The following is a 60,948-nucleotide window of genomic DNA, read 5'->3' as shown; positions in this document are numbered from 1 at the left end:
TCTTTTCTCTATGTTACTATCACACTTTGTGACTATGTTAAATCTTTGAGGACCAGCAGAGCCAGAGGTTAGAGGACAGGAATTCTGTCAGGAAACATGGCCCTCATCCCCAGCTCTGCCACTGACTTGCTTTGCCATGTTGACAGGTCACTTTGCCTCTTGGTACCACGTTGCCACAGCTGCAAAAGGGCACTTCCCTTCCTCTGTACGCTGCTTTTAGAAATCTGCAAGTGTAGAGTTAAGTGCAAGCTATTAAGATTATGCTTGCCCACAGGTAAGAGTCCCGTCACTAGTTGCAGCTAATAGATACATTGAGGTGGGCGACATGTAAATATGGTTCCAAAAGCTGTTCCATTTTTTTGAGTTCTTGACACTTTAGTTGTGCATCAGCCATCTCAAATGCTGTAGTATTTAAATAGAGCACTCCTGGCTACTTCTAATTTTATACCTTTTGTAGCATTCCCATTCCTGGTGAATATCAGTGCGGTTCAGTATACTTATGCTTGTCTGCCTGCTGCAGTGTATTGAATGCTTTGCTTGGTTATAGTCATTTGATTTGCTGTTTTGAATAATTCTTTCCATTTTGTATATTTTGTATATTATTTTAGACATGTTGGAGTACTTAATTGTCAGACTCAAGTAGAAATACATAGGATTTCTTTCCTTCTTATACCTTCAGTGCTTGCAAAGAGCGTCACACTGACAATATGAGTGTCATACAGCAGGACTATCATGGGCAATGTCAATGGAAACATCAACGGTTCAAACCCTGTCTTTTGTTAAGGACTGTTCTTTGGCAAGCGAAGATACTTCAGTGCACTGGATTGACTCTATTCTCTTTTGGCTCAGGAAGGCATCAGATGCACCTTCCTCTGTGAGTTGAGGTAGTTGCCCCAGCTGGCAGTTCCTCCTTTGGGGAGGACAGTCTGTGTATTCATCATTCCTTCTGCAGAGAGAGAGGCTTTCAGTTGAAATCAGAAGTACTGAACTGAACCAGTGCCTCCCCTGCCCACTGCTTCTATTCAGTGCCACCTTTTTTTTATAGTGCAATTAGGCTGTGGGAAATTTGGTGGACAGAGGTCACAAGTGTCTTGCATGATTAGTATTCCATTCCAAGGGCTTCCTTCTTTGGATTAACACTAGCAGAAAATGGCCTGCTGCCATCCTCATTAAATCATTGACTTTGCTAATTGAAATAATATGGTTTGTGATGGGCGGACACCTCTCCTCTATTACCAGTTCATTTTACACACAGGATAGTATCTCAAATACTGATTAAACTTCAAGTAATCCTTATCATGCCCCATAATATTATCTCCTTTGTACAGGTAGGAAAACTGAGGTACAGAAGTGAAGACCCTTGCACAAGGCAACAGATAATTTGTGTGCAATGATGATTAAAACACTGGGAATATGTGAATTTCCTCTCATGTGGACTCCTAACCTGCTGAACTGTTGCCCACATCGGAACTAGGAAGAGCCTATAAAATTCAGTGACACTTCATTGGGTAAGTCCGATGTAGTTTATAAAATCCAAGAATGAGTTCCCTCCTATGAAGCCAAATTCTGTTCTCAGTTGCACTGGTATAAATCCAGGGAAATGTCTTGAACGATTAAAGATTATCCCATATTTACACTAATCTGAGATCAGAATTTGGCTCCAATATTTTATTAATAGAATTTCTTGTACTAAGTATTTATGCTATTTTTCTCCTTGGCAGTTTCTCTGACATGGGAACGTCAACAAAAAAAAAATGTTGATTGAAAATCGTGTTAACCATTTCAAGGGAACCCTGTCCAGACAGCCAGAATGAGTAGAGATTTACAGTTAGTGGTTATAGATTTGTTATATAGTTCTGTAAGGGGAAAGCATATATTATCTGGTTTAAAAATACAAAATGCTTCAAGTACAACAAGATACACAAGATATGTATGTGTTATACAGCACAAGATACATAAGAAGTTCTGGGTGTATAACAATGAGGAAAATGTAACTATTTAGAAACTAAATTATGTGCTTCTAACCATAGTAAGAGAGTGCTCAAGTACAAAGCTGAAAATATAGAGGGCCAAATTCATACTTTATGATGGACACAGCTCTTATTGACTTCATTGTAAATTTCAGGCATATACTTCAGGGCTGAGATTAGTCCAGTATCTATTTTGGATAGCATAAGATGCAGAGGAAGTCCTATAACTGTAAACAGAAATACAAACAAAGAAAACATAAACAAAAAGTTACTGCTAAAAGTTGTAGTCACCAAAGACTGACTCCCGTGATTGACTTCAGTATGCTTTGGTTTCAGCCCTAAGTGCAGACCCTGTCAAATTACATACACTGGGGATTTTCACAAGTGAGGGCCTTTGGATGAGAGTCTGTCCTGTGGTCTGTAGAGTGTAATAGGAAAGATTTGGATGGGACATAAGAGTTATCTATTTTAAATAATTCATCTGTTGCGAAAAACACTTTGCTGCTAGATTCTTATAATAGTAGATTAACGAGCACTGCTCATTTATGTTGAGTTTACTGAGGCTGGTTGCAACACCATTCCTCTGTATATACTCAGGTAATATAATATACTAGCCATCAATGAGACATTTAAATTAGAATCAGCCAGCTGCAGATCAGATTTTAATCAAAACTGAGGACATTTGCAGTTCAGGGTCAAAAACTGACTCGGTATCAGTGTACCAGTAAATACATACAGCAGACACTTGAGACTGTACTGATTTTTTTTGAATCCAGATTTAACTGAGTGTTTCTTGGGATATAGTCACAAAATGGACTTTTGTGTCCATGGCGACAACAGCAAATCTGACAGTTTGTTTACTAACACCCAGTGTACAAGTTTCTAATTTTCTGTGAGTTGTAAATACGATAGATAAAATGCACCTATTAAATCAAACATTGATTAAACATCTTTGGATGTGAGAGGTGAAACAAATGTGTTTCTTGGTCTATAAATCATGGAAATTTGAAAGTGGTGGAGAAAATATCTGTAGATTATATCTCTCAAGCTCCCTCCCCTGCCCCCACTTTTCTGGTCACTAGTCTTAGAATGCCATGTAATTCACCACAGGTTTAGGGTTGGACCGACTTGCTTGGGGCTCCTCTCACCAGCATCTGGCTCATGGTGGGGTGGGAGGTGTGGAGCCACAAACATTGTGGGCAGGATCAGGCAAGCTGGGTCAGATCCAGCCCTGCTTGAGGGTGGGGGTGGGCAGGAAGCAGCTCTATGTGACACCACTGCTGCTGGCTGCCTTTCCCCCAGTCTGGGAACAAGTGGGCAGAGTGGCAGTGCTGCCCAGAGGCTTTCTCCCACTGCTCTGATTGGCCAGAATTCTGGCCAATTAGAGCAGTGGAGAGCAGTGCTGGGAGCGGGGTTGAGGGACACAGACTTGTGTCATGGGGGTGCTGCCCAGGTAAGCTGTGCCCCTGTTGCCCAGACCCCATGCTCCCAGCCAGCTTCTGCACCCCATCATGCACCCTCCCTCCTGCCCAGACCCCCATTTCTACCTTGCTCCTTCCCTTTCCCTCCCAGAACCCTCATGCCCACCTGACCACTCGCTTACAGACCTTGTACCCCAAACCCTCCGGTACCCTTCCTCCCATCCAGACCCGACACCCCCATCTTTCTCTGCATCCCTCTCCCTTCCAGACCCCCACTCCTCTCCTGCAGTCCCTCCTAATCAGACCCAACACCCACAGCCTGCTACTGCACCTCCTCCAGCGCCCCCCACCCCCACATCCCATTCCTGCACCTCACTCTTGCCCTGACTGCCCACTTGCAGCCTGTTCTTGCACCCTCCCTCCTGCCCAGAGCACACTTCCCCAAGCCCACTTTTTGGCTGCCCCCTCCCACACTGAACCCCTAATTCTTGACCCCACCCCAGAGCCTAGAGGGACTCATGCAGGTCCACTGTTGAGGGTGCAAAAAAAGGTTGCCTCCAGGTCCAATATTTTGAAGGGGCCTGGGAGCTTCAGCCACCACTGCAGTACCAGGGATGGTGGCAGGAGCTCCTGGCCCCTTTAGAACACCACAAAGTGCTGTGCCACCGTGAAGCACAAAGTGGAGGAGGGGGCAGGGCTGACTGCCTTAAGCCATGCCCCATTTGCCCTTGGCCCCACCTCTTCCAGGGGCAGAGAGCTGGCTCCCTCCTTTGCTCCCAGGCATGTGGTGGCTGTTGGCACCCTTAGGCCCACAAATGTCCTAGCCCTGCCTCCCTTAGGCTCTGGGGCTGGTGTGTGAGGGGAATGTGAGGAGTTTTATTAGTTTTTCAGTCTTTGACGACATCTGTGAGGGCTTTTTATTTCTTACTTCTCACTTGTGTGGCCCCATTGATTTTTTTATGGGTCATTGGTCCCCAAAGTCAGAAAAAGTTCCCCACCTCTAACCTACACCTTGCAGGAGCCTGAAGACAGTTGGGTAGCTCCGGTGCTTGCCCTTTGTAGTCATTTTTTCCCCTTAGTGGTGTGTACAACCAGTCTCAGGCCGCCATTTGTGAATTTCATTCATATTTTGTTGGCTGCTTCTTTCAGACGAGTAAAGAAGCTGCTAAAGACTATGGAAGCTAATACTGTTCTCCATAAAAACTAACAAGAGTCATCCCCCACAGTAGCTTGATAGATTCATAGTTTCTCACAAAAGAAGAGACCACTGTGATCATCTAGTCCAGGTGTGGGCAAATACCAGCTTATGGGCTGGATCCAGTCCCTGGTGGGCCCCAACCTCTATATTTACCTGAGCCTATGCTGGTATCAGGGATCACAGCTCTCTCACTAGCTGCGGATTGCTGTTTGCAGCCAATGGGAACTGTGGAAAGCAATGTCCTGGGCTGTGCTATTTCCCATCGTTTCCATTGGCTGTGAACAGTCGTCTGTCATTAGCTGTGATTGCCCAATACCTCCGGGGGCACAGGTAAATATAATTGCATGCCCCTGCTCTAGCCTGACCTGTATATCACAAGCCATAGAACGTCCCCATAGAACTCCTAGAGCATATTGTTTAGAAAAACACAGCTATTACAGTTAAAGATTGGTCACCCAGCACTCAGATAACTGGAACATTGTGCTAACCAGCTGGGGCCAGCTGCAGGGGGGCTGGTTACCTGTCTGGGACTGGCTGACCAGCAAGAGGCAGGAATCCTTTCGTTCCTTGTGTTATTCTACTTAATTCTGCTAGCTGTAGATGTTTCCTTGTATCCCTTGAACTCCCTTTATAATTTTCTACAATTCCTACCTTCTGATTTATATTCCTTACAATCAACTTCCCCTTTCTTCAATTTGTAACCTATTATTTTTACAGCTGCTTTCATTTCCTATCTATACCAGGTTCATTTTCTGACTAGCACAGCCTTCTTCCTTAGTGCTGGGATTGTGGCTTTGGGGCATGTGGTATGGTTTTCTCAAATGATTCCCAATTATCATTTATACTTTTCTGATTAAATTCTTCCTCCCAGCTAAATTGGTTCATAGTAGTTTTCAAATGTGTGAAATCAATGCTATTAAATTAGTGTGTGAAAAAGTGTGACTGTGTACCTATATAACAGCAACGAAGGGTCCTGTGGCACCTTATAGACTAACAGAAAAGTTTTGATCATGAGCTTTCGTGAGCACAGACTCACTTCATCAGATGCTGGTCTTGGAAATCTGCAGGGCCAGGTATAAATACGCCAGAGCAAGGGTGGGAGTAACAAGGTTAGCTCAGTCAGCAAGGGTGAGGCTTACTACCAGCAGTTGATTTGGAGGTGTGAACACCAAGGGAGGGGAAGCTGCTTTTGTATTTAGCCAGCCATTTGCAGTCTTTGTTTAAGCCAGAGCTGAGGGCATCGACTTTACAGATGAATTGTTGCTCAGCAATTTCTCTTTGCAGTCTGGTCCTGAAATGTTTTTGCTGTAGGATAGCTACTTTTAAGTCTGTTACTGTGTGGCCTGGGAGATTGAAGTGCTCTCCTATGTTTTTTTGTATATTGCCATTTCTAATATCTGATTTGTGTACGTTTACTCTTTTATGTAGGGACTGTCCAGTTTGTCCAATGTATATAGCAGAGGGGCATTGCTGGCACATGGTGGCATAAATTATATTGGTAGATGTGCAGCTGAATGAACCCACGATGGTGTGGCTGATCTCGTTAGGTCCTGTAACAGTGTTGCTGGTGTAGATATGTGGGCAGAGCTGGCAATGAGGTTTGTTGCATGGATGGGTCCCTGAGTTAGAGTGACTGTGGTATGGTGTATAGCAGCTTCCCCTCCCTTGGTGTTCACACCTCCAGATCAACTGCTGGTAGTAAGCCTCACCCTTGCTTACTGAGCTAACCTTGTTATCCCCAGCCTTGCTCTGGCTTATTTATACCTGGCCCTGCAGATTTCCAAGACCAGCATCTGATGAAGTGAGTCTGTGCTCACGAAAGCTCATGCTCAAAACTTTTCTGTTAGTCTATAAGGTGCCACAGGACCCTTCGTTGCTGTTACAGATCCAGACTAACACGGCTACCCCTCTGATACTTGTGTACATATATATTACTTGTCTGGACTTCATTCTGCTTAGCTATAGGGCCTTGACAGCATTCAGGAGCATGCCCTGCAAAGCAACCAAAATCCCAAATAAATCCCCCTTGCTCTGTACGTAAGTTTTACATGGGGAGGGGATTTATTCGTCCTTTTAATCGGTGAAAGAGAGATGTGCACAGTGGCTGCTCCCAACTCTGTCCTTGTAACAATTATTTACACTGGATTTGGTAATAAATAAGTGTTTTTATTAAGTTTGAAAAGTAGGATTTAAGCAACTGCAAATGAAAACTGATAGATCAAAGTAAGCTACGAAGCCAAAATAAACAAAACATGCCAATTAAACCTAACACACTTGGAAACTTGTTACATGCAAAATCTTACCCTAATAGTGAGTCTAATGATGTTTTTCACAAGCTAAGCAGCCTCTAAACTTGGGCCTAATCCTTCCTCCTGTTCAGTCACAGATGTTTGTAGCAGGCATCTTATGTGGGAAGCAGCTGTCTCCTGGTATCAGACAACTCCCCCATAGGTTGGTTTCTCACCTTTCTATCCCTTTTGCCCATGGCAGGAATTCTTTGTGGTCAGTTCAAACAGTTCTCACCATGAATGAAAAAGTGCTAAACTCAAAATGGGTTCCAGCATCAGGTGGGCTGGTCACCTGTCTCTGTAGGACTAACCCCAGTTTGGCCTCACAGGAAAAACAAAGCCATTTACAGACAGTTGCCTTGAGCACTGGGACATTAATCCCTTAAGTATGACTAATGGCTCTCATTCACAATTGTAGATTAATAAATGGGTTTACACTCCATATTTTTAACTTCACATACAGGAGAGAGATATGCACAGAAGTAGAATATATAGTCAGTTGATTATAACTTTAAAATCATATGTCTCATAATTCATTTTGCCTAAAGCAGGGGTTGGCAACGTGTGGTTTTGGAGCTGCATGTGACTCTTCAAGGGTTCCTCTGCGGCTCTGGATGCTGCCGCCACTGACTTCACTGACTCCGCCCTGCACCAGCTGGATCAATAGCTCCTCCCTCAAGACCAGCCCACACCCGACTCTTCCTCCTCCTCCTCCTCTCATGTCAGGGTAGCTGGGAGTGGGGCTGGCCCTATTGCTGTGCCTGCATATTTCTGAGAGTGGGGGAAGGAGGCAGAGGCATTGAGTTGCGGCTTTCCCTCCAGTGGCCCTCAGGGGCCTGGATCACATCTGGCTGACTGAAGTGTGGTGCAGGGTCCCTCTCCAGACAGGTACAGAGTGGTTTGGGCTTCTCTTCCCCATCCCCTCTGGTGATCTCTGGTGAGACTAGTGGGCATTTCATAAGTTTGGGAGAGAATATCCAATTGCACACGAATGGGGCAGTTATTTATTCTGCAGTGCTTCCATGCTAATGCAAAAGTGGTGGAGTCAGGGTCTTCTATTTGCTGATGAATGTGAACTGGTTGCTCAACTGATGTTTGCTATGTAAGTGATCACTTTGCTCGTGCAGTCAAATCACAGTCAGACAAAGAAAATGGAAGTATTGTACCAACTTCTGCTGGGAAATGCTCAGGCCTATCCATCTGACGAAGTGGGTCTTTGCCCATGAAACTTACACTCCAAAAATTCTGCTACTCTATAAGTTGCCACAAGACTTCTTGTTTTTTGCAGATACAGACTAACACGGCTACCTGTCTGATAGAGGTCTATCCAGTTGTCAAGATCAACAGAACTCCTCAACTCCTTGGACAAGTTTTGCCCCTAGCATGTGTGTGGTCACAGAATGCACAGCTGATCAAAATTACCCATCACATAGCCAAGGCCAGCTCTGCATTTGGAATATTGTCAGGCTGCCTCTGGAGCAAGGGGGAGTTAAAATAAGCAATTCGCTAATGTCTATCTGGCAATCAAACTTACAATACTTCCATGTGATTGTGAGATATGAACACATGCTGCCACTGTAGGAAAAGCGATAGTTCCATATGTACTGTCTTCAGTCTATATGTGGAATCAAAGGTAGAACAAGATTTCCAGTATCAACAGCCTTAACTGCTCTTGGATATCTAGCTTTCAAAATACGTTCATAAAAGCTCAGCTGTGCTGATCTGGGCATCTCATTTATATGGCTGACTGAAGAGTACCCATGGCCAGATTTGTGGTCAGCTAAGCGAGGCACCTGTTCTTATGAGCTGTGTCTACACGTGCATGCTACTTCGAAGTAGCGGCACTAACTTCGAAATAGCGCCCGTCGCGGCTACACGCGTCGGGCGCTATTTCGAAGTTAACTTCGATGTTAGGCAGCGAGACGTCGAAGTCGCTAACCTCATGAGGGGATCGGAATAGCGCCCTACTTTGACGTTCAACGTTGAAGTAGGGACCGTGTAGACGATCCGCGTCCCGCAACGTCGAAATTGCCGGGTCCTCCATGGCGGCCATCAGCTGGGGGGTTGAGAGATGCTCTCTCTCCAGCCCCTGCGGGGCTTTATGGTCACCGTGGGCAGCAGCCCTTAGCCCAGGGCTTCTGGCTGCTGCTGCGGCAGCTGGGGATCCATGCTGCAGGCACAGGGTCTGCAACCAGTTGTCGGCTCTGTGTATCTTGTGTTGTTTAGTGCAAGTGTGTCTGGGAGGGGCCCTTTAAGGGAGTGGCTTGCTGTTGAGTCCGCCCTGTGACCCTGTCTGCAGCTGTGCCTGGCACCCTTATTTCGATGTGTGCTACTTTGGCGTGTAGACGTTCCCTCGCAGCGCCTATTTCGATGTGGTGCCGCGCAACGTCGAAGTTGAACATCGACGTTGCCAGCCCTGGAGGACATGTAGACGTTATTCATCGAAATAGCCTATTTCGATGTTGGCTTCGCGTGTAGATGTAGCCATGGTGGCCAGGCTAAATGATTTAAAGGCTCTGTTGTCTCCATAATATGCTTTCAAGTTTGACCCCAGCAAATGGGAAGCAACAGCCACAGAGCAAAGTGGCAACAGATTTTTCATGTCACCATTAATCACTGTGAAGCAAATCACATTAACACTTCATATGAAAAATGTGAACAGTGCAGAGCCAGCAGTGGTCATGGACAATCTTATCTCTCCTTGTCTGTCATGCCCTATCAGAGGTGGGGCCAGGAGGACCATTTCGCCCAGGCCTCAGGAGACAGAGACCTCAAATTTTGACTCTTTTTCTACCAATTTATTTCCATTTATCATCCACCTTGCAGCTATAACAAAGACAACAAAAGAAGCTATATATATATCAGCAAAAAATGATTTAAATCATTTTGGGAACTTGGGCTTTTGCCAATTTTTTCGGTCATCCAAGTTTTCATCTGTGTGTAAACTGGAGTAGCTTCTGTGATTAATGATTCTACGTTATGAGATTGACAGCGGAGAAAGCTCGACAAAAGAACAAGAACATCTATACTTGCTTCATCGATTTTCAGAAGGCATTTGACAGTATAAATGAGAAAGTGACTTGAGCGGTGTTGGAATCGTACAGAGTGGAATAGCAAACTGATATGGTTGTTGAAGGATATCAGTGACAACGCAGAGGCAGTGGTGAGAATGTGCAGAGATTGGGAAGTTAGTTTAGAATGAGTAGAGGTACGAGACAAGGAGATCCAATATCACTGCGTATCTTCATGACACATCAAGAGGGAGCAATAGAGAAGATCAGGGAAGAGAAAGAAGGGATATCAGTGAACGGGATAAGAATTAACAACTTGAGATTCGCAGATGATATAGTTATTGAGTAATATGAGGAGAAGCTAGCAAGAATGGTGAAAGTGCTAAACGAGGAAGGGAAGCGGTATGGACTGATTATGAACATCAGTAAAACAAAAACAATGGTATTTGGAGATAAGGACATAGGAAGGAAGATCAGTGTATCATAGAATCATAGAATACTAGGACTGGAAGGGACCTTGAGAGGTCATCAAGACCAGCCCCCTGCCCTCATGGCAGGCTCAAGTACTGTCTAGACCATTCCTGATAGACATTTATCTAACCTGTTCTTAAATATCTCCAGAAATGGAGATTCCACAACCTCCCTAGGCAATTTATTCCACTGTCTGACCACCCTAACAGTTAGGAACTTTTTCCTAATGTCCAACCTAAACCTCCCTTGCTGCAGTTTAAGCCCATTGCTTCTTGTTCTATGCTCAGAGGCCAAGAAGAACAAGTTCTCTCCCTCCTCCTAATGACACCCTTTTAGATAACTAACAACTGCTATCATGTTCCCCCTCAATCTTCTTTTTTCCGAACTAAACAAGCCCAATTTTTTCAGTCTTTTTTCGTAGGTCATGTTCTCTAGACCTTTGATCGTTCTTGTTGCTCTTTTCTGGACCCTTTCCAATTTCTCCACATCCTTCTTAAAATGTGGTGCCCAGAACTGGACACAATACTCCAACTGAGGCCTAACCAGTGCAGAGTAAAGTGGAAGAATGACTTCTTATGTCTTGTTCACCACACATCTGTTAATGCATCCCAGAATCATGTTTGCTTTTTTTGCAAGAGCATCACACTGTTGACTCGTATTTAGCTTGTGATCCACTATAACCCCTAGATCCCTTTCTGCCGTACTCTTTCCTAGGCAGTAGCTTCCCATTCTGTAGGTGTGAAACTGATTGTTCCTTCCTAAGTGGAGCCCTTTGCATTTGTCTTTATTAAGTGTCATCCTGTTTACCTCAGAGCATTTCTCCAATTTGTCCAGATCATTTTGAATTTTGACCCTATCCTCCAAAGCAGTTGCAGCCTCTCCTAGCTTGGTATCATCTGCAAGCTTAATAAGTGTACTTTCTATGCCAATATCTAAATCGCTGATGAAGATATTGAACAGAACTGGTTTCAAAACAGACCTCTGTGGAACCCCACTTGTTACACCTTTCCAGCAGGATTGAGAACCATTAATAACTACTCTCTGAATATGGTTATCCAGCCAGTTTTTCGCCCACCTTATAGTAGCCCCATCTAAGTTGTATTTGCCTAGTTTATTTATGAGTATCAAGCGAGACCATGTCAAGTACCTTTCTAAAGTCTAGGTATACCACATCCACCACTTCTCCCTTATCCACAAGGCTCATTATTCTATCAAAGAAAGCTGTCAGATTGGTTTGACATAATTTGTTCTTTACCTGATATTGGACTTCTTGCATAGAAACTAATAATTGGAAAAAACTCCTTGAGCACATATTGAATGTCATTCTTTTTCTGTCTGAACAAGGATTGCCTTTGTTTGTTTCCAGTCAACATATCAGTGACCCTACAACAGAATCTTTCTTGGTATAGTTGGGCTTTTTATCAAGAATGATCCACTTTTATCAAGCTATGTTAAGCATGTTTGTGATTTAGAAGAGATTGGAAAAATGCAAAGTCCATTAACTGCCTATCAGAATACAGAACAAGTTTATTGATCTGTGTAGGACATTTGTGCAAGGAACAATTCTTGAAGAGATATGAAATGTGAAATACTTTTTAAATTATTATTGATGCATCTCCAGACTGTTTTCATAAAGAACAGATGACTTTGATTGTTTGATATGTTAAAATTGCCAGAAGTTCAAAGATTTCAACTGAAGAACAATTGATTTTGTTCAATAGTTTCATTAAAAAAAAGGAAAAGAAATTGCTCCTTGTGTATTATAAATTCTGGAAAGCTTCATATTAAATTTTTAAGTCTGCATTGGTCAAGACAATGACAATGGATCCATTATGGCTGGGAACTACAACGGAGTACAAACAGTCCTACTTGAGCAAAATCCAAACTATATTTTCTCCAGTTTTCAAAGCAATCATGTACTGTGGAACAATCCAGCAATTTGTACAACCTCTTCAGTAGCAGTCCTTGAAAGAGGGAAATTCTGAAGTAGCATCTCTCTGTTTCCCTTCATGGGATATGAACAACGAGATGGCCATCATGACTTGATGGTGTTGAACCAGTTGCACAAAATTCGGAGTCTGTGAAAAAGGCTTTAAGTGAGCTTGGATCTCTCACAGCGCAGGCTTGCACTGGGCTTAAGTAAATTCAGATATAGATGTACAAATATGAATGCCTTTTAATGTCATCCATGTGGATGAAGCTGACGAAAATGATCCATGAAACTCATCTTGTCATTGAAATATGCAATGCTACATTGGATGTTGAGAAGGATAATGTTGAACAACATTCTAAAAATATTCAAAAGATTTGTGATCAATGAGACACAAGTCTTTTTGAGTCCAAATCAGTAGTACAGGTTATTGACGTTTCATCTGAGTTTTCCACCAGATATAGCCTAACATCTCAATCTGATGCAAAAAGACACTGTTTAATCAATGGCTTTTTTTTAAATTATTATGGACTCCATCATATCTGGTCGTACACATTGATTTGAGTCACTGTGAAAAATTTGTACCTTTTTTGGATTTCTTTGGGAGTTTAGACAACTAAGTGATGAAGATCTATATTCAGTGGCCGAACAGTTTCAACAAAAGTACAGTAATGAAATTTCAAGAATTCTTTGTGAGCAGATTGTCTTCCTACACTCCACCAACTTTAGATCGGACTGCAAGCCGGAAGAACTGCTCCAAAAATAGTTGATGCCAATCTGTTGACTGTATTTCCTAATATCGCAATTATATTATGTAATTTTGTCAGTCTCCTTGCATCAGTGGCTTCATGTGAAAGCCTGACTTCACAGTGACCTCACATCTCAACTGTTTGAACTAGAGGGTGTCTAGAAATGGGTGATAAAAATTATTATATTGAAAAGATTAATACTGTTTTGCATAGAAGTGAATCAGTTGCTACATAAAAGATGTACAAAACAATGACTAACAGAAAAGATAAAGTGGGTGCTTTTACCTTCTCTTAGTAGCATCAAGGGATCTATTCTAAACACAACACATGGTTAACATGTTGATTAACTGTTATCAGATGTCCCAGTACAAGATTTCAGCAAGTTTAAAAAATATTACAGCAGCAGCACATCTTCCTGCACTCCATGATGGCCCACTGTGGTGCAATACAGCAATGGGTCTGCCTCATTTTCCCCCTTAGTCCCATAATGGTTTTGTAAAAGGCCTGTGTTCCTGAAGAGTTCCTGAAGCTCTGTTGGGTAGCATTGTCAAGTACACAGAACATGAAAACACCTGCCCCTCTTGGGATATCCTTCTACCCCATTTATTCAAAGACTGCTGACTCTCCAGACTTTCTCCTGGAGGTTTGGATCCACTTCAAGTCTTCTGGACTTCTTTTCTGCTATCCTCCCACAAGCCAGGTTCTTTCCAGGCTGATGCCCTATTTTCAATCTATCTCTAGACCATCCACCTGTGCATTGACCTTTTCCCAGTGCTACCACAGGAGCTTCCTCCTCTCCTGATGCCTTTTCCCATCAGAAACTGCCACAGAAGATAATCTGCCTCAAGTAACTCTCCTCCCAGCTGAGGTCTCCCAGCCCTTCTGGGAAATCACCCAACTTTTTTCCCAATGGGTCTGATAATTGAACTGGGCCACCTAATCCTCAGTTCAGCAGGGTCAGTTGTGAGGGTAGCTGATCTGTTGCAGGTGAGAGTGAGAGCAGTTCCCATCAAAGGGCTAGCCTGTGGCAGACCTTGCTATATATAATAAGAACCATTTAAATTGCATCAAATAGAAAAAAAAATGAGAAATGCAAACTTCATTGTCAACTAAGTGAAATAAGGGCATAAGAAGATGATGAACGTGTGGAGATCCCAATACCCATCTGTGAAATACTTGAGGTCTCATTCAATGACAGGATGTTGGTGTGGACAGACTGCTGCTCTGATCCCATATGGCAGTTCCTACTGTGTGTTCCTGTTCTGCTCTTTTGTTGTTGTTGTTGAGATATTTTTATTTTTTTATTTTTTTGTGACCATGATGTTTGGCACTTGGTGAGGTGTTAAAATCAGGCACTGTATGAAACTGCATAGCTCAAGTTCTTTTCCATCACTTGACTTCTTTTGTCTTGCTGCTTACCTTTGTTTTTAATGCTGTTTGATTTAAGCTGCATATTTTGATATAACTAACATTCTTCTTAATTAGCTATCCTGTACTTTGCAGAAAGCTTTTAATTGCACTAATTTGTGTTACATCTTAAGGGACATTTTCCCCATTCCATTGTCTTATCAGTCAGCATTCTTTTAGAGTTTCTGTTCCTGCAATATTACTGCTTATTTCTATGGAGAACTAATTCATTTTTGTGTCAGTTTCATGACAATGGCACAAATGTATCATCTTTCTAGTTTTTATTGGTTAGGTTTTCCATGTTTGGCAATACCATGTAATGGAATCAATATAATTTTTCAAGCTAAACTGGAATAAGATCAAAATCAGTGTTTGGTTGGTTAGCTGGCCAGGTGGGTGGCCTTGGACATTGGATATTGGAACACTGGATTTCACAGTATTCTGGTTTTGGAGACTAATTCTTGAGCTGCTTCTTCTGTATCTATGGCTTGGATTCTGGGAATAACCTCTGATGCAAGATCTTTATTAATGTATAGAGCATTTGGTTCCCAACAAGGTGAAGTGGTAAATATGGAAATGGAGAAGGCATGTGTTTGAAGGTCATGAACTGAATTAAAAAACAAAGAAAAGAAGTGTTCCATAAGTAGAGAATGTGGAGGAAGGGCTGTTGCTTGAACTTTCAGGAGAGAAGCTGAATGTGAAGAAAGAACTTATGTACTGGGGAGTACACTTAGGGCTTGTCTACACTACCACCTTCCTTTGAAGGAAGGATGGTAATTAGGGTGTTGTGAGTTTACTAATGAAGTGCTGGCGTGCATAGGCAGCACTTCATTAAACAAATTCTGCCCCCCCAACACTGCGGCAACTTTGAATTTTGAGGAGTAAAGGGACTTCGAAGTTGCCTGGCACTTCAAAGTACTGGCAGGTGCACCGCGGCTAGATGTGTGCCGGTACTTCAAAGTTTAAAACTTCAGAGTTGCTGCAGGGGGAGTGTGCATATCAGCTTGTCTAAACCAACTGAGGATCATCTCCAGGGATAGAGAAAGACAGCGAAAACAATCATAAGTGTATTAAAAACTAAGATATAAGAGAGAGTGAGTAAGGATAATGAGAACTGAAAGTTTACATATAAAGCGAACTCATAACACAGTTCCTAGAGACTAAACTTTGCCAGGCTAACCATCTGTCAATAGAACCTTTTTCACATCAAAGATCTTTTTGCAGTATTTCACCAAGTTAGGCTCAGATCCTGTTTTCATGACTGTAAATGCTTTCTGCATGGACAGTGTGCAGTTAGAGGGATGCCTCCTTTCCTTCCACTTGTATCACGAAAGTTCACTGTATCTCCCCAGAGACAGTACAACCAGTGTCTCTTGTTTTTAGCTATGTGCTCCTTTCCTATGGATTTCAAATGTAAATGGGGCTTCTATTGCATTGGCTTTCAATGGTTAATTTGCATTTTCCAGAGATACACATCTTACCTCTTGTCTTGAAGAAACTTGGCTTTTTTTCTTTTGGTTGGTGACTGACATTAAACACATTTTCTGTACAAGACACACACCTCCTTAAATAAAATCAGTACATAAATCATGCAATGATATGAGTATCATTGTGACATCAGTTTTTATCAGGGATCTCATGTTACATCATTTATGGATAAATACTGTGAAAGTGGTATTAAGTATAGTGTGCGTGTGTGTGTGTGTGTGAGAGAGAGAGAGAGAGGGAGAGAGAGAATTGTTACACAACAGTGAACCTAATGCCTGTGAACATGGAGGGATTCTTAGGGCCACACATTCACAAAATTAAAGCTCACTGTTGCAACAGATTGAAAATGTACTTCTTGTGCGATTGGCCTATTCCCATAGTGGAGTTTATAATGATCTATGAGAGGCTAAATTGGAAAGATTATTTCTCAACTTTGTTACTAATTTTTGTAATCCAGATATGAGCCTTGATAGATTTCCTTGTTTTCTCATCTTTGGGATTAATGTGAGCCCATGTTTTCTATGTACTGGCATCAGGATGAAGATGCTTTATTGCGTGCCATTCTTCTTTTCTCATAGTTACAGAAACAGATGTAAATGCTGATCCTTTTTTATGACCCTTTGTGTGATCTGAGACTTGGAAACTGAATATTCTAATGTTTTGGTTTTAAATTTAAGGCCAGGAAAACTAAAATATTTCATTATAATCTAGAACATTTCTGCTTTTGATATTTGATCATGATATAATTCTTTAAACATACAGAATGGCTACAGTGCATTCCTGCATGGGGCAATTAGACACAGCCCCATAATAACAGATGACCTGTAGCTGCACTTTCCAAGGAGGAACCCATGAAAAGGACATGTGTCAGCAAGACACAATTACATCCTTGCTCCTGCCTCATCCCAAGGATAAATAGTGAGCAAATACCCCTTACCAGATGCAAGGAAGGAGTCAAGTTATTCAGCATACAGACTCTGCTCTCACCTGCTGCACCTGTTGTAGATACACAGAGAAGCTGGAGGAACTGACACGAACTTTTAATCACTGTGTCGGTGTATATGATAAGCTCACCAGCTGGACCACAGAGTGCAAATATAACACAATTATAAAGGGCATGTTGTGGCCCCTCCACTGGGGGATGGAGAGAAGCAGTCTACAGCTATTGCTTTCTAATTTAATTTCTTGTTTTGCTCAGGTGGAGGTGATAGGTTCTTTAGTGTGGAAAGTACTGAGTTCAGACCTTGCCAATGTCTGGCAGAAGGAGGATTACATTTTCTTCACAGTCAATAGGTGTAAAATAAGGACAAATAAAACCCCATGATGCTGTTTCAACTACTGTTTTTTCCTGCATTTCTGGATTAGTCTTGGTTTGGTTACAGTGATACTACAAAGCATATTCCACTATACTTAATGCCATGTAGAAATTCACAACTTAAGGCAGTGCAAACCACATTATTAATTCACCCCCTTACATGACAGAACATATTCTATTGTATAAAATACAGCTTCCAGTGTTATCAGCAATACCTGTGCTCAAAGTTTTGGTCTTCCCCCATTTTCTCCCAGAGTCTTGTAGATTTTATCATAAAATTAAGCCTTTCAAATCATATTTATATGGTTTTAACTTGTATTTTAGAAAATATTGTGGAAGCTCCTATGGTACAAATGTGAAGTAATGCACGCTGGAAAACATAATCCCAAGAATACACATGAAATGAAGGGGTTGAAATTAGCTGTTACCTATCAAGAAAGAGATCTTGGAGTCATTGTGTCCTGGAGTCATAGTTCTCTGAAAATATTCACTCCATGTGCAGTGGCAGCCAGAAAAAAGCAGGCAATGTTAGGAATCATTAGTAACAGGATAGACAAGATAGAAGACAGATGCATGGTACACCTACATCTTGAAATCTGTGTGCAGATCCAGTCATCCCATCTTAAGAAAGATATTGGAATTGGAAAAACTACCGAGGTGAGCAACAACGATTAGGGAAATGGAACTTACCCCATATGAAGAGGGATTAATAAGACTCAGACTCTTCAGGTCGGAAAAGAGAAGACTATTGGTGGATATGATAGAATTCTATAAAGTCGTGACTGGTGTGGAGAAAGTAAATAAGGAAGTATTATTTACTTCTGCTAATGCAAGAATTAAAGGTCACCACATGAAATTAATAGGCAGCAGGTTTCAAACAAACAAAAAAAAAGAGTATTTCTTCACACACTGCACAGTCAAACTATGGAACTCCTAGCCAGAGGATGTTTTGAAGGTCAAGACACTAACAGGGTTCAAAAAATAATTAGATATCTTTATGTAGGGTAGTTCCATCAACGGGCCGGTATGGTGTCCGTAGCTTCTGTTTGCCAGAATTTGGGAGTGGGTGACATGGGATGGATCACTTGATGATTATCTGTCCTGGTCATTTACTCTGAAGCATCTGGCATTGGCCTGTGTCGCAAAACAGAGTACTGAGCCATGTGGATCTTTGGTCTGACTCAGTATGGCATTCATATTCTCAGTTCCAATAAGATATGGGTCTGTCAAATTCACATGTATCACTGTCATTGCAATGGAAGTGTGGAGTGAAACTTTTCGTACATTATTGTGTGAAAACAAAAATAAATTGCATGGAAAGCTTGTGTATCTATATGGCTAATGTTTCATAGGGATCTGTTTTTGTCTAATGTACTACAGGTCTGAAAAGATGAGATTCCTGACGACTAAATTAACCTTTTCATTGCTAAATCACCCAGAGTGTAAAATAGGTCTCTGAAAAGTCTGAAAATATTTTAAAAGGAGATGGGCATTAGAGTGGGAGTGCTTATACTCTTACTTTTAAATAAAAGTTTAGGCATATTTTTCTCACTTACTTGTGTGTGTGTATCAAGAGTTACCACTTCTAGTGATTATAGATTTGTTCTCCTGAAGGCAAAAATGTTCAGCTGTTGTAAACTGTGATATATCTTTTGTCTTCAGAATCATCCATCTTGTGTTAAATGTTGCATAAACGCTTTTTCTGCATTTTGCTCTCCCTTATTTAATCCTAAGAGACTTGAGTTTTAGGGAAAACCTAGGATCTGAATTACTTTGACTATGTGTTTTGTAAACATGCCATATAGGAAGTTATAACACCAAGCATAAAGAGGGATGAAGCACAGCTGTTTTGTTTTCTTCCTTTTTCTAATTAAAATTAGAAAAATGATGGTAAGAAGCCAATATAAACATCCTCTGCTCTGTCCAGTGATCCCCATGTTAATCTGATATATATTTGAACAGCATGTGTGTTATACAGTCTGTCAGAGAAGTGATAGGGTTGTTGGACACTTAAAAGAGTTTCCTGACATGTTAAAGAAGTTTAATATTCCCGTTCATTGGTAACTTTCTAGCTGTTCAGTTGCTGTAGTGCAGTGAAATGATCCAGCTATCATCAAAGGCTGAAACTCAGCACATGACAGAAAATTACAATAGCTAGTGATTCACATTTTAATAAGCAAAGCAGGAACAGCAATCCCTTCAAGAAGAGCAGATAGTTCTGATTGTTGTGTTTACACCCTGTGCAGTACTTAATGTTTTCAAAGTAGATTGTTTTTCTCTCCCTATTGAAACATTATTTTTCATCTGAAGTGTTTATGAATCAGATCACATAAATAGCCAATTATATTGAAATGAATTGTGACTTGTTAATTATTTTTTCACATGTACGGAAATATTTTCATAATTTCAAAATAAATATTTCCCTAATCTTGTTTGTATATTTTTAACAGTTGAAGAATCAGAGACCAGAGACCAGAGATACTTGGTGCAAGTGGCAGTAGGGTTTTAGGCACTGAATATAATAAAGGTAATTGACTTACAATATAATTAAAAAGTTAGTATTTACTTAAAAGAATATTTATTCATAGACTCATAACTGCTACTTTGAAAAATCTAAAGTAATGTTAGTATTAAATACAGGCATGGACAGAATTATCCCTTGGAATGTTAAGACAGCGAAAGGATAGTCAGTGAACCTCATGGCATAAGCTTGCGTATTTACTGTTCTCCTCTTTAATGAAAGTCTTTTCCAAAACATATTTATCTGCTATAGCCAGCCTCTTGGCGGTGTAAATCAGCCTAGCTACATCTGGCCACATAGGTAATATTTTATGATTGATGGGAAATGACTGATCAGACTGGATATTTCTGGAATCTTATTTTGAAGTATAAAATTCTCAGAAACTGAGGATCTGCCCCAGAGTGTCTATTCTCAGCATATAGCCACCTGCCATTTGCAGTGATAGGTTCAGGAAAAGCCACCACTGTCCCTGTCTCTGATCCTGTAATAAGCACAGCTCGTTCAGACCTATCTAGGTCTACAGTACTTAATTCTGACTTGGTCCATTACAGTTAAGGGGTCAAATTTTGCTAACAGGCCATGTCTACACGAGCAAGGTCTTTCAGAAAAATCAGGCCCTTTTTCAAAAGATCACGCAGAGTGTCCATGCACGAAATGCAGACTTTTGATCTGATATTGAAAGAATGCCGCTCTTCTTCCAGAAGCCCTCTTCTGCTTCTGGATCAGGATGAGCACCTCCTTCTGAAAGCTTCTTTCAGAAAAATGCATGTGTAGATGCTCTGTGGGCCCTTTTTTTGAAGGAGCCGTCCTCATGGCAGTGGATCTTTCGATCACTGGCCAATTCGATCGAAAGGGAGAGGGGTCTGTGGGCAGGGCATTGGAGTGCAGGAAGTCTGAGGGATGCAGGCTCTGAGAGGGATTTAAGGTGCAGCTGCAAAGGCAGGCTGGGAGACGGGCTCAGCCTCACTGTGCTGCTGACCGGATTTCTATTGGCCCATTCAGGGTCCCTTTTTGACTAGATGTTCTGGTCAAAAAACAGATATGAGGCAACCTTAATTTTGTAGGAACACCCTGATATGCTCTTGTATCTTGCTCTTGCTGGGATTTATTAAATTAAGGCATTTAACCTGTGAAACTCATTGAGCAGTTTCTGGAGACAGCACTCTGGATTTGAGATGCTTAGATAAATTTCAAGTAGCTGGAGCTGCAAGAGAAGCGGAGGGAGAGCAGTGATTTATCACTAGTGATGAGATAAGATTATCTTCTAACTAGACACCTCCTCCACGTAGCTTTCTGTTATTGCCTTGGGTGGACTGTATGTGAACACCTCACTTTCTGGGTCCTTGGTGCACATGCTAAGTATATACAAAAGGGAACCAACCTTCTTTTCTTTCCCCTTGAATAAAGTAATTGACTTAATCACTACACCAAGGATCCCATTTCCCTCCCTCAATTTTGAGTTCTGTTGTGTTCTCACCAAGGTGGTATGCTGACCTATATTTGTTCTAATGACAGAGGGATCAAAATTACATTATTCGGACTTAACCTGTACCTGAAGCTCTGCTGCTTAGTGTCCTGCCAAGATACTAAACAAAATGTGGAGAAGAATTCAGATGAAATGCTGGAATATTTGGCAGGGCTGTGCTGGATTTCTAGGTCCTTCATTTGTGTTGCATGATTTTACTTTTTCATTCCTTTAAGAGAATTTGAACAATTTTTTTCTTCACACTGAATATCAGAAATTAACAGAAAAAATACAGTTCTGAGATGAGGATGGTGAATTTTAGTTTGGTCCTCATTATTGCCCTTTTACTTTTTCATATTAATTGAAGTGCTTAAAATTTACTAGCCAACCATTTATGTCAAGTAGTTTATTAGCTTGACTTTTTTGCTACAAAGCAAACTTTGGTTTGTCTAGTCTACTATAAAACTCTCAATTCAGATTTCACGCTATATTATTTATATAAGCTATCCAATTAGGGACAGAAATAATACCAAGACTTATTTAACCACCCAAAACAACATGAAATTTCAATTTGTATATATTCAAAATGAATAACTCACAGTTTGCAGTCCAAGAATTATTTAGCTGAAGAATTACATGAATTATTACATGAATTATTTGAGTAGTTTAATTTCCTGAATTACAATTTGTAAAATTTCACTCTCTCTTCAGGCTATAGTGAATGAAAAAGTATGCAGTTAATTATAGTTATGAATTAATTGAGCATCAGTTATCATTTTAAGAGTTACTGAACATAGTGTATGTCTTTCTGCCTGTCATTCAAATACACCTAGATGCTTTTCACAGAATCTCACATACTGCATATGAATTTCACTGATGTGCAACACTTGTATATTGTTAGTCCATGTAAGGCCATAATGTCTAATAGCCTGTTGATTTTGAAGCTCTGTCTCTCTAATCTGTTGCCTGTGATTACTAACTCTGGAGGGCTTTTTATTTTCAGTCTTGGCAGAAAGACCAGAGCTAAGAGGAAAAATCAGTACCTTCTTATGTTTACTTTTACACTCTAAAATTTTGGTAGGTCTGTGTTTTATTTTGTTTCAGAACCCCTGAGGGTCCCAGTGTTTTCACCAGTGTCCTTTATATTATTATTTTGAAGATTCCATTTTGCTGCTCCCCTCCATAGAGCATTGTGTGTTTCCTTTATTATTTTGCTTTTCTTGTTCATCTTTTGCATGCCGTGTCTTCTTTGATTTTTGTTACATGACAAAACCCTTTCTACTCCCAGAGCTACCTGACATCATTTTGTTTTTTTCTTTTGTGGTCAGTGACTAGTTATTTATTTACTGGTCTGAAATTTTGTCTGACTCCATTGTGTGATGCACCAAGACTGAAGAAGAAATAATGCCCAACTCCCCTTAATTATTGTCTTTTGGGATAAACTGGTGAATGATATTCTTGAGCGTGCCAATTTCCATGTTAGAAGGCTATTCACTTTTTTTTGTACGTCACTAGAGGTCAAGTCAGGCCCTACAACACTAATCTTGGTGTTTCTTGTCTACCCAACAAATAACATATATATGAAATCCAGTAGCCAGTTCCAAACTGACAAATCAAGTCAAACCTCTAAGGGGGAGAAAACAGAGGGCCCAAGCTTCTTAGCAAACACTAGGAAATCTTTAACTATCTTCTTCTCCTGTACCATACTGTAATTTTGTAAATTTGTTTCACCCCTGTTTGTATGTAATCCTATTAAGTCAATTGAACTGTTCATAATACATAAAAGTTAGCATGCTGTAATCAGGTAAAACATACAGCAAAGGGTAAAGGGCTCCCTATCTGTCATAAGATCTAGCAGGCAACTTAAATTAAAAAAAAAGAGTGTCTATTTTTGAGCTGAGAAAGAAAGCCAAGGAAAAAAATCTGGGAGCTGCAGTCTACTTTGCCAGGAAATTGACATATTTTTGTTTTGGAATTATAAATGTGCACTAAATACAGAGCTTGAAACAGGCATAGGGCACTGGTTGTTTTCTGCACTCGTGAGTTACACAACAGTGTAAGCTAATGGGCTAAGATTTTATTGGACTGGGACCTTAGACTTTAGTTTTCCCAAACTTTGTACATACTTGTGTGTAATGATGTGGAAATAAAGCTTTCTTTTCCTTTTAAATTTCCCTCTTTTTTAAAGTAAAGACAGATTTTGCTTGACCTTACATTCATGTAGATGCTGACACAAGGTAGGACAGCTATGTGTACCCTATGCAACCATGGAAAGAGCAGTATTGGGATGAAGAATCTGGCTCAACCTGCAAGGCAGTGGAGAATAAGCCTGCAGTGACTGGATAATTAACATCTGCTAGTGTTTCCTAATTGTGAATATCTCTTAGTTGTTGATTAGCCAGTTTGAAAGCATATGTTGAGAAATCCATCAAGCACTTTATTTTTAATAAAAAAAAATTGGCCTGTGACATAGTTTGTTCCATGTTGTATTGCAAATACTTCTGGCAGATTCACTTTCCATGCTGAGCTGGGAATTGCAAAAACAAACGCTGGATACATGTGCCATGTTTCTGATGGGAGCTGTTGCTTGATCTATTGATTGATTGATTAGAATTTCCCATGTTGACTTTGTGGTTTGGCAGGGGGCTGTCTCAAGGTCAGACAGAGAATTATTCTCAGTTAAAAAACACCAACGTGCACATGGGCCCACCGATGTGGGGGTGGGGGCGGGGGAACTGTAGAAGCCCGTGCTATGATAGCGCCCCCCACGGGGTGGCACAGGCTACCACAGCTTGCCCACGGTCCTAGCGGAACTTGGGCTTAGTCTCCCTTAAGGGACCGGCTGGCGGTTGGCCCCAGCTGGGGAGGCTGCCTCTGGCCCGGACGGGGCAGCACTGAAGGCTCGTCCTTTCCTCAGAGCAAGGCAGCAGGCAGCCCGCAAGTAGTTCGGATGGCCTCAGCACTTGCGGCAGGGTGGGGCAACAGGTAAGTCTGCAGTTACACAGTGTTTGGGGGAAAAGCCCAGCCCTCAGTTCACGGCGGGGCAGCAGTTACACAGAGTTTGGGGGAAAAGCCCAGCCCTCAGTTCACGGCGGGGCAGCAGTTACACAGAGCTTGGGAGAAAGCCCAGCCCTTAGTTCAGGGCGGGGCAGCAGGTACACAGAGTTGGCTGTTTCCTACGCGGGGTTGGCTTTAGCACGGCAAGGGTTTACCCTGCCAAGGAGGGGGTAGGGGGTCGCAGGCCCTCCCACTCCACTGCTACCTGGCCCGGGGCCCTATGGATCGCTTACACCCGACCGTGGCAGTGGGGATCCAGGCCACAACACACCATCGTGGGTTCCGGTGAAGCGTTCCCCGGGCCACTTCCTACGTCCACCTCCATCTGGGTGGGGTCCCAGTCAGCCTGGTTGGTGGGTCCTGGCAGGTAGGTCCCCTCGAAGTCACCTGCCTTTGGGGTTCCAGCCAGTCTGACATCTCCACGTTGTTGGGGTAGTCTGGCGGCGGCAGCACGGTGGGTCCAAGGCAATTGGGGGCCTCTGCACTGCAGGGGTCCGGCCGAACTCCAGAGTCGGCTGCTTCCAGGGCCTCTGGGTGGCTAGGCCCAGGCTGTCTGTCTGGGCCGGGTGGTCCCTCTGGGGAGGGGGCCCTCCACCGGCGTGGGAGTCCTGGTAAATCTGGGAAGGCCGGATAGGTCCCCTGGGGCATCTGTATCTGTAGCTGCCCAGGCTGATCTGGCCAGCTGGGGGGTAGCTCTCGCTGACAGGCTGGGCGGCAGAGGAGCCCGAGCAGGAGCCTCCTCCCAGCACAGCGGCCCAGCAGGTAATGGGCCCCTGCCCCCTCTGGCTTTAGGCCCCGCCTTCTGAGGGGTGGGGCACCGGTGTTCTTGCTCAGGCCCGCCCACGAGGGCCTCTGAGCAGCCTCCTCCACCTCTGAGTCTGGGGAAGGCCACAGTGGCTCGCTACAGGGACAAAGAGGAAGTTGCCCTGGAGCCCAGCATTTCAAAGGGGTCTGGCGCTCCAGCCACTGATGCTGACATAGCAGCGATGTCAGCTGGAGCTCTGGGCCCTTTTGAAACGCCACGGAGTGCTGTGTTGCTGCTCCACCATGACTCTGAGGGAGTGTGTGGGAAGCCCAGGGCTGACTGCCCTAAGTCCCACCCCTTTTGCCCTTGGCCCTCCCTGTGATGGCTGTTGGCCTCACTGTGTGCATGGGGGAGACTCTCACAGTTCGGAAATTTGCAATACTTTTATTTGCACAATTAGCAAAATCACAAACGCTCTGATCCAGCTAAGTCAATAAAAACAACGAAGAATAGTTAAGATATTAGGCATCCACATCAGTTGTGTATTCACCCCGGCCCTTGTGGAAAAGTCCATGATGTTCGTCATTCTTATCCTCACCATCCTCTTCATTAACAGTGGTCCTCATCCTGGCATCTCCTAAGGTGCACAGGCTGGGATGAAACTTTTATAATATTCTATGCTGATAACCACACTGCCTAATGTATATTCATTTGAGAAATTAACCCATTTTCCTTAGCTGTGATTGCTCACTCTACCTGTGTTGGGGTGCCCTTCTCCTGCGGGTGACTAAGTCTTTTACCTCCAGTTTATTAGCATGTAGGGCAATTAGTTACCCTAGCATTCGTGGGGACTGGTGGTATCCATGAATGTTCCTAACTGAAATGATCAAAAGCTGGTAACAACTGGCATCTTGTGGCAACTTGTCAGGAGTGACACTTGTTGTACGTGCTACAGTATGATCAAGGGTTCTTCCTTGTAAGGCATTTTTGGGCCTTATGCTTTGAATGGTTTAGGTAAGCAATTGCCTTACAGGTCTTGAGGCTTTTTGGTTTATTGTGTCACTGTCTTAACTTATACCTGTGCCATACTTATTAAATATCTATAACCATAGGGTACAGAACCTGCACAGGGATCTCCTGATCTTGCCTAAATTCACCTAATATTCAGGGGAAGACTGCATGCATTTCCCTATTTAATGGAAGAGACAATGGGTACTTCTTTGAAGGCTTCCTCATGTATAGATTTTTCCTTTTTTGTCATTGAATTGCTGCTTTCTCAGCTCCCTGAGGCTCCTATTCTCTGTCTTTCAATGCTCATTCCAGTACCTTGGTTGGTTAGGATCTGGTTTTATTCATTGATCCATTTCTACCTCTTCCAAAGAAGAAAAATTTCTTTTCAAAACAGCATGTTGTATTTTGCGGATGAATTCCTACTGTTGGCTTGGAAATGAGCAGATAGCAGTGCTGATATTTTAACAGAATTCTTCCTCCTCAATGTCACCATGGAAAATCCATAGAGATTTGACCACATTGCAAATTGAGTGTTACTCAGATCAGTATCTGGCAAGGCGCCTATGACAATATTAACTGTATATTCACATCACCAGACCTTTTGGCACCCATGTGATCATCAGCTGTGTAGCAGTGTCCCATGGCACAAGCTTCAGAATTTGCTGCTCTTCCATTCTTATGAATCCATAGTGAGAAGGCTGCCAAAACTGAATTGATGTGGGTGGAAGCAGTTGCTGGGTTCGACTTCAGATATCGTTCTTTCTGATCTCATTCTATCACTTGATGTGAAGCAATTGATGGAGACATGAGAACTGAAACCATCAGTTGGCTGTTCTTCAGCCTCACTCTGTGCCCATGTTTCGCTTCCATACAATAGAGCTGTATAACTGTGGCTGTATATATATATCCATAGCTTTGTGCCAAGCCTGATGTCACAAGGCACTGAAAAAGAGTGCCGAAGGAACTGAAATATGGCAACAGGTGCGTTACATGAGCATCTACATCTTTCGAATATTCTCCAGTCCTGTCTTGACTCGGCCCTAGTATTTAAAAGCTGCCACCTACTTGATATTTTATCAGGGCTAGTTACTATTGAGCTGGCTGTAATCAGCTGGAGGCTGTTTACTGGGAATGGCTAAGTATTTAGTTTTATCTGGCTCAAGATCCAAACACCAGTGTGTGTTGCTTCTTTCCTAACTAAGTTGGCCATCAGCTGCAACAGTTCACCAACCCAAGCTAACAAGACATTGTTATCAGTGTATTCAAGATTTTGAGGCAGAATGGTGTTTAGCTTAGTGCCACCAACTGCTGCCTCAAGCATATCCATCAACCAACGGTGAATTGAAAACAGAATTAATGTGGGGATCCTGTTCATGGCAATGGTCTTGACACTCAGCAATCAGGTCAGGCAGAATAATTATCTGAACAAAGCATGACATAGCTGAGTCTGGAAGACTACATGGTGGCTATACCTTTCTAGCCCTTGATCATCCCAGAACAGTTTTGAATCTAGAAAACCTGTGTAGTGTGACCTGCATGAGTTTTGGTGGAACTGGAAGAAGGGTGCAAATGTTTTATATTCCACTTGTGTTTGATTCCTTCTTCTTGTTTTTCCAGAGAGGATGGAAGAGGTGGCCTAGGGTTGTCTTCTGCAGCTTTTATTCTCAAGAATTTAGGGCCAAATCATCAGCTAGTGTTGAAACATAGCTATACTGAGGAACTGGACCGCCCAGCTCCAATGAATATATAAATGAAATTTCCTTTAATTAATGTCCTGAAAAAACTTAGAAAATCCCCAGTGCTGTAAAATAAATGGACACACCTTTGCTTAGCTCATGATGCCTTTGGATTCTAAAGTCATGATGCGTGAATCTCAGAAAGGTTGGGTTGAAAGCTGAATTTCCAGAAGCTCATTAAGAGTCTTACTGGATGGATAAATCAGACAGGACACCATCTGAATGAGCTTTTGTGAGAGATTTTCATTGATTCTTGGTTTCACTGGGGGAAAAAATAACACAGGTGTAATTCATATCCTGCTTCACTCAGTTGTACCAATACTAACAAACAGGCTTTGTGCGTGGGAGCCATGCCCTTGGACCAAGAAGGGAGGGATAGCTCAGTGGTTTTAGTATTGGCTTGCTAAACCCAGGGTTGTGAGCTCAGCCCTTGGGGGTGCAGTCAGGGATTTTGGGGCAAATAGATTAAAAAAAATCTGCTGGGATGGTGATGGATCCTGCTGTGAGGGTAGGGGACTGGATTCCATGATCTCTGAAGGTCCCTTCCAGTTCAGTGAGGTAGGTCTATCTTTGTATTTAAGCAATGCAGCAGTCATATAGCCCTCTCAAGGTCATATTCCAACCTTTCAGAATACACTGCTGGCACAAAAGGTTGTAGCCATTGGATGTACGTACCTGAAGATCTAGTGGCCACACTCTACCACTTCCCAGAGGGCTGTGCACAGCTTGCCATTCAAGGAATGTGCATGGAGGCCCAACGAAAGGGGGAGGAAAGGAGGCAGTTGCCCATCGTTGGCTGGAACTCTGGGCTCCTCTGAAGTGCTGCTGCATTGCTGCACATGGCTGCAAGGGAGCTGGGGAGGGAGGGCCAGTGCCACGGTCTGGCAGACGCTGAAGGATGACTGTCCTAGGCCCTGCCCCTTCTGGGGCACAGAGCTGCCTCCCCCACACCTTGCTCAGGGTTTCATAGTGGCTGTCAGCCCTGCTGCATGCATAGGTCCAAGCTCCGTACTGTACATGGAATATGAAGCACCACGTAGACTCAGTCGACAGCTATTCTTCCCCTGTCGTCCTATGTAAGCAGAACTTTTAATGCCGTATCTGGAAGTGCCGAGGCTGTTGAAAAAGAGCGCTTCATTGTCACGTATCCACTTCTGTGAGAGAGCAGAAGTCAGATGCACAGTGGCACCAGCAGCTGCTGTGGGCCCAGGAGCAAGGTGGGAGAAGGGGTGGGGCCAAGGCAGAAGGGGTGGGGCTTAGGGCACTCAGCCTTGGGCTCCCCCACGCTGCATGTGGAGCAGTCGCAGAGCGCTCTGTGGCATTTCAAAGGGGCCCGGAGTGCCAGCTGCTGCCACTATTATTGTGGTGGCTCTGGGCCCCTTTAAATGCAGGGCCCCAGGCGTAACTGCAGCTTTCCACTCCCCACCGCCCGTCAGAGGGCCTGCAGTCGCACTAAGGAACTGATGTTCTGAGAAAGAAATGGTTTGCTCATTTGTGATTTTGCATGTTTCATTATGTTAGAATCTTTAAGCAGGCGCTGGTTAGGTATGTGGTGCAGGCTGACCAGTGATGCATAAAACACACATTCAAATGACAGTACGATTACAGTGATTCCTTGATATCATGACATCCTTGCATACATATTGAGCTTTCCCATTCATAGGTGGAGCAATTGTCCCAGGTTCTGGGGTCAGGGGGGCTGTGCCTCAGGGACATGCAGAGAAGGGAGAGGCTGGTACCAGAATCAGAGATTGGTCCCACACTTCATCCCCACAGAATTTACTTCGTTATTTTGCCTGCAGTCCCGCCAGGCTTGATCCATTCTGTTGCAGTTTGTTCTTCTTCCGGCTGCTGTGGTTGCCTGCCGGCTGCCGCAGGTTCTCTAGAGCTCCTCCACCTCACTAGTGCCACTCCAGCAGACAGCCTGCCCTGACCTGCCCCGCCCCAACCTTCCAGGCTTCTGTCTTGGAAGGACAGATCCTTCCCCTTTCCGACAGGGGGTTCCTCCACCAGTCCAGGGTGACTATTTATCACAGATGAGTGCCAGCAGACAGTCTCCATCAGGGCCCCTCATCCATAGCCCAAAACCAGTGTTCCCCAGTGCTCCACACCTTCTGCTTCCACTGCCCTTTCTCCCCTCTCCCAGCACTGGATGTGCGGAGAGTCGTTGCAACGAGGCTGCAGGCCACGGGGCCCAGCCCTTATCACCCCCAGACTCAGGGTCCTCCTTGCCTTGTCAGATCTCTAGCAGCATGATCCAGCCTTGGGGTTCCTTTCCCCATGGTATTAGGACCCACAGCTCCACCACCACCCACCAGGGCTGGCAAATTACAGAAAAACATCACAGTTCCTACCACTTTATGAGTTTTACAACTCAACTTTTCCAAGTGCCTTAAAATCTGAATGGTTACTCTGATTGTTGGAAGTCTGCCTCCTGGAGATACAGAGTAGCACTAGGGATCCAGAGGACCCCTGAATTACATGCCGCTGCCCAAACCTGTGTTCCCATCTCCCCTGCCCCCAGTCTGTTAAAAAGAGAATGAGGTATCATGTCTGGAGGAAATAACAGAGATTTCGTTGAGAGAGATGGTGTAAATTCGTCCTGCCGTCACTTAACGTAAGTCACAACCCCATTAGACAGAAGGAATCTTGCAAGAGGTGCCTGGAGGGTGCAACATTTAGTGAGTCGCGTGCTGACAATTCGATTTTGGAGAGAATGTAATCTGTTTGGGAGAGAATGAACTAGGCAAGCGACTGCTTCCTGGGCAGGGACCAGTATTTGGTGTCAGAGGCATGGAGAAATTAGAGGCAGAATGGTGTGGGGCAAGGAGATTGTGGGAAGGGAAGTAAGTGGGGAGGGGAGACAGATGGGAGTTTCAGGTGAAGAAGACAGCACCACCCAGCTCTTCCAGTGCACCCTAGACCTGTGCATTCCTCGTGCCTGTACTCTGCTCCAACTCCAGGGCCAGTGTGCCCACCTTTGCACTGCAACATGCCATTACCCCCAGCTAGTATACAATGGCTAGCACTGGCAAGCAGAGAGACAAATGGAAAAAACAGAGTATTGCTACGAATTCATCCCTGAGGGGGCAAGTCTTCCCCTTCAGCTTCTTAAATCGCTCAGTGGTGCCTTCCCAAACAGCAATAGCATATAGGATTATGTTGACAATCCCAGTCCAAATGGCTTCAGAGAAGTAATATTTTTCCAGATTAAAGGTTGTTAAGAACTACCTACAGCCTTGAGAGAGGGTGGGTGGCCTTGACATTCTGTCCTTTCAGAAGGAAATAGCATCAAACCAGGACTACCATGATCTGTTAGCGGAGTTTGCTGCAAGGCAGTTCCAGAAGATAGATTTCAGAATGAAAGTGGCATGACACGCATCATGATCAGTTAGCTTTTTTTATAATTACATGAACACTGTAATTATAAAATAGTAACAGAGAGGGAGCCGTGCTAGTCTATACACTATCAAAACAAAAAGCAGTCAAGTAGCACTTTAAAGACTAGCAAAATAGTTTATTAGGTGAGTTTTCGTGGGACAGACCCACTTCTTCAGACCATAGCCATACCACAACAGACTCAATATTGAGTCTGTTCTGGTCTGGCTATGGTCTGAAGAAGTGGGTCTGTCCCATGAAAGCTCACCTAATAAACTATTTTGCTAGTCTTTAAAGTGCTACTTGACTGCTTTTTGTAATTATAAAAAAGAGCTACAGGATAACAGCATTAGAAGTATGTAGCTGGGCATTATCAATATAACCAGCAGTTGCCCTTGAAGTTCACTGTAACCATAAACAACGAGAAGTCCTGTGGCACCTTGTAGACTAACAGATATTTTGGAGCATAAGCTTTTGTGGGCAAAGATCCACTTCGTCAGATGCCCACAAAGCTTATGCTCCAAAATATCTGTTAGTCAAGAAGGTGCCACAGGACTTCTTCCTGTTTTTGAAGAGACAGATTAACTCGGCTACCTCTCTGATACTGTAACCATATTTCATCTGTACAAAAAATGTTAAGGTGAGTCCTGATACACTTGCCATGTTCCCCTCTCCTCCCTAGGGACAACCTTACATACATATATTATTGACTATTATTTAAATAACTTAAACATTAATGGGTCAGAAATGTTCAGGATCAGCATTCAAAGGGAACCAAGAGTAACAAATTCTGGACACCTAGGGCAGGGGTTGGTAACCAAAATAGCAAGAAGAGACTTTTTTATTTATTTTTTTTGAATTTCACAAAAAACTCAATAATTCAAGAACCACAATGCAAGTGAATAAGTCACGATCAAAACACAGATACAGTATCATATCCCACAATGCACTGCCCATATTAAAGGGGGAGTTATCCAAAATTTGGAGATCACATGTTATTTGCTGTGTAGATATGAGTTGTACATTGTTGGGCTTTTAGACATTCACAGTTTATCAAAAATAATCAAGAAGTTTTTTGTTTTTTTTTTACTTTGCAGTTATAGCACTGGGAGCCACAAAGAAGTCCTTAAAGAGCCCATGGGGCTCCAGAGCCACAGGTTGCAGATCTCTGATCTAGAGGGAGATACAACCCTAGAAATTGTGCCCCCAGTTTCCATCAAAAATCACACACTGGCTCAGACCTTTCTTGGTTTTTGTTTGTTGTTGTTTTTGTTAACCATTTCCATAGATTTTAGAATTAAATACACTGTAGAGGAAATTCTGCCTAGATTCCAAATGACAATGTACTCTCCATGTGCTCAGCTCATAGCCTAGCTCAGTCAGTCACTCATTCATGTATATCAGCTTCCTTGTTGAACTGCTGATCAAAAAATGCCGTAAAAGTCGACTGAGCCTTTCTTGCTTTACCCACACTTACAAAGAAAAAGTTTTTAAAATGAAAGAACATTTGCATCCAATGAGTATGTTTAATGGAAGAGTGTGGAGATGAGATTCTTTGGACCAGTGGTAGAAGGAAGTTAGATAAAGGCAATCAAAGGTGTTTATCTAAACTGGAGAAATGCACCCAGCCATAGGTTTTTGTATGATTACACTGACATGGATTTAAGTATTAGGATACTGTATATGATTTTTTTTTCAGAATAACTGCATCTAGTAGTTTAAATGGAAAAAATCCTGTCCATGCAATACAGATGGTGCAATGCTTTAGCCAAACAAATGTGAGTCCACATAGACCCTTCCAGACAGCCACCACACCCAAACTCTCCTAAGGATTTAGACAGCAGTTACTGAGAAAATACAAGACTCTAATTTACTCTTTAATTTCAATGTGTTTTACGCCCTACAGGCTCCCTAGGCAGCTAGTTGGCTGAGTGTATAGAGGATAAATCATCATGCACATGTGCAATTCCAAAACAAACCCAACCAAAATATGTTTAAAATGGTTGTGTGAAGGATCTAGGTTTTTTGAAATAGTTAACAAAAATGCCTGGGTATTTTTTAACTTGCTTCTACAGAGATGATGGATGTGATTCTCCATTCCAGCTATGTATTAGAGAAAGTATAATGGAGTGATATCTATCTATGGCACTTAGCCACCATTAAGGTAGTATCTGAACGCACCTCACAAGCTTTAATACGCACACACATCCTGGGGAGGTAGGTGTGTAACTTCCACAGATTTCCAAGAGACTTAGGTGCTTTTGAGGGTCTGGGACAAATAGATCATGGGTAAAATTTCACAAATACTTAAAGGAACTTTGGAAACAATGGGATTTAGGATCTTAAGTCCCTAAGGATGAGATTCACAAAGGGTACTTGGATTGAGCATTGCAGCACCTAACTTTCAGGTGCCCTGAGATATGTGCCTGTGTTTCCTGTACACTGCACCAGGGAAAGTGAGGTGCATAAAAAAGGGATTTGCAGATGCCAATACACTGAGCTTGGAGCCATCTGAGCTAACAAGTAGGAAATGCTGAGGAGAGGCAGGGAGTCTAATTCCTTCCCCGGTAAGCAGTGGCCTTCCCTGGCCCAGCAGCTGACGGTGTGGCTGCCAGCCTCACTGAACCTCTGAGCAAGGCAGGGGGGCAGGCCCCTGCTCCGTACCCCCAGAAGGGCTGGGACCTTGGGGTGAAGGGACATTTCTGGGGGTAGCCAGCTCTTAGCACCACCTGGACCACTCTCCTGCCCAGAGCCATCCGTGCCACCCAGCACTCCCACCTCCCCAGGCAGCCCTAAAAGCCAGCCAGATTGTGCTGTGTAGGGTGTTGGTAGTGATTTAAGGGGGTTGGGACTCTGGCAGAAGTGCCTGGGAGCTTCAGGCCCTTTTGTATTGCCAGGGCCCAGGGCAACTGCCTCCTGTGCCGCTCCGTTGGTGAATCTGGCAGGTGCTGATTTGTCATGCTGGCCCCACAAGCACTTTGCTTTTTCCCCTCCTTGCATTGCCTCTTCCCCAAGGCTTCTATGGCCCACCAGTGTCTGGTGAGTGCCTCTTCTCCTCCACCTCTGCCCCCGTCTGCTCATTGCGTCCCTCCTCTCTTTTACCCCTTACCCTATGAAAGTCCCATCACCTTGTGTTCCTCTTGTACTCCAGCCAGCTTCTGCTCACTGCCTTCCTTGTGGGGGGCAGACTGGGGGTTGGGGGCTTGCAGGGGAGGGACCCAAGACAGGGCGGGTGGTGCAGACCTCATGGGGGAATGAGGATGGAGTAAAGGAGAGGTGAGTGGTGGAAGCGAGAGAGCCAAGCGTGGATGTGGCCTGCGGTGGAGCAGGAACGGGGCCTGGGGTGCAGTGGGGATCAGAGCCACAACTAGGCATATTGGCATCCTGGGCAAAATTTTATTTACATGCCCTCTTGCCTCCAAATTCAAAAATGTTCCTAGTGATTATTATTATTAATATTTATGTGCCTCCTGATTCCTGTAAGTTCCACTAACTTCCCACCAGCACCCCATGGCCCCTTCCCACCTCTGCATCCCTGTTCCCTCCTGTCCCCTTACACATCCTTGCCCCCCTTCTCACCCCATGGGTTGAGGAGTTGGCAATATGTCTCTCACCATCCTCCTCCCTTCCCCTGCCCTCTGGCTCTCCCCTCCCCAGCCGGGCTGTGCCTGCTGCCATCTTCTCCCTCCAGCCTCTCACAGCCTCTCCCCCACACCCTTCTGCTTCCCTCCATTCCCCTACTCAGAGTCGCCCCCTGTCCCTATTTGCAATGGCGGGTCTGTGTAGGGAATTTAACTTGGCTGCCCATTTCCATCAATTTGTTCAGATTTCAGCTTTTGAGCATGGCCCTGTGTGGCACTAGTAACCCTGATGCTGGACTCCACTTGACTGTCACTTCACAAAGTGAAGTACCCTGGAGTTTGTGCCACAAAACGTGCTGTACTGTGAAATCCCACATTTCCTGAGCTCCTGTTTGCCACAGCTGTGAGAAAGTCAAGTGCCCTTTGTAGTATTTGTAGTCAGTGAATGTTTAGCGGTTATTTATTGTATGGCTTGTATGGAAAGGGCACATGCCATCAAGGTGAATAAAAGTATGCAAAACCTTAACCTTTAGAGCTGCATTCATCACTTCATCTTCTATAAAAAAGGCTTTAGCCTCTGACCTAGAAGATACAGTAGAGGAAACTGCTCCTCTGTCCTGTAAGGGAAGATTGAAAGAACAAAACTCACTGATAGTTTCCTCACTAGGGGTGTTAGCCTCTCAAATTTATATTTCTCTTACTTCTTTCTAAACCAGTCAAAATGCATGTAATGTACAAAGGGGATCGTCTCAATCCCTCTAACTAAAGCATCAGTGACTTAGACTTTCCGAGACAAAGAAGCAAAGATTCATTCTTAAGAATGGATTCCTGGCTGCTGATTTTGTTTGCAAAAGAAGTTTAAAACATAACGCTTTTTTTTTTTTGAAGAAAAAAGAAATGAAGTAAGCTGTGTGCACACTGGTGCTTGTAAAAGCCATTGTGGGAAGTTTTGTACTAGCTGTGAATTATCACCTTGTTCTGTAGCTTGATTAACACTTGCAGCTGGGGAATAATTAAAATGCCAATCAGTTCTGAAATGGAGCAAAACAGCTCCTCCATTTTATTTGCCAGTATGAAAGCTAAATGGCTGAGCACATCAGACACCTAGGGCTCATCAAGAACACACAGTCTACCCCCTCCCTCCACCATTTCTCTAGAGACAGCTCTAACTGCAGCACAACCCCTCCCTGCCTCTCATACTCAGGGCGGGATTGCATAGAACAAGGAAGAAAAATGTTGGGAGAAATGTGATGAAAGGGTTTACGCTGCTTGAGAAGAGAGGTATACAGCAAGCAAAGTTCAAATATCAGGCCCAAATGTGAATGTAACAAATGTTTCATATGTGTACAAACGTATTTAAGTATTACCAGCATTTTCACCCTGGGGCGAGGGCAAAAAGCCAAAACGGAAGCCTAGTAAACGTAGTTTTACAGTGAACAGTGCTAAATTGAAGTTTGGGGAGCTCTACTGCTTCCTGCTTCTTATACATTTGGCACTTCTAAGATATTTTAGTGCCAGAATGGTTTCTTATTTAAGAGAGAATTTTTTATCTGTGGTAAGCTAATTATTTTACAGCAATTTGTTCTAATGAAATGTTAAGCTCATGCGTTGCAAGACCATCCCTTTCTTGTTTCAAAGGGCAGGCGACTCAAAGTCTCCGAAGGCCTACTGTTCCTATTGTGGAAATCAGAACTCCCACTGAAGTCAATGAGAGTAGGGTGGGACCCTACTCATTTGCAGAATTCGTAAGGCCTGGCACTGGGTCTATGTCTAGACTAGAGATTGGCTGTTTTGTTGACAAAACCTGTGGATCATCCAGATTTCTAAGTGTGTCCAGATTCCCAAGCGTGTTCTGTTGACAGGAAGTACATAGTTCACTGTACATAGTTCACTGCACTCTGGTTTGTTGTGAATAGTTTTGAATTGCACTGTTTATTTTTTGCACACTTTTTTTGAGTAAAAGCCACGTAATTGTTCGCCACACCTGCATCCTTCTTCATGTGAAGGGGATGTGGAGGGTCAAGGAGGCGAAGGGAGGAGTGAGGTGGGGATGGGGTAGAGCTGTGGGCCCAAGGCCCCTAGTGGGGGGGCCCTGGAGACATTTACTGAGGGCCACGGGAGAAGCTCTCCCTCAGGACCTTCCAGATCTGCACCCCATCCTGTTGGGCTTGGCAGATGGGAGCTGTGCCCGGCTGCTCATATGCGCAGCCCTCACAGCTGGCAGCCACCCCCACACCTTGGGAGGAAGGCCTTCCCCTTTCCTTCCACAATGTTGTGCAGGACACAACACACTGCCGCAACTTGGGGGACATTGGGATCCCCCACATCCAGGTGGATGAGGAAGCACCACAAGCATGCCTTGAAGCGGATGAAGATGCACTCAGCCTACATCCTGGCCCAGTTGAGACGGGCACTGAAGAATTCCAGGCTGGGGTCCAGCTGGCTGGTGTACGGTTTCATGAGCCACAGTATGAGGGGGTAAGGCCATGTCCTGCATAATGCAGAGTAGCATCTGTTCATCCACAACCGCCAGCTTGTGGCAGAGGATCAATGTGGCCACCTCTAGATTCTGACACAGGCTGGAGTTGTGGAACACACAGGGATCATGCGCCCATCCTGACCACCTGATGTAAATGTCCAGAAGCTGTCTATGTTGGTTGACTGTGGCCTGCAGCCCCATCGAGAAGTAGCCCTTGCAGTAGATATACTTGGCCACGCTATGCTCCAAGGCACAAATTGGAATGTGGTCCCATTGATAGCCCTGATGCAGTTTGGGAACCCCAGGGTGGCAAATCTGGCTACAGCTGCGTCCATGTCTCCCATACGGATGACCCTCCACAGCAGGATGGAGTTGATAGCTGTCACGACCCGCAGAGGGAGAGGATATGAACACACACATCAGGGATAGAGGGATGGAGTCCCTGGGCCCTGGTGGGGGTTCTCCAGCTACCTCTTGGCCCCTCAAGCTCTGCAGGAGTCCCCCCTCTGAGGCTACACCACCCCAGCAGCAGGGCTGTGTGAGGGCAGGACATCACAGTTCTCTGGGGATGGTGCTTCCCCTCAACCTCAACCACACCCCTCATGCCCCCAACCCTGCTTCCTGAGGTTCCCTCTTGGGTGGGACACCCCCCCTTCCATGTGCAGGGACTGTAGCCCAAGAGCGATTACCTCCATGAGGAGGGCCGCAACAGTGGACATCCGCATGCTGAACTGGTTGCCCACTGAGTGGTAGCTGTTGGGGGGTGTTAAGCTTCCAGAGGGTGACTATAACTTGCTTTTCCATGGGGACAGTAGGCCACAGCCATGTGTCCTGTCTCCAGAAGGTGGGAGCAATCCAGGCACAGAGCTCCAGGAAGTTAGCCTTCCACATTCAGAAGTTCTGGAGCCAGTGCTGGTTATCCCACTGCCCCATGAGCAGCTGGTCCCACCAGTTGGAACTGGTACCTCCAGATCCACCTGTGCACCTGGGGGGGCAGGCGCAGGTGTGACTATCCTGTAGCCGTCATGAGGTCCTTGCAGGTGTTCTCAGGCTCATTCTCCATGAGGAAGAGGAGGACAGCCATTAGAAGGTTCAGAAGATGCTGAAGCACCTCTGTGTGGGGCCAGTGCAAGCCTGCAGACTGCTGTAGCACCATGGCTCCCTGGAATGAGCTGTGTCTCCCAGGGGCAGGGAATGGGTGTCCGGGGGGCCGGGGGAGGCTTTAAGGGAGCGTGTTGCCAGGGCTCCATGAAGGACATGCTGACCTACGGCCCTGTCTGCTATGGTTCTGGGTGGCTGTTTTGCCAGTAGAGCGGATGGGCAGTCTGGCTGCTTTCTGTCGACAGAGCAGATCACTCTTTCAATCCGCATTGCTGTCTGGATGTGGTCTGTCAACAGAAGTTTTGTTGCAAGATATCTTCCGACAAAAACTTCTGCTGACAAATCTCTATAATCTGGACATAGCCTGGGGTGCAGGACAGACTTTGCTGTCCAGAGCAATGCAGTAACCTTCATCATTCTTGGCCACTGGCCATTAGTAAAGCTAAACATTTACTGCAATCATTTTTGTTTATGTGCTTCTTTGTTTTGAGTTATGTATTTTGCTGTGCACTTGGGTATACTAATCTCGTGCTATTAAATGATATGGGATGTGCGTGTGTGTATGGTTCTGGCTTAGGAGACTGTTTTGAGTGTGCTTTTTTGAACATCATAGGTATTTTTTCCATTCTCTAGTGATGTTTGCTGGACAAACCAAAGTAAAAAGGTTAAAAAAAAAGCCAAAAACTTTTGGAGAGCTACATTCTGGTCAAAATTAATTGGAAGAACGTGGATCTGTTCTGTATCACTACTTTCATTCAGAACAAGTGTCTGTCATGATTTTTAGTTTTGTAATTTTCTTTCGACTTTGGGGTGTAGAAATAATTGCCCTCTAGAATCAAGAAAAAATCCCTGCCCATTCCCAGGACAGAAGGGTGCAGTGGGAAGCAAAATGAGCAATAGAATAGAGGTTACTGTTGACTTGCAGTCCACCACTGAGACAGACAGATTGAACTACATGCAACCGCAACCAAGGGCACTATCTGTGATGAAGGCGGGGCTGCAGCCAAGTATACCGGGACCCTGCTTGCTCTTCTTCATGTTCCCCTGACAATCAGGGAGTGAGGGGAAAGGACGCCAGTTGTGTGCATGCCTCTCATTTCCCGCTGGTGAGGGGAGGCAGAAGAGAGGTAAATTCATACAACCCGTGTACTTTCCCTTGCTTCCTAATTGTCAAAGGAATAGGAAGAAGAAAAAGGGGTGTCCCAGTATGCTTGTCTGCTGCCTCCACATCCCCCCACCCTTTTGAAATGGCATCCTTAAGCACAATCAGAATTGGACAATCTGCCATCCTCTAGGCTTAGAATAAACTTATTAAAACTCTCTTGTATCCATACTTACTGTGTGGAAGCATGCTTAAAAATTAATAAACAAACTATGCTAGTTATTCATCACATGAATTATTAGAAAAACCAGGGAGAAATTTGCATTGATTTTGTCGTATAGGCTTATATGTGTATTGATACTAATCGGTATTAATATTAAAAATGTTAAGTTACCAGGCTCAATACAAGGGTAACTGGGTAAAATGTAATGTCCTGTGATATATAATCTATTCATCCCTTCTGGCCTCAAACTATTTGAATCTATGAAAGTGCTAAGTAGTGCGGAATCAGGCTTACTGATTATGGCATAGCTACCCAAAAAGAAAGACCAGCCTATATTAGATGAGGATCCAGCTCTTAATTGGCAATACAAGAGTAAAGAAATCATTATCTGAGCTTGTATGATTTTTTAAAAATTAAAATTAATAGAAGTGTATATTCTGACCTGGTGTGAGAGTTTAGGGAAATGTTACTACTGTGCCAGTGATTATCTGTTTAGTGGGAAAATAAACAGGATTTTTCGCATTTTGAAATGGGGGGATGGGAAGATGGTTATTTTCCCAAGGAACGTCTTTTTGTGGTAGGCCATTACAAAGCAATAAACGGATCAGCAATACTTTTGTACCCAGTGGAGTATTTAAATATCATTGTGACTGAGACTTGATATCGTCTTAGCTCTCATGTTAAATCTATATGGGAATACAGATTAAGAGCTAGTGGAGCGCAATGACCCAGGAAGCCTTTAGAGGCTACAATGCCAAAGAATGTTGATGGGAATTTCTTGCTGTGTATTATTGAGTATAAATAACAGTATATGAGGAATTGTATCCATAGGTAGACACCTATATTGGATAGATGGGGGACTGGAGCTGTGTCTTGGTCAAAGTGTTCACTGTGAATAAATGGATTTGTAACAGGCACTTGCACACCCAAAATAACAATTAGAATGGAGAGAGCAGCTGATGTGTAGAGAGAAACAAGAGGAACTGGTTTCTCTGTGTAATCACTTGAACAACAGACCACACATGCACAATTAGGAGCAGGAGGGATGGTGTAAGACTCATGCACTGGCTTTTAAAAGTCTATTAACATTGTGTTCAAGGACACTTAAAAAACTGTTGTGGCCAAATCATGTCTGTATCAGCATCTTGTGAAAACATGTATTTCTGTGAGCACTGTTCTTCAAAGGAAGCTGATGCTGGAATTACTGGTAGGCGGAGATTATAGTGGAGGTAGTACCACTCTACGTATAGTCTTGCCATTTCTAACACCTTCAACACCTCAGATTTAGGTGCCCCTCTAAAGGTGTTACCATGCTTACTGTCATGATATGAATACACAACAACGTTCACAAGTCTGGTTATTTTGGGCTCACCAGTATGTATTCAAAGCAAAAGCTTTAGTTTGGGCATTTCTCAACGTAAAATAAAGCAGAGAACCTCATTTCCAGTGATGACAGACTATGATTCTGTATTGTAGAGCGTGGAGACAGGTTGCTTTGCTTGTGCAAAACCCCATTTATTTTAAATGATCTCTGCACTGATGAAGCAGAGACTCTGTATTCTTTTGTTAGGGACATAGTCTCCTATATGGATGTATAAACAAGTAAAGCCTGTAGGTTACATCATCTAAAGCAAAAATCCTCACGGCTCTCCTTCACTTGGCTTCATAATTAGCTCTTTATTCTGAGTCGCTGAGTGTGTAAATCTTTATGAATAGATTTTTGGATTGTTTTACATGGTATTATCTCTGCTGCCTAACAATAACTGTTTACATTCATCTGTTACTGCTATGCTGTCAAGTAAAGGAGGTCCAAAATGTTCCTGCACTTCAGAGGATTGCATATTTATATTTCATGTATTTTATTAGAATTTTATCTTAGAATTTCTCATTATTTCTCCACAAATATAATATAGGTTAGTATTTGTGTAAGTCCAGCCAGCCTCCTTGTGTGCATCCCTGCAAAGATCTGCTACTGTAGAAAACTGTTACATATAATTGTGATAATCAGTTATATGCCCCCATTATGTACAAATATATATTTCAAACACAGGAAAAAGGCAGGAAGTCAAAGTCTGAAGGGTCAGGTGACTGCTTGGGTTTGTTGACTGGTTTAGAGGTATGAAAGTACTGCACGGAACATTCTCAGTGAAGTTCAAAGACCTGAAAAACACACCATTTTTTGAATAATTATCCTAGTCTCTCTTGAAACTTTCAAGGTTAGGAACTTATTTTTTATGATCAAGTCTCTCATCAGAAAGCTTGGTATATCAAAATTCTGTCTGTTGCAATGCAAAAAAAGAAGAGCATGTGGAGGGCAATGAAATGGCTTAATATATAATTTAAAATGTTTTCTCATGAAATATTGTGATAAATATTTGGCACTTTCACACAGGTCTTGTGGTAAGTGTCATGTAGGTACTATCAAATATATCAGTATTGAAACAGAAAGTCTGCAGTCAGTGAGGCAACAAATAAAGGTTCTTGGGTGTGTGTGGGTGGGGGTGGTAGTGTTTAAACTTCGGTGTGCAGTACTTTTATTTGGACCTTAACCATAAAAAAATCCGAGAAAAATATATACTTAGATTAGAGAACAGATAATTAGTGGTTGCCTGTAACACAGAGCATGTTCAATCTGTGTAATTACACCAAATCAAGCAGAAACACTATTATCAGCTGTTAAATGCAATTGTACCGTTTGCCTTTTTACCTTTGTTTTTCCACTTGAGATGAGACGTGACACCTTAATTGAATATATCTTGATGCCGATGTCAAATTTTAAAATATACAAAAGTGTGTCTCTTTCCCCCATGTTCCATCAGGTCCTGGTGAACTGTTCTAAAAGTAGCTGAGATCATCTTACAGTGGCTGAGAAGCTTACTGTATCTGTGTTGTTCACTGCATAGGGAATTTGACCTTGTAAGAGTGGAGAAAGACTATCTGGAAAATAGACAGAGACTGGCTAATCTCAATGGAAGTTGATATTGTCCTCATGATAGACTACCATCCCTACATGCTGAGTCTTTTAGAACTGTCAACAGCCTTTGATATCATTGAGCAGGAAGTTTTAGGGAGTTGCCCATGAATTCTGGCAGGCACAGACTGAATCACACTACAGAGGTTCTGTTCTGACTACTTATATGGATCCCAGAGGTGAAGAGTGGTGTTGGGCAATTGCTTATCTTCTGGAAGGCTGTCATGTGGAGTCCTGCATTCTTTTGTCACTCCTGCTCATCCTGTTTGTGAGGCAGCAGGGGAGAAGAAGAGAAAATGAGATGGATTAGGCTGCAGTGTCTTTAGTATTGTGAACAGTACAAAGCTGTACAGATTGTACTGTCTCCCTGCCTGGCAAAAAGGGCTGACATTCAATCCAGATGAGATGAAGGAGATTCTGTTAGAGTTAGATTCTGTTAGATTTCTGTTAGAAAGGAGCTATCAGGGAGGCCGAGCACTTAAACCCTGCTGGTAAGCGACCAGGGAGCTTTGCGACCGGGTGCTTGCAAACAGGGTGAGTGCTAACAGGAGGGAGTTTTGAGCGGGGAGTTGAGAGGGGGAGCTTGGAGGGAGCCAGTGACTTCTATTGCCCTTAAACTTAAATCCTTATAACAACCTCTATCTGAAACATTTAATTAAACCCTCATATATAATTAGAGTAGGAAATGGAGGCAGAAGCCCAGCAGCAGAGTGGGGGCTATCCTGTTTTTTGTGTCGAGTGCAATATGTACGACTACCTACCCTGTGGGCGGGTGGCGTATGTGTGCGCTCGATGCAAGGAGCTCCTGGTCCTCAGAGACCGAGTGCATGCTTTGGAGGCCAGGGTGGCTGAACTGGAGGAGCTAAGGAAGGCAGAGGTGTTTGTTGATGAGACTTTCCGGGACATAGTAGGGCTGTCCCACCTCCAATCTGACAGTCCTGATGCTGTTACGGAGGATGAAAGGCTCAGGGAAGGAGAGCAGTCAATGGGAGCAGAGGGAAACCATCCCATAGTTGGGACCCCCATTCCAGAGGGTGCTATGGTATCCTCTTGCGCCGAGGATACTTCTCCAGGGGAAGGAGCACCAGCTGTTAGGAAGAAGCAGGTTTTAGTAGTGGGGGATTCGATCATTAGAAATATAGATAGTTGGGTTTGTGATGACCGGGAGAACCGTATGGTGACTTGCCTGCCTGGTGCGAAGGTTGTGGATCTCTCGAGGCATCTAGACAGACTTATGGGCAGTGCTGGGGAGGAGCCGGTGGTCGTGGTACATGTCGGTACCAATGACATAGGGAAGGGTAGAAGAGATGTTCTGGAGGCCAAATTTAGGTTACTAGGAAAGAGACTGAAATCCAGAACATCTATGGTGGCATTCTCTGAAATGCTTCCAGTTCCATGCGCAGGGCCAGATAGACAGGCAGAACTTCAGAGTCTCAATGCGTGGATGAGACGATGGTGTAGGGAAGAGGGGTTTAGATTTATTAGGAACTGGGGACACTTTTGGGGTAGGGGGAGCCTATACAGGAATGATGGGCTCCACCTAAATCAAGGTGGATCCAGACTGCTGGCATTAAACATTGAAAAGGTCGTAGAGCAGTTTTTAAACTAAGAGGTGGGGGAAAGCCGATTGGTGCGGGGGAGCACGTGGATCGGACGGAGACTTCTCTTACACGAGGCTCCATAGATAGGGATTCCCTAGAAGTTAGTCAGATAGGGAACGTGGGAAATAATATATGGGCAAGATCATATGTGAAACAATCACATATAAAAAAATCCAAGGCGTCTGTGAAAGGCGGACATATAAATAGTGGTAGTTTTTTAAAGTGCTTTTACACAAATGCTAGGAGTCTGTCTAATAAGATGGGTGAACTGGAGTACCTCATATCAAAGGAGGAAGTTGACATAATAGGCATCACAGAAACATGGTGGAATGAGGACAATCAGTGGGACACTATCATACCGGGATATAAATTATATCGGAAAGACAGAACAGGTCGTGCGGGTGGCGGAGTGGTACTATATGTGAAGGATAATATAGAATCAAATGAAACAAAAATCCTAAAGGAATCAAAATGTTCCATAGAATCATTATGGATAACAATTCATTCCTCTAATATGAATATGGTATTAGGAATATATTACCGACCACCTAACCAGGACAGTGATAGTGATGCTGAAATGTTAAGGGAGATTAAAGAGGCTATCACAATAAAAAACACAGTAATAATAGGAGATTTCAATTATCCCCATATTGATTGGGTACATGTCACCTCAGGACAGGATTCAGAGATTAAATTTCTTGATGCCTTAAATGACTGCTTCTTGGAGCAGCTAGTACAGGAACCCACAAGGGGAGAGTCAATTCTTGATCTAGTCCTGACTGGAACGCAGGATCTGGTCCAAGAGGTAACTGTTACTGGACCGCTTGGAAATAGTGACCACAATATAATAACTTGTAATATTCCTGTGTTGGGAAGAACACCGCAGCGGTCAAACACTCTGGCATTTAATTTCAAAAAGGGGAATTACACTAAAATGAGGAAGCTAGTTAAACAGAAACTAAAAGGTAGAGTAACTAAACTAAAATCCCTGGAAGCTGCATGGAAACTGTTTAAAGACACCATACTAGAGGCCCAACTTAAATGTATACCCGAAATAAAAAAACACAGTAAGAGACCTAACAAAGAACCACCATGGCTTAACAGCCATGTTAAAAAGGCAGTGAGAGAGAAAAGGGCAGCTTTTAAAAAGTGGAAGTCAAATCCTAGTGAGGAAAATAGAAAGGAACATAAACACTCCAAATTAAGTGTCATAATGTAGTAAGAAAAGCCAAAAAAGATTTTGAGGAACAGCTAGCCAAAAATTCAAAAAATGATAGTAAAATGTTTTTTAAATACATTAGAAGCAGGAAGCCCACTAAAAAAGCAGTGGGGCCCTTGGACGATAAAGATATAAAAGGAGCGATCAAGGAAGACAGTGCCATTGCGGAGCAATTAAATGATTTCTTTGCTTCAGTCTTCACGGCTGAGGATGTTACAGAGGTTCCTAAATCTGAGCCAGCCTTTTTAGGTGACAAATCTGAGGAACTCTCCCAGATGGAAGTGACATTAGAGGAGGTTTTGGAGTTAATTGATAAGCTGAATAGTAACAAGTCTCCAGGACCAGACGGTATTCACCCAAGGGTTCTGCAAGAACTCAAATGTGAAATTGCGGAGTTATTAACAGTGGTTTGTAACCTATCCCTTAAATCCGCTTTGGTACCCAATGACTGGAAGATGGCCAATATAATGCCAATATTTAAAAAAGGCTCCAGAGGAGACCCTGGCAATTATAGACCGATAAGTCTAACATCAGTACCAGGCAAATTAGTAGAAACAATAGTAAAGAATAAAATTGCAAGGCACATAGAAGAGCACGAATTGTTGGACAAAAGTCAGCATGGTTTCTGCAGAGGGAAGTCGTGTCTAACTAATCTATTAGAATTCTTTGAAGGGGTTAATAAATATGTGGACAAGGGGCACCCAGTGGACATAATATACCTAGATTTCCAGAAAGCCTTTGACACGGTCCCACACCAAAGGCTTTTATGTAAATTAGGTGGTCATGGGATAGGAGGAAAGATCCTTTCATGGATCAGGAATTAGTTAAAAGACAGAAAACAAAGGGTGGGAATAAATGGTACATTTTCACAATGGAGGGGGTAACTAGTGGTGTTCCCCAGGGGTCAGTCCTGGGACCGATCCTGTTCAACTTGTTCATCAGTGATCTAGAAAATGAGGTAAGCAGTGAGGTGGCAAAGTTTGCAGATGACACCAAGTTGTTCAGGACAGTCAAAACCAAAAGGGATTGTGAAGAACTACAAAAAGATCTCAGCAAACTGAGTGATTGGGCAGCAAAATGGCAAATGAAATTTAATGTGGGTAAGTGTAAGGTAATGCACATTGGAAAAAATAACCCAAATTACACGTACAACATGATGTGGTCAAATTTAGCTACGACAGATCAGGAAAGGGATCTTGGAATTATAGTGGATAGTTCTCTGAAGACATCCACGCAGTGTGCAGCGGCAGTTAGTAAAGCAAATATGATGTTAGGAATTATTAAAAAAGGGATAGATAATAAGACAAAAGATATCATACTTCCCCTATATAAAACTATGGTACGCCCACATGTTGAGTACTGCGTGCAGATGTGGTCTCCTCACCTCAAAAAAGATATATTGGCATTAGAAAAGGTTCAGAAAAGGGCGACTAAGATGATTAGGGGTTTGGAATGGGTCCCATATGGGGAGAGGCTAGAGAGACTGGGACTTTTCAGTCTGGAAAAGAGGCAATTGAGGGGCGATATGATAGAGGTATATAAAATCACGAATGGTGTGGAGAAAGTGAATATAGAAAAATTATTTACCTTTTCCCATAATACAAGAACTAGGGGACACCAAATGAAATTGATGGGTAGTAGGTTCAAAACTAATAAAAGGAAATTTTTCTTCACACAGCGCACAGTCAACCTGTGGAACTCCTTGCCGGAGCAGGCTGTGAAGGCCAGGACTCTATTAGGGTTTAAAAAAAGAGCTTGATAAATTTTTGCAGGTTAGGTCCATAAATGGCTATTAGCCAGGGGTAAAGTATGGTGCCCTAGGCTTCAGTACAAGGGCAGGAGATGGATGGCAGGAGATAAATCACTTGATCATTGTCTTCTGTTCTCCTTCTCTGGGGCACCCGGCATTGGCCACTGTTGGCAGACGGGATACTGGGCTGGATGGACCTTTGGTCTGACCCACTATGGCCATTCTTATGTTCTTATGTTCTTTAGTAATCTGGAATATAACTGTAGGAAAAAATAATAATTAGTTTTTAATATCCAGGCTACAAACTTCCACTGTTTTTTTTCACTGATCATATCACAAATTCTGCATGTAGTCTGTAGTCCACAAAGCACTTAAATCTCACCATTTCATCATGGTTGGACTGTTCTGACATTTAAAAAAACTAGCCAACCAACCATACAAAACCACTGACATCTAGTTCTTGAGGCAAACAATGCCTTGTTAGAAAACATACAAACTTTCTAATTGGTATCTCACAATGTGTTATGATTTCTTTCCTTCAGGCAGCTAGCCAAGCTGCATACCACATGTTATTTCAGTCCAGCACTGGACTTTCCCACAATACAGAAATCATGTCTCAATCAAAATAACAGCTAATAAGTTTCAGGCTTGTCATGTTTCCAGTGGTACCACAGGACCATTAGAATTTTAGGGTCTGAATCTGAACACTGGGCAGTTGGTCCTCTTTTGATGTCACAGCTGAGGACCAGTTCCCAGTGGTGCACAGCTGAGACCTTGAGAATTGAGGAAAATGTCTGTAGTCACTAAAAGGTTTAATACAAAAAAATGGAAGGAGGGAAGAAACTTTAGTTTTCCAGGGGTTTTCAAACTGTAGGTCCGGACACCAACATCGGTTGTGACAATGAGGTCACCAGGGCTGGCTTAGACTTGCTGGGGCGTGGGGGCTAAAGCCAGTGCCTGAGCCCCACTGCCTTGGACTGAAGCCCAAGCACTGAGAAGTGAGGTTCAGGCTACAGACCCCCTTTCTGGGCCTGAAGCCTTTGGGATTTGGTTTTGTCTAACCCCTCCCACTACCGAGGATGGTGGGATTTGGACTTTGGCTTGGCTTCCCACCCCTTATCCCTATCTTGGGTGGCATCAGGCATCTGTCCCACCTACTGGGGTTGTGTAGTAATTTTTGTTGTCACAAGGGAGTCACAGTGCAATAACATTTGAGAACCCCTGCTCTATTCCATTTTCCTTCTCAAAGCCTATTGAATACAGTGAACACAGGGCTAATACCCATACTCCATTTCTTTAAAACACCTCACAGTTCAGCTTCACAAGACTTCAGAGTAGGCCTGTTTCCTCTGAATTGCTGCTGGACACAGTGCCTAGGCTGCAGAAGGAAGCAGTTGTTTCTCTTTGAAATCTTGTCCGTAGAGGAGTGCTACTGGTGGCACTTCAAAGGGAGATGAATGTTTTCCCCTTCCAACCATCTGTGCTGCTCAGCAGTGCTACAGGGCAATGGTTCTAAGGTAGCCGAGATCAATCAGGGAGTCTTCAATAGTGAAGTAGTGTTATTATTTGTACTGCAGTTATGCCTAAAGGTGCCAACCAAGGTGAGGGGTTCATTGTGCGAGGCACTATACAACATTGTAATAAGAAAGCTTACTGGAATGCTAATTCCAGTTCTGTTATCAATGTGTTAGAAAGGATGTTGGCTTCATGAAATGGTTCTGAAAAGAGCTACAAGAATCATTCAATGATTGGGGAAGCCTGCCATTAGAATATGAACATAAAGAAACTTAACCTATTTAGTAACAGAGAGAAAGCTGTGCTAGTCTATATGCTATCAAAACAAAAAAACAGTCTAGTAGCACTTTAAAGACTAACAAAATAATTTATTAGGTGAGCTTTTGTGGCACAAACCCACTGGGTCTGTGCCACGAAAGCTCACCTAATAAATTATTTTGTTAGTCTTTAAAGTGCTACTAGACTGCTTTTTTGTTTTAACATATTTAGTTTAATCAGGAAAAGGTTGAGGGAAGATTTGATTACAGTCTAGAAGTATGTACAAGAGGATGACAATTCTAGCAGTGGATAATGATAAAGACACACCAAGATCCCATGGCTGGAAAATGAAGCTAGATAAATTCAGACAAAAATTAGGCACAAATTATTCACAGCATGAGTGTTTAAACCTAGAAACAATTCTGGAACATTTGATGTGATGAATTCTCTGCCATGTGATGCTTTAAAAATGAGATGTATGCCTTTCTAAAAGAGCATATTTACTTTTGAAGGATGATGGTGGAATTGTGAATGACCTTTTTATCTTAGATTGCATTAAAATTATACAGGTGTCAACTGCTGGAGAATAGTTTTGGACTTCACAATATACTAGTCGTACACATCATTTTCTATTACTTCCCATATAACAACTGTTCAGAGCGGTGTTACTGAACAACTGTTGTACTTCAGGATTGGTTTTTGAATGGCTGCTGGTGGTTATGGTGAACTGGTGTTAGTTCATTCCAAATGTTTCACATACTCATCAAATTCAATTAGTTAAACTATTGCTGCTGGTTCAGTGGGAATTTTCTTGAGTATAACAATAGGTTTCCATTGCTGATCTTTAAAACTTTTAGTTTAAAGAACTATACTGGGGCACCCTGTGCACACCTGCATAATACTAGTTTCTGTAACTGAATGTTGGTCGCAGAACATGTATCTGTTAAATCTAACCTGGGCAGAGAGGCAGTTTTATGTCATTATATCACATTTCAGATTCTGAATTTGGAATTAATCCCAACACATTGCAGGTGAATAACAGAAAGACTCACTGGATGTTAATCTTTCAAGATAATGATACCCAGCAGCATTAGACTGAACTCACACATATTTGACTGTGATTGCCAGTACTAGTCATATATCTCAGAATAATTATGATATATAATAAATGAATTGCTGATTCTACTTTTACTGATATTGATGTAACTTCAGTGACTTAAATGGTTTTACACCTGTGTAAATGAGACGAGACTCAGGCATTGAAAACTTTATCTTTATTTCTCTTCAGAGATCTCAAGTGACAATTATCTGGGCATAGTTTTTACTTTGTTTCTTGACTGATGCATAATTGTTCTAAACTGCTGAATTTTTTTTTTAACTTTTGTGAAACTACATGTTGAATCTCTCTAATTTGGAACTCTCTCATCTGGTAAACTCCATAATCCAGCGTGATTTTAGTTAGCTGGATTGCCACTTATCATGAGTGTGGCCAAGTTTCCCATGGTCCCATAAAGTTTGTTTCCAGCCACCAGACCTGGCTCTCAGTGTTCTGTGCTGTTGTTTTGCTGTAATTTACACCTAAATGTTATCTAGGAAACCAGTAAGCAGTGGAAGTGTTGGTAATATGATGGCCAATATTGACCTCACATCGTCCAGCAAATTCCCTCGTCTGGCACCAGTCAGGTCCTGAGGGCACCAGATGTGAGAGGTTCAACCTGGACAACATTTAGTGCCCAGTTGTTATTAATTATTTGTTATTTACAAGCTGTTGTTTTCTATTTGCATTACCGTAACACAGAGGAGCCCTGAACAAGAGCTCCATTTTGTTAGGGTTTGTACAAACGCAGGACAAAAAGTTGGCCATTACTCAAAAGAGTACACAACTAGAGAGAATAGGTGAAAACAACAGACAGTGCAAGCATGGCACAAGGTAGCAAAGATGTTTAAATTCTGATGTTGACACAAGAAATGTCATACATCTCTTTCTGTTCACTAAAGAGTTGAGCTGGGCAACATTTTGTCTGATCATTTTTTACTGAAACAATTTGCAAGTTTGTATTGAAGATGAATTATTTTGGTTTTTCCTGCAACCCAAACACACACCTTCTTAAAATTCTGGAAAAAATATAGAAATGTGGACATTTTTGAAACAAACCATTTTGATATTTTGAAGCTTACTATAATTCTGTATTTTAAGAAAGATTAACACTCCAAACTAAACATTTAATTTGGGTTGAACTAAATGTGTAAGTCGATCAAAATAAACTTGTCTTCAGCCTTCAAAAATGAGCAGAAAGCATGCACAGATATTTTCTGTTAAAAAATCTTAGGTTTTATACTTTTTGCCTTAACGTTCTTATGAGCCTCTTTAAAAAGAAAACTTGGTACAAATTCCATTACAATCAATGTTCTCTACTTATTTTCTTCTGATTAAGAAAGGCTCTGATCTTTCTTTTTACTGATTTGATCAATTAAATCTGGAAACCATATTTTGTTACTGAAACATTTAAAGAAATTGTCTGATATTTTGATTTGATCATCTGACTTGATTTTCTGTTTACACGGCAGGTCATCAGGAAGTGGAAGGCTATTTCTGGTGATCATTTTTGCTGTTCCATTATTGGTGTGGAAAATAGTCTACTTAGACTTTTTTTCATCTGTAAATTTGATACATTTCACCTTGGCCATGTCTACACTTACAAAAAATTTTGAAAGAATACTAATGAGGTGCTGAAATTAGTATTCAGCACCTCATTAGCATGCCGCTGGCCGTGGCACTCCAAAAGTGCCATGGTTTGTTTATGTGTGGCTCGTCTACATGGGGGTCTTTTTTGAAAGGACCCTGCCAACATCGAAATCCTCTTATGACTATGAGCTGATAGGAATAAGGGGATTTCAATGTTGGCAGAGTCCTTTCGAAAAGGTCCTTCCGTAGATGAGTCTCAGGCGAGCAAACTGCGGCACTTTGGAAGTGCTGTGGCAGGAGGCATGCTAATGAGGCACTGAATACTAATTTCAGCACATCATTATTATTCGTTGATTTGACCATTAGCATGGCCATTTCGAAGCTTTTGTAGACATAGCCCTTCTGTTTAATATATGGCACCAATCCAAAAAAAAAACAACCCTACCAGTGTTATGGAAATTTCCATAACAACCAGACATGATATGAAAATAACATTGTTTAGCATTGTCAAGTTTAAAACTGAGGCAGTGATAGGACCACTGCTACTAATTCAGTCTGATAGTCAGAAATGCAGATTTTATGTTACAAATATATGTGGTTCTGTATTGTGAGCTATATTGTGCCATCAGTTATTAAATACATCTTCCCATTGGCATTATATTTAAAATCAATGACATAATACAGCTGTATTTATATATATAAACTAATAATTTAATTGCATTTTATATTTAATAATTACATAATTACATGTCTCATATGGGTGCTAGATCATTTTTGTCCATGTTTATTTACAACTTCACTCAATTCTAATAGAGTTTTGAGGCATACTGACTTTTCCCCAGTGTATTGTGCTTATCTATGTGTCTGATAACTCTGTTCTTTGCGAAAAGTTCATCGAATTTGCCTAGTATTAAAATTAGGCTTACTGGCCTATTATTACCAAGATCACTCTTTTTAAATCATGTAGTTCACATGTGTCAATGGCTAGAACTGGGATACAAGGTGTGAAAAAAGCCTAAACCATGGACACAAAAAATAAAGTTATGCACAAAACTGAAAATGAGTGAGATCTGTCCACGCAGTGTAAATAATGCTTGCTATAATCACAGAATCATGATTCTTTTTTGGAAATAATCATCGACAATAAAAGTGAGTAGTCCAGGTAACTTCCAAACTAAATGAGTGATGTTCCTTGAAGACTGTGTCTACACTAGGAACTAACTTTGAAGTTAACTTTGAAGTTAGGCACTACTTTGAAGTAGCCAGAAGAGAATCTACACACATTTTCCCTTACTTCAAAGTTAACTTTGACATTTCTGGGAATGGAGCAATGCCCTACTTTGAAGTTTAACTTCAAAGTAGGGTGTGTGTAGACACTCAACTTCCAAGTTGCTTACTCTGAAGTACTTCTAAGTTATTTATGTAGTGTAGACATAGCCAGAATGAACTAGAATTCAGAAGTACAGATTCTAAAGTCAGAATGGATCATTGCGGTCATCTGATCTGACCTCCTGGATAGCACAGGCCAAAGGACTTTCCCACAAGGAATTCCTAGAGCAGATCTTTTAGAACAATGTCCAGTTTAAATGTTGAGGAAAAATTCTTCATAATCCCGAGTAAATTGTTCCTGTTGGTAATTACCTGCACTGTGAAAAGTGTGCATTTTATTTGCAGTCTGAATTTGTCTAGCTGTAACTTCCAGCTGTTGGATCATGTTATACTGAGGGGCCTATAATCAAATATTTGTAACCCATGTGTAGCTATTTATAGACTGGAATCAAGTCACTCCTTAACCTTCTCCTTGTTAATCTAAATAGCCTAAGCTCCTCGAGTGGCACTGCCAACTGTCCAGTTGGGCAAACCTAAAGATCCTTGCTCTGCCTCCATCCCTCCCCTTCCCTGATGCTGCATCCCTGTCCTGTCCTTTCTCAGAGGCCCTGACCCTCCTCTCTGTATCCCCCCTGCCTCTGTCACTCACTATCCCCCACCCTCACTCACTTTCCTCAGGCTGAGGCAGCAAGTTGGGGTGCAGGAGGGGATGTGGGGTGTGGACTCTGTGAGGGAATTTGGATGTGGAGGGCAGAAGGGTTGGGCTGTGCGAGGAAGATTGGGTGAAGGAGGGAGCTGGGGTATGGGAGAGAGTTTGGGTATAGGATGAAAATCTAGGCTGGGGCAGGAGGTTGGGGTTCAGGAAGGGGGAAGGGAGTCGAGTTACCTTACGCAGTGCATCTCCTGAAGGTACAGCACTATGGAGGTGGCTTCTCCTAGGTGGGGGATCAGGGAATCTCTGCATGTTGCTACCCACAGTTTCTGGCCAATGGGAGCTGTGAAGTTTTCCATCTGGATGGAGGTAACCTGTAGAGAGCCCCTGCTCCCTTGAAGGTCCATGGGGACTATACTGGCTGGTTCTGTGCGTGGGTGCAGAGTGAAAGCGGATAAGGGAGATTTCTTTTGCTCTGCTACCACGTCAGACTGTTATTACCTCAAATCTCCCCGTTCAGCTGAGGTAGCCACTGGGAGATGGGGCAGGAGGGGTTGGCTGGAGTCTATCACTATAAGGCATGTTTTCTAGTCCTAATTATTCTCTGAATCCTCTCCAGTTTATCAGAATCTCTCTTGAACTGTGTATTATATGATGTAGGTCCACTGAGGTCAACAGAGGCTGCACAGGCAGAACTTGGTGCATCAGAAGAAAAGTATGAGACTGTCCCTCAGTGCACAGGCACAGTAAGGTGCCATGCTTTAGTGGGCCCTGCCAGTTGGAGAGGTTGGAGAACAGGATTGACACTTTTCTGTCTTTCAAGACAGGTGGCTGGACCTGGTGACCCGACTTTTCTGAAAAAATGATGATCATCAGGGCAAATACGTACCTGATTCTGAAAACAAAAATACACATATGGCTTTGAGGACTGCACCGTTTTCCATTGGGAAGTTTGTCACCTGCTGAAAGTTGCTCTGAGGGTTGCTGATTTGAGCCGTATTCCAGGTTGTCTTCTCATCTGTCGCTAGGAGGTAGGTCTCACTTGTCAATCTCCTAGCCACAGCCCCATCGCACTCTGGGCAAGAATGTTGAATTCCCACCATTGATGCAAGAAGAGACTCACAAAGGCTACGTCTACACGTGAAGCCTACATCGAAGTAGCCTTTTTTGATGTGGCGACATTGAAATAGGCTATTTCGATGAATAACGTCTACACATCCTCCAGGGCTGGCAACGTTGATGTTCAACATTGACGTTGCGCAGCACCACATCGAAATAGGCGCTGCGAGGGAACGTCTACACGCCAAAGTAGCACACATCGAAATAAGGGTGCCAGGCACAGCTGCAGACAGGGTCACAGGGCGGACTCAACAGCAAGCCGCTCCCTTAAAGGGCCCCTCCCAGAAACAGTTTCACTAAACAACACAAGATCCACAGAGCCGACAACTGGTTGCAGACCCTGGGCATGCAGCATGGATCCCCAGCTGCAGCAGCAGCAGCCAGAAGCCCTGGGCTAGGGCTGCTGCACACGGTGACCATAGAGCCCCGCAGGGGCTGGAGAGAGAGCGTCTCTCAACCCCTCAGCTGATGGCCGCCATGGCGGACCCCGCTATTTCGATGTTGCGGGACGCGCAACGACTACACGGTCCCTACTTCAACGTTGAACGTCGAAGTAGGGCGCTATTCCCATCCCCTCATGGGGTTAGTGGCTTCGACGTCTCGCCGCCTAACGTCGATGTTAACATCGAAATAGCGCCCAACACGTGTAGCCGTGACGGGCGCTATTTCGAAGTTAATGCCGCTACTTCGAAGTAGCATGCACGTGTAGACACGGCTAAAGTAGATCTTCTCCCTCTTTGTGGCAGTTGAAAATAATTGGGTCTGGATAGCAGCTTTGAAGGAGGCAGGGGAAAGCACTCAAGCCCAAATTATCTGCTTGCCTGCCTGCCTGCCTTCTGCTGTCCAGCCTAGCTCTCCAGCTACCTCTGGGTGGCGGCATATGTCTCTCTGCAGCCTGCCTGGAAGGGGGAGAGGGAGTGTTTCTCTGAGAATCCTTCTGCCGTACTGTGACTGTTCAAGTATGTGGAACTTGCCTGGGAAAGGAAGAATGTCCCAGTGTTTAAAGGGGCTGGCTTAGAACTTGAAAGACGTGGCTTTGCTTTCTTCCTCTATCACAGTCTTGTGACCTTGTGCAAGTCATTTAGTACCTCAATTTCACATCTGTAAAATGGAATAATAGCCTGTTTTTAGGATAAATACATTGAAGATTATGAGGTGCTCAGATACTACAGGGAGGGGGACCATAGAGGTATCTTAACTAGACAAGCAGAACAGGGAAAATGGGGAAGGGAGGATCAAGTGTTTCTTTTGCCTTTGCATGACCAGGGAGCTGTAGCTGTAGCTGTGTGGAGCTTGTTGTATTCTCCAATAATAACTTCTTGTATTCTCTTTTCAGGAGGCGGCTTCCATCCCTGCATCCTGCTGCTGACACAGAGGGCCACTCTCAGCGGGGATGGGCATTCTCAAGAAGAAAGGTTGGTCTTCAGCCCTAACCCAGCTAAAATTAATTTAGCAAAAAAAAAAAAGGAAAGAAAGATGGGTGATTTATTCATTGTGGCCCTCACTTTACAGAGAAGGGAAGGTCAGTAAGAAGCTGATGCCAGCTGTGCTTTGTATCTGAAGTGCTCTTCATTTCTCATCCATGTGCGAGTGAGACAGAGTACGTGAATAGGCTTTCTGACTGCGTGAATTCTATGTAGAGTTACGTAACTCATTTCACACTTATATCCCAAAATAGGTTGATAACTGAGCAACAGCAAGTGGCCAGGCCACTCTGAGGCCTGGGTCTTTGGGAAAAAACACCAGTTTTAATTTCCCATGTCACCAAGGTAGTGATGAGGGTGGAAGTAATTAAAAAGCATGCATCTTGCCACATTATGCATTTTCAATACAGTAATTTGTTATCTTTTCATAGGAGTAGAGGATAAGAGATCCACAGAGCAAATACCAGGTTTTCCCTTCACTTGGATTCAGTTTTATGAATAACTCTGTGAATAAGAAGGGCTGTTAGCAGTGGTTTCTTGCCCTCAGGGGCAGCCAACTCAGCTAACACAGCTGTACTTTGTGTAATATCTGCAGTGGACTTTGAGACTTGGATTCCAAAAGTGATCAGTATTGGTCTAACTCTGTTATTATAATTTACTGTAATTGAAGGTCATCAGTATTGTACAGCAGGGAAAACTCAGGCACAGGATCGTAGGGGTTTAAGAACACATATTTAAGAACACATGTGCATTTAATTATCAGTGGGACATGTTGCTCCCAGCTCCCTCAAGTGCTTTTGAAATCCCCACCCAGAGACAATTAGGTTGCGTTTACACTACAGTTGTCTTTCAAAAGACTTCTTTCCAGAAGATATTCTTTCAAAAGAGTGCATCTACACACAAAAAAGAGGATCAAAAGATCAATCCGCGTTTTTGATAGAGAGCGTCCACGCAGCCCCCACTCTTTCAAAAGAATGGGCCAGAGAATCAAAAAATGTGGAGCCATGAGGACTGCCTTTTCGGAAAAAGGGCCTGTAGAGCACCTACCTATGCTTTGTTTTCAAAAGAAGCTTTCGAAAGGAGGCGCTCTTCCTAATGCGGGAGCAGAAGAATGCTTCTGGAAGAAGAGCTGCATTCTTTCAATGTCAGTTTGAAAGAGCGCATTTTGTGTGTGGATGCTCCCCGTGTACTTTTGAAAAAGGGCCTGATTTTCTGAAAGAACTTGCTCGTGTAGACGTGGCCTTAGTGTTACATGGGCTTGTGACAGAACTGGGGCAAAAATCCAGATTTTCTAATCACTGGGGACAATTGTAATCATTACCGGGGTCTTGGTGGTGGCTCCAACAATTAAAATTGTTGATTTCATTAATCAGATTTACTTTTTGCAATGAGCATGCTACAGGCTCCACTGACCATGTCTATGAATGGTACTCACAGAAGTCAACGAAATTACAAGTTCTATAGACACACTTCATACTGTAACATTTGCAAAACTTCTCAGGGAACATATAAAATACTTTAAAATGTTATAATTAGGCCTAAATAATTAAAAATGGCCCTTTCCATTAGTTCTGATGGAGAAATTCTGCCTCTGGGAAATCTGCAAACTCTGTAATAAACTGTGTTGTGTTGAATTGAAAAAAAAAACACAATTTAGAAAAAGTATATTATTTTTGGCTTTTTAAAAATTCCATATCTCAAATAGTGTCAGGGGGTAACCATGTTAGTCTGTAGCTTCACAGATAACAAGCAGTCCTGTGACACCTTAGAGACTAACACATTTATGAGGTTATGAGCTTTCATCATGAGCTTATGCACAAAAAGCTCATGACCTCATAAATATGTTAATCTCTAGGATGCCACAGGATGGCTTGTTATTTCCATATATCAAAAACTGCATGCCTGGCTAATCTCAAACTGGAAAGAAAAAATATTCTATGCTGGGCATGAGAAATGTCAGACATCAAGGAGCTTTATGCAGTAAGCTAAGGGACATGGAAGGAGGGTGCCCATACTGCAATGGAAACTGTTCAATACACTTGACCTTACGGTCACTCCAGTGCCTCCATAATGGATGCACAGTGTTTCCACACTCCGTTTAATGATATTTTAAGGAGGTTGTATTGTTCATCCCTTTTACATCTTTTAAAGGTACAGGTTGAACCTCTCTAGTCCAGCACCCTTGGGACCTGACTGGTGCCGAACAAGAGAATTTGCCGGTCGAGGGGAGGTCAATATTGTTTAGCAGATTACCAACACTTCCACTATTTACTGGGCTCTTAGAAGACATATGGGGTAAATTACAGCTAAATAACAGCACAGAACACTGAGAGCCAGGACTGGTGGCCGTAAACAAACTTTATGGGACCACGAGAAACTTGCCCATGCTCATGATAAGTGATCATTTGGCTAACTTAAATCATTCCAGACAACAGATGTTGCCTGTTAAGAGATTTCCAGATTAGAGAGATTCAAGCTGTATTTGTGTGAAAGAGTATCAGACTAGCAACTAACAGGCTAATGTAGTACAATTCCCACCCCCCACCTTAAGTAGTACTATTTAATAAAAAATAAATAAAGGAGTTTTGACATGAACCCTCTGAGACATTTCAGTAAGTATCAAATAATTGTTCTTTGATGCTATAGGAAAAAAACCCCAAGCAAGCAAACAAACAAAAATAAAGACCCGTGCAGGAATATTTCAAAGATTCTTTGTGCAACATTTTTCATTTTCTACACACTTTAAACCAGTGCTTTTCTTGCACCAGCACTTGCCATGGGATTGTCTGGGGTGAGGAGAGGGGAGCCATCTGAGTATCGGAACCTCTTTTTGCTTTAAACTACACATGTAAAACAACACCAAAATGCAGCCACACATAAACTTGAAACAACATCCTGCTCTTATTTGTACTGTAAGGTAAAGTGAGCATATGGTGTGTTTTGGCTGGGACATTCCCCTTTTTAAGCCGTGCCCCAGCTGTGCCAAGAGTGGGCATTGCTAAAAAAGTGTGGCATGCACTGCTAGTGGGATCCAGAGGGAAAATGTGGAGGGGGTGTGTGTGGGAGGGGAGATGGAAGTGAGGGAACACAGCTGCAGTAGCAGTGACGACAGCCATGCAGGTTTGAGGAAGAGAGGAAGAGTGCAGGTGAGCAGCAGTGCCGGCTTCATTGGGAGAAGGCAGGGACTGGGTGATTGGTGATGGAGGGAACAGAAGGGCTCATGCAAGAAGCAACACCAGCCTCATGCAGGCAGCAGGCTGCACTTGGGTGAGAGCCCTGTCCATGGAGGAGGCAGGTCTTCAACCATCAGCTCAGTTCAGCCCTGTGCATGGTACTAGTGGTGGGGAGAAAGCAGGGTACAGGTCAGCTTCATGTGTGTGGGGAAGGGGTAGGGGGCAACAGGAAATGGGCCAGCCCCACATGTGGGGTGGGGAGGGTTTGGGCAGGTAACTCAGGCCAGCCACATGTGGTGTCCTCTTTTCCCTTTGGGAAAGATGGTTGCCCTAATTGTAGGGTGGTAGGAAACAACAATCTCTCCCCTCCTGCTTATTGAACATCTGAGCCCAAATGATTGTACAACAAAAGGGTAATAAATAAAAATCAAAGCAATGAAGTAGAAGAGCAAGGGTGGCAATACGTACCTGTGATGCATTAAACCTTCTAGGGGGCATGTGAGGGGATTAAGATGCTTCTGATTGGCAGACAGTGGAAATCTCCATTGTGTGTTTTAAAAAAAAGTTGGAATTTTTTTATCACACTGAATTTCTCCATTAATATTAATTAGAGATATGCACCATGTGGCCAAATTGTTAAAGACAAGGACTTGGCAATAAGATGATCTGAGGTTTCTAATTATTCTGCTTGTTTAATTTTCCATCATCCTCAACATTCTGCAACTGCAGTGGCTGCCTTGGAAAGTATAAATGATGCTGAAAATCTTTGGCGGCTGATTTAGATGGATTGCGAAGTGTAGCCTTTACATTTGATTTCAGAATTGCTGTTTTTTTCTTTCTCTAACAGTTATTTGTTCCCTTAAAGTATCAGGCTCCTTCATACCTACTTTTTATTTTTATTGATTGATGGATGGAAATGCCTCCTCAAAGAGATTTGTGTGGCAAATGCTGCTACTTCTTTTAAATCAACATTTAGGACTTTTTTCTTTTGACTGTATGTACTCATTGAATCAATGTTAAAATTCACTTTGACTTCAATGGAGGCAGTATTGGATCAACACTAATTGCTTTTGAAAATCCCACTCACAATATATTAAATAATTTAGAATAATATTTGTCACTTATTTACAACTGTGTAATCCTCACTGATGTCATGGGTGTTATATTGGTGTAAGCAAAGCCAGAATGTATCCCTCCAGGGCTTATTTTAAAGCTTTATATTAACTTTGTGTTTATGAATGGGGATTTTCTCCTGTCATCTGTAGTCAGCTTGCTGTTTCCATGTACAAGTGGTATGATGCAGAAAATTCAGATCCCTTCCGGCCACTATGTTAGTTCAACGTAGCGTTATGCTTTTTCCTCTGCGCAGGACCTCACCAACTTTTTTCCAAAGACAATTGACCTTCTCTTCTAGAGTCTCATGCTCTAGTCCTACAGATAGTTTCTGCCTTTTTCTATCCATCCATGTAGTGACGATTCCCTTCCATGCTCTCATCACCTCACCTCTTCATTACTGCAATAACCTCTCCTCTGGCCTGGGAAATACCGTCTTGCCCCCAGTGCATCCATTCAGAGTGGTGCTCTGAAAATAACTCTCCTAGCCT

At 43.0% G+C, this 60,948-nt stretch overlaps 1 long non-coding RNA gene across 2 annotated transcripts; it reads left to right on the top strand.

Annotated features, from left to right (window-relative positions):
* The first annotated feature begins 1,340 nt into the window (after positions 1-1,340).
* Positions 1,341-56,162, top strand: LOC142018695 (uncharacterized). 2 transcript variants are annotated; one of them, XR_012646887.1, is made up of 3 exons: positions 1,341-1,508; positions 54,456-54,659; positions 56,084-56,162. It is a non-coding gene; the product is annotated as an uncharacterized LOC142018695 (long non-coding RNA). The 2 variants fall into 2 exon arrangements; XR_012646886.1 differs by lacking the exons at positions 54,456-54,659; positions 56,084-56,162 and adding exons at positions 19,699-19,775; positions 23,459-23,489.
* Positions 56,163-60,948: the final 4,786 nt, after the last annotated feature.

This window comes from Carettochelys insculpta, chromosome 10 (assembly GCF_033958435.1).
Source record: "Carettochelys insculpta isolate YL-2023 chromosome 10, ASM3395843v1, whole genome shotgun sequence".
NCBI classification, from domain to species: domain Eukaryota; kingdom Metazoa; phylum Chordata; order Testudines; family Carettochelyidae; genus Carettochelys; species Carettochelys insculpta.
This window is presented reverse-complemented; position numbering and strand designations above follow the sequence as displayed.